Raw genomic sequence first — 64,282 nt, forward strand, 5'->3', positions numbered from 1 at the left:
CGAACCCCTGACCTCAGGTGATCCACCCGCCTCGGCTTCCCAAAATGCTACGACTATAGATGTGAGCCACCACGCCCAGCCTATTTTTTTCTTTATAGCAGTTTTAGATTCACAGAAAAACTAAGCAGAAACTGCAGAGTTCTCATCTACCTTCTTCCCCCTTCAATACACAGCACCCCCACAGGATCAGCACCCACACCAGCACAGAGCATTCGTCACAACCAATGAGCCACAGGGACACATCATTATCACCCAATGTCCATAGTTCACATGAAGGATCATTGCTGGTTTTGTATATTCTATGGATTTTAACAAAGGGATAATGACATGTATCCACCATTAGAGCATCATGGAGAGTAGTTTTGTTTCCTTAAAAGTCCTCTGTCCTCTTTCCATTCATCCCATTGTACTCCAAATCCCTTGCAACCACTGGGTTTTCTACCATCTCCATAGAAAAAGGCAGAAGGCTCTTCTGGAATGTCTAACAGGATGAGTCTTTTCACATTGCCTTCTTTCACTTGTACAATAACGTGCATTTAGGAATCTTTCATGTCTTTTTATGGCTTCGTAATAGTTCACTGACCAGATGGATCACAGTTTCTTTATCCAGTCACCCACTGAAGGGCATCTTTCTTGCTTCCAAGTTTTGGCGATTATGAATAAAGCTGCTATAAACATCCAGGTGTGGGTTTACTCCCTTCGTTAAATACCTGGGAGCATGATGACTGAATCGTAGGGGTATGGTATGTTTTACAAGGATTTTTTCTTTCTTGACAATCTCACTTGTTCGATATTGCTGCTAAAGGTCAGGAACTTTGTCTCGCTCATCCTGTGGTCCCACTGCTGAGCATGGAACGTGGCACTTGGTAGCAAATGCTGTTGACCACATGATGCATGGAAATGCTTATCATCAGTATAGCCACTAAATTGCTAACGTGGGGACGTCAACAGTAGCTCACTACCAATAATACAAATAAGTTGGATTATGGAAAAAATAGCCCTTGTGATACTGTGGATACTCCATGTGTATCATGAAAGTACAGCAATTGGCCAGGTGCAGTGGCTCACATCTGTAATCCCAGCATCTGGGAGGCCGAAGTGGGTGGGTCACTTTAGGTCGGAAGTTTGAGACAAGCATGGCCAACATGATTGAAATCCTGTCTCTATTAAAAATACAAAAATTGACTGGGCGTGGTGGTGCATAGGTGTAGTCCCCACTACTGGGGAGACTGAGGGAGGAGAATTGCTTGAACGCAGGAGGTGGAGGTTGCAGTGATCGAAGATCATGCCATTGCACCCCAGCCTAGGCAACAGAGTGAGATACCGTATCAAAAAAAGAAAAAGAAAGAAAGAAAGAGAGAGAGAGAGAGAGAGAGAAAGAAAGAAAGAAAAACAAAATGAAACAAAACAAGAAAGTCCAGCATGGTAGGAGGTACATAGAGGTACATGAGGGCGAGCTTCATTTGTTTTTCATCATTTTTCCCTTCTCTGGACAGTATTCTGAATGCAAAACATTCCAAAACCACAGAGCAAACATCTCCTATAATCTTCCCCTTATCCCAGACTTCTCTTCACAGTGTATGTGCTAGTGTCTTCCAGACTTTTGTATGACTTGCTATACAGAAGATCAGATCAAATGGGCATGTCCCTAAAAAGTGGTGACTTGCCAGTTCTGGACTCACTTTGCAGGGTGCCGGGACCTCTGTGAGAATCAAGCAGTAGCTCCAGGAGCCAGGGCTTTGGGTCTCTTCTGTGCACCTTCAGGAGCTTTTATTGACCTTTCTCACTACAACCCCCTTCTTGACTACCAACTTCCAATTCGAAAACGACATCCAACTGGATCGTGAACTTCCACCCAGTTAACCCTGATTGAGTTTTCAATTTTCTTCTCATGAAGTGATTAAATTAGATAGGCATTTATGAAAGTGAAAGAAGTAATAACAGGATGAAGGTCTAAAACTCATTTATTCACTTATTCCACAAACACTGGTAAAGTTTGACTAATATGTGACCTTCATAGTGATACAGGGAAGGATTTAATCTGTTTCTGACATTAGAATATATATATATCTTTATTGGAGAATCTTTGGCCACATCAAAAGTATCAAAACATTTCAGCATTAAAGCAGCTTTAAGAAGACAGGGATGTCATCCCTAAAAAACACAATAAAAATCTCTGTGTATCCACTGGGCACCTGGGTTTTATGCTACCTAACATGGTAGATCATATGCCCATTCAGGTGGAAGACAGGAACTACTGAGGGTGTAATTTTTCTCAAGGTTAAGGTCAAGGTTTCACTGAAAGAAATCAGGCCTACATTACAAAGTAAGGTGAGGGCTGGGCTGGATGGGACTAAGTGTTCTAATGGGACCCTAGGAGGGAACCAAGACAACATAAAACATGGCAGGTATTTTGTGGGCATCTGGACAAAAGGATTGAAAGACTTTTTTTTTTTTTAGATTGGGTGTCACCCAGGGTGGTGTGCAGTGTTGCAATCTTGACCTACTGCAACCTCTGCCTCCCAGGCTCAAGCAATCATCCCCTCTCAGCCTTCTGAGTAGCTGGAACTTCCAGCATGTGGCAGCATACCTGGCTAATATTTTGTATTTCATGCAGAGAAAAGATTTTACCACATTTCCTGGGCTAGTCTCAGAATTCCTGGACTCAAGTGAACCATGGTGCCCAGCAATGTTATTGTGATTTTAAATGACAGATTTTGCTTTGTTTTTAAGAAAACCACAGAGATATTCCATATGCTATTTTCTTTTCTTTTTTTTTTTTAATTTTGAAATGAAGTCTCACTCTGTCACTCAGGCTGGGGTGCAATGGCATGATCTCAGCTCACTGCAACCTCCACCTCCCAAATTCAAGTGATTCTTCTGCCTCAGCCTCCTGCGTAGCTGAGATTACAGGTGCGAGCCAACACACCCAGCTAATTTTTGTATTTTTAGTAGGGTTGGGGTTTCACCATATTGGCCTCACTGGTCACGAACTCCTAACCTCAGATGATCCACCTGCCTTGGCCTCCCAAAGTGCTGGGATTACAGGCATGAACCACCATGCCCCATCATATATGCTATTTTCTATTAATTTTTTTAATAGTGATGGGGTCTTGCTTTACTACGTAGTCTGGTCTTGAGGCAGAAATTTAAACACAATAATAACAATAAATACTACATTCATTTACTCCAAGAAAAGTTACAGACAAAGCTATAAGAAGGTCATAGTGACCTAGTCTGAGAAGTAAAAGCCAAGGCCCAGAATGTGTCAGGCAAAGGTAAAACAAACAAACAAACAAACAAAAAACAAGTTTTCCTCTGCCTAGCAAGCTCATTTCAAGGACAGTTATAAGATAATGCTGTTGGAGAAGTTGAAAGAAAGGAATAGGCTCCAGACACCCACTGCTCCAGAGCAAGGGTGATTAAAAAAAAGAAAGAAAAATGGCAAATGTCTGTATTTAGCCAGTTCTTCTTTTTTCTTTTGATGCAGCTACAAGGCCACCAGCTATGCAAGGCCACAGTTATGTAATAGATTACATTACCTGTCATTGTATGATTAACTGCCATTGTTTTGCTTCTGTAAGCCTGCTTATAAAAATCCTGCTCAGTCTTTGTTCAATGCTCAGCTTTTTGGATATGAATCCACTGAGCCAGTGTGTACCTTAAAAAAAAAAATCCTCCTGTTTTCCCATATCAGTCTCTCTGGTCCTCAGTTTCTCAGAACTTTTTGGTGAGCCAGACAGGAGGAGTGGAGATGACAGGTTTACTTTCTCCTTTTCTTGTGGGGCTGGAGCCCAGGGTCAAGGGAAAGAAACCTGTGACCCCAGGCGCTGCTGGAAGAACTTCAGCCCAGAGGGGAGATCGGCTCTCCTGTGACCTGGTGCCCCCACCCAGCAGCACAACAGAACCTGAGGGGCTACAGGATGATTCCAGGAGCAGTGTGATTTCTTCAGGACTGCAGTAAAGTTTTGGGACCAAAGACAGGATCCGTCCCATAAGGACGGAAGGGGAGCCTGATCACCTCCAAGGGTGTAACTAGTAATCTGACCCAGAGAGGCTGGAGGTGGTGACAGAGGCTCGCCAATTCAGATGAATCTCACACCCTACCTGGCACACAATGCAAGAGTGGCTCCCCAAGTCGGTTAGGAAAAGAAAACTGGAGGTGGTGAGAGTGGCTCACAACCCCAATTAGGAACACACGAACTGGGAGTGGGGAGGTGTGTGAAAGTGTGTGAAAGATACAGTTCAGGGAGGAACCAATGTGGGAGTGGCATGGGGAGTCACAGATCTCTTAGCATGGTCTGTGTGCTCCAAGCCAAGTGTGGGGCCAACCTGCACTAGTGGCGAACCGCATACAGCTAATAGGAGCTGCCCCACATCTCAGAGTTATGGTGGGAATAAAACCCTTTCTTAAGCCAAGTGGCATCTGAAAACTCCCATAATAGGAGATGATCTGGTGGGTCTGAGGCAAAAGGAAGAGTGGGTGTGCTGCATCGTAAAGCGAGGAAATAGGAGGAAAGTCATCAAAACACACTCCATTGGGTGCATGTTAGAGAACTTTAATAAAGGTTTTGCAGGAGATTATGGAGTTACGCTAACCTCCTAGAGGTTGAGAACTCTCTGTGAATTCAAATGGCCTTCTTTTGGTGTTGGATGGCCAACCAAAGGAACTATAGATAGGGAAATAATTGACCGTGTATTTAAGGTGGTGACAGGGGTTGGAGGACAGCCTGGGCACCCAGATCAATTTCCTTATATTGACTTATGGTTAAATATAGCACAGACAAGACCAGCATGGTCCAGCTCTGTTTAGCCAGTTAGTGCAAAACACTTGTGGCCAGAGCCGTGCCAAAAATGAAAGTAAGAACAGCTTCACCGGCAGACACAGAGTTAAAGGCAAAGTCCCAGAGGGAGCAAAAAAGCCAGTTTTGCAGGATCCACCAGAGGGAATAGAGATTCCTACTCCATATGTCCCAGCCTAGCCTTCTTTACCGAGGCCAACAGTCCCCCAGGAACCAGATTCAGGAGCTAGCACACCCAAAGTCTCACCCCAAAGGAAGGATCAGAGGCTTGAGAGGCCAGGGAAGGAAGTCAAGATGGTTAAGCCGGCCATCTCAGATCTAGCCATGCTTGAGTTATGCAAATGCATCTCAGGGAGATGGGAGGACCCATTTATTATGATGACCAAGGCCAAGTCAGGTGGGGGGAATGGACTTTCATCTATCATCCCTTTTCAACCATTGATCTCTTGAACTGGAAACACCATACTCCCTCCTATATGGCAAAGCCCCAAGCTCTTATAGATCTGATGCAATCCATCTTTCTGACACACAATCCAACCTGGCCAGACTGCAGGCAGTTTTTTCTCCCACTGTTTAACACTGAGGAGTGTCGGAGAGTAACACAGGCAACTCTCTGCTGGCTAGAAGCCCGCTGTTCTCTCTCTACACTTTGTCTCTGTGTCTTATTTCTTTTCTCAGTCTCTCACCCCACTTGATGAGGTATACCCACAGGTGTGGAGGGGCTGGCCCCCTTCCTTTAGGGGCAGCAGGATTCTGCCACATCTGGATTCCAAATTTTTCAGTGATGGCTAAGACATTATATGAAGCCACAAAATCGGAGAAAAAGAGCCCCTCCTTTGGGAAACTAATCAGGAAATAGCATTCAAACAGCTCAAGGAAGCTTTAGGTCAGGCCCAACCTTAGGACTACCAGATATAATTAAGCCTCTCTTTCTATGTATTCATGAATGAAAAGGAATGGTTATAGGGGTTCTGACTCAAATTATAGCATCATGGCATTGCCCAGTGGCGTATTTATACAAACAACTGGACTCTGTGGTGCTAGGATGGTCTCCTTGCCTTAAGGCATTAGCTGCCACCATCTTGTTAACACAAGAAGCTAGCAAATTAACTCTGGGACAGCAGCTAACTGTGCGGGTGCCACACTCAGTTATAACTTTGATGGACCAAAGAGGGCATCTTTGGTTATCAAACCCAAAAATGACTCAGGTCTTCCTTGTGAGAACCCTTACATTATTTTAGAAACAGTGAACACCTTAAACCTGGCTCCTCTGCTCCCAGTCTAACCGGGGGCTCCCCTCCATGACTGTGTTGCAACAGTAGATGAGGTGTTCTCCAGTCGGAAAGATCTTGCAGACAGACCTCAGAGACCCGGCTTTTGAATACTTCACAGATGGAAGTAGTTTTGTGCTAGAAGGGGTTCAAGATGCCAGGTATGCAGTAATAACATTGGACTTAGTAGTAGATGCTCTGCCTCTGCCTACTGGAACATGAGCTCAAAAGGCAGAATTAATAGCCCTGACAAGAGCACTGTTTCTAGCAAAAGAGAAGAAGGTCAATATTTACACTGATTCTAAGTATGCTTTTACTACATTGCATGTACATGAAGTTATAGACAAAGAGAAAGGGCTTTTAACAGCTGGAGGCAAAGAAATCAAGTACAAAGAAGAGATTCTACAGCTCTTAGAGGCTGTATGGCCTCCAGGAAAAGTAGCTTTAATGCACTGCAGATGGCACCAAAAGTCAGGGACACCAAAAACCAAAAGAAACAGAAAGGCAGACAGAGAGGCAAAGAGGGGAGCAATGATTGCATCACATTTTAAAGAGGAAGCCTTAGCTATGCTTCTCCTCCCAGAAGCTCCTCTCCAAGAAGATCCAAGTTCTACTCCAAATGAAAGAGCCTGGTTTGCTCAAGAAGCTGGAAAATATATTAAAGGAGGGTGGTGGAAATTCTTCAATGGGACATTAGCCATTCCAGAAATGTTAGCTCCTACGTTTCTGAAGCAAATTTATCTAGGAACTCATATGGGAAAAAATGGCACTGGAAACATTACTGAAATGCTGTTTCTATGTGCCGTGGCCATCATTTGAGCTGTTTGTAAACAATGTTTAACCTGTGCTCAGAACAACCCGTGACAGGGGCCCACTCAACCCCCAAGAATTCAGGAAGTAGGAACCATGCCTTGTGAAAACTTTCTTGTAGACTTTACCAAACTACCCCATGCCGGAGGCTATCAGTATATGCTGGTGCTTATTTACACCTTTTCAGGATGGGTTGAAGCTTTCCCCACCAGAACAGAAAAAGCATGAGAAGTGACTAAAGTACTGCTAAGAGACATCATCCCCAGGCTTGGACTGCCTCTAACTTTAGGGTCCGTTAATTGCACGGCATTTGTAGCTGAAATAGTGCAAGATTTAACAAGACTGTTAAAAATAAAATGGAAGTTACACACAGCCTATCAGCCGCAAAGTTCAGAAAAAGTGGAATGCATGAACCAGACACTCAAGGAGCTTCTGAAGAAATATTTCCAGGAAACCTATCTGAGATGGGATCAGGTCTTGCCTATGGTCCTCCTCTGAGTCAGGTGCACCCTCACCAAACAAACTGGGTATTTGCCCTATGAGATTTTGTTCAGTCAGCCTCCCCCAATCATAAGTCAAATTAAAGGTTATCTCCTTGAACTAAGAGAATTAACCTTAAGAAAGCAAATGCAGGCATTAGGGACAGACTTGCAAAGTGTCCATGGGTGGGTACAGGAAAGAATGCCTGTAAGCCTGACAGACCAGACACACCCCTTTAAACCTAGTGACTCTGAGTTAAAAAGTTGAATTAAATTCTCTAGGACCCATATGGGATGGGCCCTATACTGTAACCTTTTTTTTTTTTTTTTTTTTTTTTTTTGTTGATGCAGAGTCTTGCTCTGTCCCCCAGGCTGGAGTGCAGTGGTATGATCTCAGCTCACTGCAAGCTCTGCCTCCTGGGGGTCGCACCATTCTCTTGCCTCAGCCTCCCAGGTAGCTGGGACTACAGGTGCCCGCCACCATGCGTGGGTAATTTTTGTATTTTTTTTTTTAATAGAGATGAGGTTTCACCGTGTTAGCCAGGATGCTCTCCATCTCCCAACCTCGTGATCCACCCGCCTCGGGCTCTGAAAGTGCTGGGATTACAGGCATGAGCCAACACACCCAGCCCTATACTGTAATCTTGTGTACTCCCTCTGCTGTTAAAGTTGCAGGTGTTGTGCCTTGGATCCACCACAGCTGGCTGAAACCGAAGCTCAGGACAAGTGGACCAGCCAGCAGGACCCAGATCACCCACCTGATCCTGAGATGAGACACAGCTGATCCTGAGATGAGACCAAGCTGATGCTAAAGATGACTGCCCTGCTCTGGTCACTCCAGAAGCTGACCAGTCTACGTACAGCTGAAGGTTGAGGAGACAACAAGCCCTGCTCTAGTCACACACTGGAAGCTGACTAGTCTACGCACGGCCGAAGCTTGAGGACTCATCAAGCAAATAAACATAGTTAGAAATCTTAGGACTAGTAGTTTTCCTTGTAATACTGTTTTCCTATTGTTCACTGAAACCTCTGCTTCCTCAGTTCAAGCAATTCTCCTGCCTCAGCCTCCCAAGTAGCTGGGACTACAGGCACAACACCACACCCAGCTAATTTTTCTATTTTTACTAGAGATGAGGTTTCACCATATTGGCCAGGCTGGTCTCAAATTCCTAACCTCATGATCCACATGCCTCAGCCTCCCAAAGTCCTGGGATTACAGGTGTGAGCCACTGCGCCCAGCTGTCCTGCTTCTTTCTCAGTGGGGATCTGCTCCCCACACATTCTCCTCTGTGTTCCTCAGACCACGAATATCTCTGAGGTCCATCAGTGTGAGGTCTCTTGCAGGTGCCATTCCTTCCTTTCTCTCAGGACTTTTTTTATTGGTGTGTCTCTGTGCCATAAGGAATGTGTGCCTGTGAAGAACAGGCTAGACTCTGCAGCAGGACACAGAGGCCCTGGAGAGGCAGACAGTGGAGCAAGCAGGGGCTGAAGTTACCTCGTTTTTACCCAAAGGAGGCTCCTAACCACTGTCGCCACTGACACAGTGGCTCCAATAAAAAGAAAATAGGGGATGACTCCACACATTTCCTTGAGCAGCTAGAAAAAAAAATCCCTGTTGATATTCATATTAGTACAGTACTTTTGGTAGTGTTAGCACTTGTATTAGTAGTAGTACTAGTATTAGTGTCAATACCTACATTAGTATTAGTAGTGGTCTTGTTTAGCTGATGAAAGCTTGTTTCTCTCTCCTTCTGGGATAAAAACTCAAGACACCCTGGGGATCTCGAGTGCATGGACCAGGGAGTCTGAAGGAGTTTGTTCTTTGGATGTGAACCCATGGGAAGTGGGTGTGTATTCTGTGGCCAAAGTCGCTGACCTCTTTGATTAGAGGAGACACAGGGGGCTAGCACCCACCCCCAGGCCTGTGCTTCCAGGAACACTTCTCTCTCTTTCCATGTGTGTGCCTGAGAGGGTTCCTGGTCCTCACCCATCCCCATTGGCTCTTCTACAGGTGATGTGTCTACTGTACACCTACAGGTGACCTTGTGTAGAAAGAAATCCAAGAACACACATGGGGCCACATAGAGTGAGACTGCCTCCAGGCAGGCACAGGGACCCCGAGCTTCTGAGGCACTGTGAGCGCCTGAGACTGGGGCACTCTCATGGAGACAAATGCATGGGGCTTTAGAAAAGGCTGGGTTGGAGGGAGCAGAGGAGGGCATGGATGGAATGCAGGGGTCCCTGGAAGCTTCAGGCCAGAGGCACTTGGGAGTGGGGAAGGCATCATGGAGAAAAAGGTCAGGGCTCCTTCCATGCCCTGAGGTCACAGCGGGTCTCCCTCTCTCCCAGCTTCTCCCTGGGCTCTTGTGTCTGGGAGTCAGGGCTGGCTCAGCTGGGGTTCTTTGGTGAGTGGGAAGGACATAGGGCACTCAGCGTCTCAAGTGCAAATTTTAACATAATCCTCAATGAGAGGTTTCGCCCAGTAGCCTCCTGTCCACAGATCCCATGTCTCCTTGCTGCACTCCTGAGGGGGTTGCCCAGCCAGGGACACGAGGCGTTTTACTTTTCCCTGCCAAGTGAAAAACCATGTTAATCTGTGAGGCCAGCTCTGTCCTGGAGAGTTGTCACTTTCTAGGTGCTCACACCACACACATGTATATATATATATATACACATACCATGAGGTCATTGACACTTACCAAGGGGGCGAACCAGGGATGTCAGGATCCACGGGGCCCCACCCAGGGGCTGCTGGGAAGGCACTTTTGTCCAAGGAGGTACCCCGGCCTGAACCTCCGCTGTTCCCTTTTTTTTTTCCTTCCACAGGTGCCTCTACCTCCCCTTTCAAGCCTTATCATCCTTTCTGGGCCTTCTTGCCCCATTGGGGTAAAACCGCGAGTGTGACATGCACCGTGGGTGAGCACCAGGGACGCCAGGATCACCAGGGCCCTGTGCAGGGTCTGCTGGGAGGGCACTTTCATCTGTGGGGGGACCCAGGCACCCCTTCTCTGCCTCGCCATTTTTTTTCTTCCACAGGTGTCTCTACCTCCCCTTTCTAGCCTTATCTTCCATCCTGGGACTTCTTACCACTTTGGGGTGCCCCCCATGGGTGTGACATGCACCTTGGGTGTGAATCAGGGATGGAACTAACCCCGGAGCCCTGTGCAAGTGCTGCTGGGAAGGCACTTTAGTCCATGTGGGGACACAGGCCCCCCTCCTCTGCCGCACGTATTTTTTACCTTCCACTAGTGCCTGTTGCTGCTTTGGGTTTCCCCCCAGTGGGAGGGACAGGCATCGTTGGGGCGAACCAGGGACACCAGTATCCCCAGGACCAAGCTCAGGAGCTGCTGGGAAGTCACTTTCATCCATGGGGGGACCCATGCCCACCTCCTCTGCCGTGCCGTTTTTTATTCCTTCCACAGGTGCTTCTACTTTAAGCTTCAAGCCTTCTCTTCCATTCTGGGCCTTCTTGATGCTTTGGGGTGCCTCCCGCAGGTGCAACACGCACTGTGGGTGTGAACCAGGGATGCCAGGATCCCCCGGGCCCTGTGCAGGGTCTGCTGGGAGGGCACTTTCATCCGTGGGTTGACCCAGGCCCCCCTTCTCGACTGCGCCATTTTTTTCCTTCCACAGGTGCCTCTACCTCCCCTTTCAAACCTTATCTTCCCTTCTGGGCTTTCTTGCCCCTTCCGGGTGCCCCCACCACCATGACAGGCAACGTGGGTGTGATCCAGGGATGCCAGAAATCCCGGGGACTCCGTAGGGGCTGCTGGGAAGGCACATTCTTCTGTGGGGGGACCCAAGCACCCCTCCTCTACGGTGCCCATTTTTTTCCTCCACAGGTGCCTCTACCTCCCCTTTCAAGTCTTGTCTTCCTTTCTGGGCTTGCTAGAAGCTTTGGGGTGCCCCCCATAGGTGCGATATGCAGCGTGGGTGTGAACCAGGGACGCCAGGATCCCCGGGGCCCAGTGCAGGGTCTGCTAGGAAGGGACTTTCGTCTGTGGGTGGACCCAGGCCCTCCATCTCAGCCCCACCATTTTTTTTTTTCCTTCCACAGGTTCCTCTACCTCCCCTTTCTAGCATTAACTGCCATTATGGGCCTTCTTGGAAGTGCTGGGAACTGCAGAACCACAAAAAGGGAATCACAGCCCTGGCTCAGGAAGCTCCCACGTCTGGGCTCCTGAAAAGAGTAGTAGCTCTTCTCTTTTTCTCTTCACCTACAACTTGGTGAGCAAGGGGCGTGTTTCAGCTTTGTTTGTGTTACTGCTTTTAGCCCCACCATTAGGCGGGTCTTGTCCTGCAACCAGGAAGAATGAAATATGCAGACAAGTGGAGAGTGAGCAAGATAAAGAGGACCTTTATTGAGCAATAGAATGGGGAAGGGGGGACCTCCTGGGCCCTCGAGAGCACTAGGGGACCTTGTTTGGTAACTGCAACCTGGGCAGCTTCAGTTGTGCCTTTGGAGCTACTGCCCTGCCAACTTGGGAGGACCAGGACTCCCTCTTGTCCCAGGATCCCATCAGCTCCAAAGTGTGCACAGCCTCAGCTTTGCCCTCTCTCTGTTTCCGTGCAGAGGTGACAGGTGAGATGCAGGTTCACAGCAGCTCTGGTCAACCCCACAGAAACAAATCTGAAGCTCCTGGGTCCGGTTTAATGAGCCCCAACTGCGCTCTGATCCAGGAGTTTGCAGGCTAACAGCACAAAGTGGGGAGTGAGGTCGAGGCTGTGGTGGAGACTGCGGACCTAGGGGCAAGTCCCGTTTAGCCGTGAGAGGGTATGGGTGGCACAGTTGGCTGCCTCAGGGACATGGGGCACAGGCCTGGCTGACAACCCAGCCAAGAGGTGGTGCCTTTAGGAGTGGATCGTGGTCCACAGGCCCAGCAATCGGAAGCATCAGGCTCTGTGTTCACCCCTCTTGGGGGCAGATCTTGGAAATGCAGCCTCAGGAAGATTCACACAGAACTCCTTTTTAGACCTAGGAACTTGATACTATTAGCAGGGTGGGCACACAGTTGATGCATAGCTGGCCAGGTCATTGAACTTGGTGCCATTTCTGCTTCCCAACTCGGGGCCCTGGAGCATGGCCCCAGCTCTGCCTTTGGAACCTGACAACCACACTTCATGTGCAAGCACGGCACCACCCCAAGCCCATCTTCTCCTCATGGCCCCTTTCTGCCTGTGCCTTTGTGCCCGACCGAGCTGCTCCCCACAGTCGAAAAAGTATGAAAAAACAGATGACTAAAGAGAAGTAAAGGATGGGTGCAGACCATTCGCACACCTGTAATCCCAGCACTTTGGGAGGCCAAGGTTGGCGGATCACTCAAAGCCAGGAACTCAAGACCAGCCTGGTGAACAGGGTAAAACCCTGTCTCTACGAAAAATACAAAAATTAGCAGGCTTGGTGGCACGTGCCTGTACTCCCAGCTACTTGAGTGGTTGAGGCACGAGAATCACTTGAGCCCCACAGGAAAGGATTCCAGTGATCCCAGATTGCACCACTACACTCCAGCCTGAATGACAAAGCAATATTTTTGTCTCCAAAAATAAAAAAATAAATAATGAAATAAAAGAACAAGAATGGGTGGGAATTACTCAAAATGGTCTAATTTTATTTGGCTGCTATGATGTTCCGCAGCTGAACCTCAATCACAGACAAACTAGTGCCTCGTTATTTTTCCATCAGTAACTCAATAACTAGAGATTTCTGATGTATAAATCCCTAAAACAAGTAAATCAATTACAGAGGACACCAGAAAGTTTTCACTGAGGTTCTCTATTTCTGATATTTCTTGGTAATCATCCTTGCAGGGATAACATTCTCATCACTGAAGAATTTTAGTTTCTCTTTCTGACTCTGTAGCTCTCATTGACTCCACCTCAATATTTTCCTCAAGTCTTGCCCCCTGCTCTTAGGATTTTTTCCCTCGCACTGAGCACCTGTCTGAAACAGAGCTCTGTGCTTCCTTTAAGTTGCACATGTGGCCTGGGCACAGTCGCTCATGCCTGTAATCCCAGCACTTTAGAAGGCCGAGGCAGGAGAATCCCATGCGACCAGCAGTTTGAGACCTGCTGGGGCAACATAGTGAAACACTTTCTCAATTTTTTTGTAATAAAAATATTGGAATTATTAAAAAAGGAAATAAGAAAAGAGGAAAATAACTTGCACCTACATACTAGATTTTAGTGTCCAAGGGCCTAGAAGAGAACATTGGATTTCTCTACCCCGCTAGGCACGCCTTCCCTAGCAGCAAAGATGGAGCTCCAGTTCCTCAGACGGTGATGAGCCACAGGACGGGCAGGGGGCGGGGCCAATGAAGATCCTCTTGGGCTGCCTGACTTCCCTTAGTGTACACATCAACTAAGCCCGAAGTGGGGTGAAGATCTCCCAATCGACATGAACCAAGGAATTCAAACTCTCCTCGGGGGCAGGATACATCTCCAGGCTTAACTTGCTCAGCCCACTGGTGTGGCACAGCAGGTCCTTCAGGGCTTCCATAGACATGCAATTTCTGCCAAAGTAGAAGGTGGTGAGCTGGGAGCAGCGGCTCAGGCCAGGCAGGATGGCACTGAGTTGGGAGTAGTGGATCTGACAGCCCTCCAAGATGAGGGTCTTAAGAGTAATTGCTGCCTCTCTCGAGACCCTCGTGTTGGCAGAAACTTTCTCCAGCAGAGCTCCGAGGGGTTCAAGACTGATACAGAACTGCAGCATGTAGCTGAGATTCAGATGCTTTGGGTAAGCGAGGCTTGGGTACTGGTAGAGACACTTCAAGTCCTCTTCCAATAGGTAGCCGCAAGTTAATTCCAAGTTCTCCAAGGGGTTCTAGAGGCACCTGTGGAGATCAAGAAGTTAGTTCTGGGCAATGGTACCAGTTAGATGAAGGTAGTGGGGAATGAACTCAAGGAAAATACCTGCTTCAACCAAACACAAGTTTGTTCCCACCATCTGATGATGGTCCTCATGCAAGTTGCTGCATGTTGAGGACCCTGATCATTCAGGGGCTGTCCCATTTTAGCCTCAGCCCTTTCACCATTTCTTGTGTGATTGGGTCAAGGCCACAAAATCTCTAAAGCCTTTTATCTTCATCTTTTAGCAGAAAACCTCATCTCTGGGCCACAGGTACCCGGTGGGAGATGTGCACAAAGAACTCAACTCAGCAAGGTCTAGGGACATTAGCTGGGGCTACCTGCCGGCAGGGGCTCCCTGGCCTGCCTGCATCTGCAAACCAACTGTCACTTTTTACCACTCTCACTCCTACTCCTTCACCCTCCATCCCAGAAGCATGCATGTCCCATGTCAATTGACTTTCCTGGAGTTCAAAACAACCTTCTACAGACAGGGAATCAGAGACAGGATCATTCATGATCACTAAGCTGGTGAGGACAGAGCTTCTACTGTGAAATGCACAAGTTTGATGCACTGTCCCTCCTTTCATACCCTCCTTTGTTACCTCTTTTACATCATATCAACTTGAAACACACTTTGTAACAAGAAATTCACACGTGCACATGCAGTAGAGACAAAACGCCCACTAAGTACCTTGTACATGATGTCCCTCTCTAGCCTCTACCCTAGGTGACCCCTCTGCCTTTATTGAAGTGATCCTGTGATAGCCACTCCAGGACATGGAGCACTGAACGGGACAATGTGTTGACATTCTGGTGTCCCCTGCACTGTGCCGTCGCCACTGGCTGGCACACAGTACACGTCTTCTAGTGTTTACTGTAACAAAAAAAAAGGCTGCGCTGTGGTCTGCAGAGAAAGGGCACGATCCTTTCTCACCTGATCAGCTGTCCCAGGTGCCCTCTGTGGAAGGTGACCATATTCATTTTAAGCAGCTGGAGGTGTTTCAGCCTGAGGAACATAGAGCTGATTTTGGCGACTGAGCATTCCTCGCGGTAATTGACGTGTAAGGATGGCACCTGGAGAAAAATGAGTTTGCGAAGATTCTTCATCTCCTTCAGGTAACAATGAAGCTTTCTTATCAGATGTGGCCAGGACACATAGCAAATTTCCAGCTCCTGAATACTATTCAGGTGGATTATTTTCAATGATCTTCTGAGATATTCAATCGACGTTAGATAATTCACCAACTTACTACAGCACAGGTGTACTAAACCTCTCCTTTGGTAAACCCACCGGAAGAGGTATCTCAGGCATTCATCCTGGGGTATTTCCTTGAGGCAGATGTCTATGAACACCTTCAAGGGCTGGTGCTCTCCCATCCTTGGACAGTCCTCTGCTGTCTGCCTCTTACTCATGGCCTCTGGGGAGGAGGACAGGGCCCTGGATTCAGACCATATGGCCCAGAAATTCTCATCAACATCCCGCAAATCCAGCACTTGAAGTTTCCACCTCCTGTGGGTAAAGTAAGGCAGAGGCTCAGAACTTTGAAGGACAAATCCCTGACCTTTGCTTTCATTCTCATCCAATAAATCAGCTGCTCCTGTCCTCGCTGCTCCCTGTTCTCTCTGAGTTTTCTTGGTCCCTTTTCTCTTTCAATTCTGACTGGTCCCCACTTCTATTCCATTTACCTTCCACTGGGAATAGGCAAGTTTCTGTTCCCACAGTGGACCCTATATTGTGGGCAGTTCTTTCCCTGAGGATCTGGGCAATGGCCAAGGCATGCCTGAGCTTCGTCACCAGCACCACCAGAAGACACTGGGCCATCCTTGGGATACTTCTTTGCCTGACCCTGCTGTTCTTTCCCTGGACACCTGAGCCCCATCTACCAGCCTTCCTGGGTCACCTCACCTGGGGCGATCCTTCTGTGTAAGCAGCATGTGAAGCCCTTCCAGCAATGCTTTTAAGGTCTCCAGATGAAGCGTCTTCATCAGCGATCCCAGAGGGAGGCGGGTGAAGGGCCAGGCCTGCACCATCACTGTCAGAGTCTGGAAGTGTCTCCTGCTGAAGGCCTCCAGGAAGAGTGGGAGGTAGAGCTCCCTGGGCAGCTCCTCCAGGGCAGAGATGGCCAAGGGCTTGTCTCTCAGCAGACTCTGCCCCGCCAGCTCCAGGAGTCTGGGTGGGGCCTGGATGCTCATCCTGATGAATCTGTAAGGAAAAACTCTAGAAGACAAATCCAGAGAAAAGGCATCACTTTCAGGCCAAACACAATCACCTCATCTTCTCCTAAGGCCAGTAGCATTGCTCTGGTAGAGGTAGAAAAATTACCACTTTACCCCAATTCCACTCTGCACTTGGTGGCCACAAATCTATATTTCTGCTTCTGCTGGTACCAGGAAGAATGTCTTCCAAACACCAAGGAGGGAGGGGTCAAAGAGACCACTGGCCCATTAATTTTCATCCATGGCTCCACTGAATCCCAGTACCACTGGAAAGTGTCACTGAGGATCCTGAAAGCCAAGCTCTACCTCTTTGAGGAAAATTTTCTTGTCACTTACCGCCCTAAAGCAATGAGAATGAGAGTGTCCTGTGGCCCCAGACAGCCTCCATTCTCAGTTTTCACCATGAACATGCTGGGGGAACACTAAAGGGACTCCCTAAAGTCAATGCCATTATTTTTTATTTTGAAAAATTTCAACCAGAAACTGACCGGGTGCTGTGGCTCATGTCTGTAATCCCAGCACTGTGGGAGGCCAAAACAGGCAGATCACTTGAGGTTAGGAGTTCGAGAACAGCCTGGCTTACGTAATGAACTCTGTCTCTACTAAATATAAAAAAATTAAAAATCATTTGACTCCAAAAGGCAGAGGTTGCAGTGAGCCGAGATCCCACCACTGCACTCCAGTCTGGACAAAAGAGTTAGACTCTGTCTCAAATAATAATAATAATAATAATAATAATAATAATTAATTAATTAAAATGTTAGCCAGGTGTGGTGGTGCAGTCCTATAATCCTAGCTACTCTGGAGGCAGAGGAAGAAGAATCACTTGAATCCCGGAGGCAGTGTTTTCAGTGAGCTGAACTCAACACCCTGCCCTTCAGCCTGGGTGACAGAGTGAGACTCCATCTCAGAACAAGAGAAAAGAATTAACCAGAAACTAAAAGCGACGTGATGGTATTCTAGAGCATTTGGAAGGTAGGGATAGAAATACTAACTCTAGATGAGGCACAGTGGCTCACTCCTGTAATCCCAGCACTTTGGGAGTCCAAGGTGTGTGTTTTTATTTTGAAAAACTGTAAGAGAAATTATAAAAGCAGTGTTGCAGTAGTCTAGAGCACTTGGAAGGTAGAAATGGAAACACTAAGTCTGAGGAGAAGGATCCAATACACATCCCTTCCACATACTCACAATCACACACTTAGGGACAGAGTCTAAGGGAAGAGATAAATCCCAGGTTCGGAACAAGTCTCTTGAGAATGGTGTACGGGAGATCTAAGATTTCTGTAAAATGAAAGCCTGACTAATAAAATCACAATACCGCTAAGTGTGTGAACTATAGCTGACAGGCACAGAAACCAACAACTTCACATGTCAAGACATAAACATCCATCCAACTGTAAATTTTTAATATTTTTTTTTTAAAAACTGCTTCAATAAGAATTTTGAAATGAGGAAAATGAAGCACAAATCAAAATTTGAGGGATGAAGTCAAAACTATATTTGGAGGAAAAATCAAAACCTACATCTGTTTAATCTGAAAAAACAGACAGGAAATTCTCTGTGCCATTTTGGGCTGTGTGTCACCATCCCTGACTGGCTGGCTGCAGATTAGACGGGCATGTTCCTAAGAAGGTGGTGACTTACCAGATCTGGACTCAGTTTGCAGGGTGCTGGGACCTCTCAGAGAACCAAGCAGTAGCTCCAGGCACCAGGGCTTTGGGTCTGTCCTGTGCAAACTCAGGAGCTTTTGTTGATGTTTCTAACCACACCCTCCCCTTCTCAATCACCAGCTTCCAATCAGAAAGTGATACCTGATTAGATCCTGAAGTTCCACCCAGTTAATCCTGATTGAGTTTCACACTTTCTTCTGATTCATTGATTAAATTAGATGTGCATTTATGAAAGTGAAAGAATAAATAACAGGGTGAAAGTCCAAAAGTCATTAATTCATTTATTCCCCAAACACTGATGAAGTTTGACTAACATGTGACCTTCATAGTGACATGGAAGGTTTAATCTGTTCCTGGCATTAGAAAGAAAAAACAAAACCTGATGATATCTTTATGGGAGAATATTTGGCCACATTGAAATTATCCAAACGTTTCAGAGCTAAGACAGCTTTAAAAAGACGGTGATGTCAACCCTAAGAAAACAGAATACAAAGCTCTGTTATCCAACAGTTACCTGGGTTTTATGCTTCCTAACGGGGCAGGTCATATGTGGGTTCAGGTTGAAGAGGGGAACCACTGAGGGTGTTATTGATCACAAGACTAAGGTCAAGGCTTCACTGCAGGAAATCAGGACAGAATGACAAAGTGAGGTGGGGGCTGGGCAGGATGGGACCGGGTGTTCTAGTAGAACCCTGGGAAGGAACCAAGACAGCATAAAACATGGTGGGTATTTTGTGGGCATCTCCACAGAAGGATTGAAAGACTCTGTCTGGATTGAGTTTAAAAATTAAAAAGGGAATAGTTACAGAAGAGACAGTGCAGACTCTTCAAACACAACATTGTCTTTGAGGGCAGAGAAGGCAGAAACAGTCTTGGCCCCTACTAGAAGGGAAAGCGTGTTTACTCCCAAAAATGATGGGCTCGCCTCAGAAAATCAGCCTGGGAAGATGGAATCTGAGAATCTGAGCTGGGGCAGATGCCAGAGAGAAGCAGTGTGGCCAGACCTGGGAAGGGAGACTTTCCCAACCTGGAAGCCATCGAAGGTGGGAGCTGTGGGTTTTGCAGGATGTGGGAGAAAGTGAACAAGGGTCCAAGTCTCTGTCATGGTGCTATGGTCTGGAAACCTTTCTTTTAGACTCAGGGATCTTCCCACAGTGGGACATTTCCCAGCAACCCTCACCCACAGGTGTTTCCCAGGGCCCCTCATCCTCATCAATACCCTCGTGCCATTCCCCAGCATATTTTGATAATTAATGTTCTGCCATCCTTAAAGTCCTCCCTTGTCCCTGATATTGAACAGAGAGATTCTGATTAAAGTGATACCATTAGGTATACAAAGAAAACTCAGGCCATGTGTGGTGGCTCATATCTCTAATTTCAGCACTTTGGGAGGCCAAGGCAGATAGATTACTTGAGCGCAGGAGTTTGAGACCTGCCTGGGCAACATGGAAAATTCTGTCTATAAAAACTATATACGAAAAATTAGCCAGGCATGGTGGTGTGCACCTGTAGTCCCAGCTGCCCAAGAAGTTTAGATGCGAGGATCACCTGAGCCCAGGAGGTTGAGACTGCAGTGAGCCATCATTGTGCCACTGCACTCCAGCCTGCTCAACAGAATGAAACCTTGCCTCAAAAAAAAGGAAGGAAAGAAGGAAGGAAGGGAGGGAGGGAGGGAGGGAGGGGAGAGAAAAAGACAGAAGGAAACAGAAAGAAAGGTGGAAAGAAAGAAAAAGAAAGAAGAAAGAAAGTAAGAAAAAGAAAGAAAGAAAGAAAAAGAAGGAAAGAAGGAAGGAAAGAAAAAGAAAGAAGAAAGAAAGAAAGAAAGAAAGAAAGAAAGAAAGAAAGAAAGAAAGAAAGAAAGAAAGAAAGAAAAAGAGCGAGCCTTCTTGTCTTTAAGAGCAGCGCATATATACTGTTATATTGGGTGCACACCTAAAATACATTTCCCCCACAAAACCTGGAAGCTCTATTTCATGTTGAAATATCTGCTAAGTTCACGGATGGCTCCCATCCTAAGAGGGATCACACAGTGATTCTTCCGATGTTTTAGGGCACAAAGTAGCAAGAACCTCCCCTGCCTCCAGAAAGTCCTCCAGGCCTTTCTCTCCCATTCTATATGAAAACCAAACAGCTCTGAGATGCCACTGGCCTCCAAAACTGGAGTACTTTGAAGGGTGTTCTCTATCTTGAAATGTTTCTGTAAATGTTCTTTCTCCACATTTCTGACCTCACTGTCAATGCCCTGCTATGTGTGCAATTGAGTTAAACTGAAATGTGTTCAGTGGGGCTTCTACTTTGCCTGCCCTCACTTTGTGAGCCTGAGGCTGAGGTTGAGCTCAGCACCAAGGGTGATCGTGAGTGTCTCTGGTGACTGAGCATCCACGAGGCACAGCAGGGGCTGGTATCATTCATCCAAGATCTCAGCTCTCCCTCACAAATAATCTAAAGCATGTTGGTGACCCTGAGATTTGGCTAGCAAGAGGAATCTGCCCATGTTCAGACAACAAATGATTGGCAGACCCCTCAGGTGAGAGGCTCAGAGGATCCCCTAAGCAGTTCAACAACCTAAATGTTGGAAAAAACTGGCTGACAGACTTTCCATTCTTTCCCAATTCAGAAGGTCCAGCAAGTAGTGGTTGGTCTCAGGAAGATGGAAAATCACAAACAACAGTTAAAAAAAGAAACTAAGCAAAGGAACACTGGCAAGACACTGTGCCAGTGCCCCCCCCTTTCACCAAGAAGGAAGGCCTCCCACTCCTGAGCCCACTGCGCCCAAGCTTCCACAAGGCCTACATACCCCTAGGCTGCCCAGAGTAGAGAAGAAAGGGTGCAAGACCTCAGGATGCAAGACCCTCCCTTGGCTGCCCGTATGAGGCCTAGAACTGGGATACAAATGTCCCTGAGAGAGCAACAGTATACTGGAGTAGACGAGGATGGGCTTATGGTGGAAAGACGTGCCTTTGTGTACCAACCCTTCACCTCTGCCCATCTCCTCCATTGGAAAACAATACCCCATCCTATACCGAAAAGCCTCAAGCTATAATTTATTTGCTCCAAACTGTTATCCAGACCCACAACCCCACCTGGGCTGATTGCCACCAGGTGCTCATGCACCTCTTTAACACAGATGAAAGGTGGAGAGTGCTCCAAGTGGCAACTAAGTGGCTGGAAGAACATGTTCCAGCTGATTACAAAATCCCCGAGGGTATGTGAGGATCCAACTAGCAGGAACAGACCCCCAGTGGGACCCAAATGAAAGACAGGGTATGCAAAGCCTAAACCAGTACAGGGAAGTCCTTCTGGAAGGATTACAGGCGTGAGCTGCCTCACCCGGCCTTGAATGAGTGAATTCTTGACTTCTACCCTATCCCTAACACTGTCAATTTCCTGATTCATGCAATTAATATGGATATCTGATATGAATGGATATCTGATTCAATCCATTAATCTGGGGAGAGCCAAAAACCCAATCAGGATTAACTGGGTGGAGCTTCAGAAATGCAATCAGATATCACTTTTTGATTGGAAGCTAGTGATCCGCCTGCCTTAGTCTCCCAAAGTGCTAGGATTGCAGGCATGAGCCACTGCACCTGGCCGGTATTTTCTGTTTTGTACAAGATGTTCCAGAAAGAAAGGCAAATATGGAAAGTTGTCTAATTCATTTCATAAGAGAGCAGTAACCCATATTTTAAAAATGGCTAAGGATATTAGAAGGAAAGTAAATTTAAACTTATTTGGCAAAAGTTTTTTTTCTTTTTTCTTTCTTTTTTTTTTTTTTTGAGACAGAGACTCACTCTGTCATGCAGGCTGGAGTGCAGTGGCACAATCTCACCTCACTGCAACCTCTTACTCCCAGATTCGAGCAATTCTCCTGCCTCAGCCTCTCTAGTAGCTGGGATTAGAGCCACATGCCACCACATCCAGCTAATTTATGTAGTTTTAGAAGAGGCAGAATTTCTCTGTGTTGGCTAGAACTCCTGACCTCAGGTGATCCACTTGCCTCGGCCTCCCAAAGTGCTGGGATTACAGGCATGAGCCACCACGGTCAGCCAGAAAAAAGTACTTAATAAATTATCAGTTAACTAAATGCAACACTGCATTAGAAAGTGATAGACAGGCCAGGCTCCGTGGCTCATGCCTGCAATCCCAGCACTTTGAGAGGCCGAGGCAGGTGGATCACCTCAGGTCTGGAGTTCGAGACCAGCCTGACCAACATGGAGAAACCCCATCCCTACTAAAAATACAAAATTAGCCAGGTGTGGTGGCGCATGCCTGTAATCCCAGCAACTCAGGAGGCTGAGGCTGGAGATTTGCTTGAACCAAGAAGGTGGAAGTTGCAGTGAGTCGAGATCATGCCATTGCACTTCAGCTTGTGCAAAAAGAGTGAAACTCCACCTTAAAAAGAAAAAAAAAAGAAAAAAAGAAAGCAATATAGTGATATATAATGGCCATTCCAGGAATGCCAGCCAATCACAGGAAAATCTAAGTGTAATTCAGCATACTGACAAACTAAAGGGGGAAAAGCAAGGTTCCTACAAAATGCAGAAAAGAATTGCAGAAAAATCAAATTAAATTTATCATAACATAACTGAACAGCTTAATGAGTTGACATTCTAGCATCCCATTCCCTGTGACATCCCCAGTGGATGGCACACAGTAGATGCCCACTAACGTTTACTGTGAAAAAGAACAAAACTATGTGTTATGGTCTGCAGAGAAAGCCCACCATCGTTTCCTACCTGAGCAGGTGCTCCAGGTGCTCTTTGATATTACTGACCTTTCTTATATAATGCATCTGGGGGTAGTACAGGCACAGGAATGGCCAATCCAAGTCAGGAATGAACTGCCATTGGCCGCTCACGTATAATTCAGGCTCATAACCGAAGGCTAAAAAGTTTGCGAAGATTGCTCATCTGGCTCAGGTAAGGGGCAAACTTTCCCGTTTTATTGAGAGAGCACTTTTTCCAGACTTCCAACTCCTGGATACTGTCTGGGTATATCCTTTCCAATAGATTTCTGAAACTTGAAGTGGGCATTGAGTAATTCTGCACCTTACTACAACACAGGTGCACTAGGCCTCTTCTGTAGTGGATCCACCTTCAGAGGTAGCTCAGGCATTCATCCAGTGTACTTTCCTTCAGGCAGAGGTCTATGAACACCTTCAAGGGCTGGCACTCTCCCATCCTTGGACAGTCCTCCACTGTCTGCCTCTTACTCATGGCCTCTGGGGAGCAGGGGAGGACCCTGACTCCAGACCATATGGTCCAGAAATTCTCATCAACATCCCTCAAATCCAGCACTTGAAGTTTCCACCTCCTGTGAGTAACATAAGGGAAAAGCTCAGAATGTAGGCGAGGACCGACCCTTGACCTGAACTTTCACTCCACATCCAGGACATGAGTCAGCTGCTCCTGTCCCAGTGCTCCTCCTTCTGTCTTTTCTCCATCCTGTTCCCCCTTGGATTCTGCATGGTACCCACTTCTAGTACCTTTACCTTCCACTGGGAGGAAGCAGGTTCCTGTTTCCTCAGTGGACTCTGTATGGTGAGCAGTCCTTTTCCAGAGGATCTGGGCAATGGCCAAGGCCTCTCATGGGTACCATCAGAAGCCTCTGAGCCACCCTAGCTCCCACACACTGCCACTCCTCCTGAGCCAGCTGTCCCTTCCCTGGATGCCTGGACCCTTCCCACCAGGCCACCTGAGTCACCTCAACTGGGGCAAACCTTCTGGGACACTAGTGTATCAAGTCCCTTCAGCACAGCTTGCAAGGTCTCCAGATGAGTTGTCTTCATCAGGGATCCCAGAGGGAGGTGAAGGGAGGACCAGGCCTGCACCATCAGCTTCAGGGCCTCACAACATCTCATGCTGAAGGCCTCCATGAACGTCAGAGGGGAGACCTCCCTGGGCAGCTAGTCCAGGGTGAAGATAGTCAAGAACTGCTTCCTCATCAGGCTCTGCCCTGCCAGCTCCAGGAGTCTGGATGGGGTCTGGAGGCTCATTCTGACAAATCTACAAGGAAAAACTCTACAGCACAATCCAGCAAAAAGGCAAGTTCCTCCGACCAATCCCCTGCAACCCCCAATTCTCCCAGGGCCCAAGTCATTTCTCTAGCATGTGTGAAAGAGCCCTCAGTTTACTCCAGTTCCTTTCTGCAATAAGTGGCCACAGAGACATAGTTCTACCCTTCTGGTACCATGAAGAATGTGTCCCAACTTCTAAAGAGCAGGCAAGATCCCTCGTAGTCCATGAATTATTAGCCACTGATCCACTAAACTCATAGCACTGGCAAATGTTACCGAGGATCTCTGAAGCTCAGATCTCGTACCCAGCTAATCTTTTATTTTTTGACTTTTTGTAAAGACAGTGGGTTTCACTATGTTGTCCAGGCTGGTCTTGAACTCCTAGACTCAAACAATCCACCCACTTTGGCCTCCCAAAGTGCTGGGATTGCAGGCATGAGCCTCTGCCTGGTCTCATTATTGAAAATTTCAGCAAGAAGCTTTGAAAGCTATGTGACAGTGTTATGCATCATTGGCAAGACACAGATGTTTCCAATACACACCTCTCACACATATTCAAAATGAACCACTTTGGCTGTGTGCAGTGACTCACACCTGTAATCCCAGCCCTCTGGGAGGCAGAGGCAGGTGGATTATCTGAGGTCAGGAGTTTGAGACCAGCCTGGCCAACATGGTAAAACCCTACCTCTACCAAAATTAGAAAAATTAGCCAGGTGCGGTGGTCTGCGCCTATAGTCCAAGCTACTAGGGAGGCTGAGGCAGGAGGATCACTTGAACCCAGGAGGCAGAGGTTGCAGTGAGCTGACAATACACCACTGCACTCCAGCCTGTGAAATAGGCTAGATTCAAAAAAAAAAAAAAAAAAAAGAAAAGAAAAGAGAGAGAGAGAGAGAGAGAACTACATTTGATTCGACTTCTTAAACTCTACCCAGTTAATCCTGATTGGATTTTTGGCTTTCTTCCAGATTAACTGATTGAATTAGATATTCATCCATGAAAGTGAAAGATTTAGGGATAGGGTGAAAGTCCAGGACTCATTCACTGATTCCCTCCACAAACATGGAGGTTTACTAATATGTGTCCTTCATAGTCCTGAGTGTGAGATAGGGAAGTGTTGAATCTCTTCCTGATATTAGACAGAAAGAAAGAAAACTTGAAAGTATCTTTGTTGAGGGATCCTTGGCCACATCAAATTTATCAAAATATTTCAGAGTTAAAACAGTTTTCAAAGACGGAGTTGACAGTCCCCAATAACACACAATAGAAATCTTCATGTATCCAGTGATCACCTGGGTGGTATAATCTAATTTTTTTTGGTGTGGGTGAAGCTGAGTCTCACTTTGTCGCCCAGGCTGGAGTGCAGCGGCTCCATCTCAGCTCACTGTAACTTCCGCCTCTGAGATTCAAGCAATTCTCATGCTTCAGCCTTCCATGTAGCTGGGATTACAGGCATGCACCCTCACACCCATGTCTCCATTCGGGAGGAAGAATTACAGTGAGGATGTGATTGGTTTAAAATTAAGGTCAAAGATTCTCTTTGGTTAAGGTTTTTTGTTTGTTTGTTTTCGTTTTTGTTTTTAGCAGGGTCTTACTCTGTTGCCCAGGCTGGAGTACAGCAGTGGTGTGAGCATGGCTCACTGCAGCCTCAATCTTCTGGGCTCAAGTGATTCTCCCATGTCAGCAAACCAAATAGCTGGGAATACAGATGCATGCTACCATGCCTGGCAAATTAAAAGATATATATATTTTGTAGAGGCTGACCACCATTGGCTCACGGCCGTCATTCCAGCACTTTTGGGGGCCTAGGCAGGAGGATCACTTGATGTCAGGAGTTTGAGACCAACCTGGCCAGCATGGTGAAACCCCACCACTACTAAAAATACAAAAATTAAGCAGACATGGTGGCAGAGGGATGTAATACCAGCTACTCAGGAAGCTGAGACATGAAAATTGTTTGAGCCTGGGAGGAAGAGGTTGCAGTGAGTTGAGCTCTTGCCACTGCACTCCAGCCTTGGCAACAGGGTGAGACTCCATCCCTGCTTCAAAAAAAGAATGTTTTGTAGAGCTGCATTTTTGCCATGTTGCCCAGGTTGGTCTCAAACCCCTGGGCTCAAATGATCCTCCCGCTTTGGCCTCCCAAGGTGTTGAGGTTATGGGCATGAGTCATTGCTCCCATCAAGAATTTTGAAATGACATAAACCAAAGCACAATCCAATTTTTTGAAATAAAGACAAAACTGCATATAGAGGAAAAAATTCAAATCTTCAAATTGTTCATATATATATATATAAAAGACAGATATAGCTCGGTGCCATCATAGGCTGCATTGCCCCCGTCCCAGACCGGCTGACTATAGGTCAGATGGGAGTGTCCTTCCAGAAATGAGTGACTTACTAGATCTGGACTGAGTTTGCAGAGTGCTTAGACCTCAGGAAGAACCAAGCAGGAACTCCAGACTTGAAGACTTTGGGTCTCTCCTGTGGGCCTTCAGAAACTTTTATCGATCTTTCTAATCACAACTCCCACCCACACCCCTCCATCTATCCAGTGCTTGCTTCCAATCAAAAAGTGCTATCTGATTGCATTTCTGAAGCTCCACCCAGTTAATCTTGATTGGGTTTTTGGCTGTCCCCAGATTACTGGATTGAATCAGATATCCATTCATATCAGCTATCCATATTAAGTTCATGAATCAAGAAATTGACAGTGTTAGGAATAGGGTGGAAATCAAGAATTCACTCATTAAAGGCCAGGTGAGGTGGCTCACACCTGTAATCCCTGCACTTTGAGAGTCCAAGTTGGCTGGATCACCTGAGGTCAGGCGATCAAGACCTGCAAGGCCAACATGATGAAACCCCATTTCTACAAAAACACAAAAATTAGCCTGGCATGATGGCAGGTGCCTGTAATCCAGCTACTCAGGAGGCTGAGGTGGGAGAATCGCTTGAATCCAGGGGGCAATGGTTGCAGTGAGCCAAGATTGCACCATTGCACACCGTTCTGGGTGACAGAGGTAGACTTTGTCACAAAAAAAAAAAAAAAAAAAAAAAAAAAGAATTCATTCATTCATGAACTCCGCAAACACTGATGGAATTTTACTGATATATGACCTATATAGTCCTGAGTTTGAGGCAGGGAAGGGTTTGATCTGTTCTGGATAGTAGACAGAAAAATAAAACCTGAAAGTAGTGTTGGGAGATCTTTGGCCACATCAAAATTATAAAATTGTTTTATAGTTAAAACAGCTTTATAGAAACAAAGAAGTCATCCCTACAAAATCAGAAAAAAAACTCCATGTATCGAATCGTCTTGTGGGTTTTATATCACCTAAGGTAGCAATTTATTTGCTCATGCTGGTGGAAGAGAGGTGCCACTGAGGGCTTGAGTGGTCTCAGGGCTTAGGTTAAGGCTTGTCTGGAAGAAATTGAAACCGTATTTCTAAACTTTATAAATTTAATCGGTGAAAAAGAGAGGGGGAGGAACAAAAACAAACCAAGCTTGAAACGCATTCAGCATTCACCAGGAGGTCAGCTTGCCCTCTGACCTGCTTCCTCATGGTTGCTGGCAGCCTACTGTCCCAAAATCGTGTAGAACTTAGACTACAATTCCCCTTAACTACGCTGCAGACAACAATTTAAGCATTGTGAAACATTAAGTTTTTCATTTGAGATATTCTTTCAGGTTCTGCATGTCAGTGAAACTACTGATGCCAGCTGATCTGAAGGGCCCTGCAAGGCATCAACTCACCAAAGAATGCCGTTCTGACATCGTGATAACTTCATACCTCTTATTGCCATCAAACTACACCAACTTTCCAGCCCCTTGCTATCCAGGATCCACTGGAAACCCTCAGTACTCCTTGGGGAGATGAATTTGAGGATCTCCTCCCAGCTTCTCATTCAGCCACCCTGTGATCATTAAACTTTCTGCTGCAAATCCTGCTGTCTCAGAATATTGGTAAGCTACTGTGCAGCCGGCATAGGAACCTGATGGTCCTGTAACAAATTTATGTCAAAATTACAAAGGGAAGTGAAGGTGGAGGCTGGTCAGGGTTGAGCTGGGTGTTTTAATGGAATCCTGGGAGTGAACAAAGACTTGGTAAATGTGTTGGGGGTTATTGAGAGGGTGGAGGAGGAATCTTTCCAACACTGCACTGAGGCTCCCTTGGTTTTCATACTTGTGACCAAGAATGAGTCTTTCAAAAAAATTTATGTAATTCTCCTCATTTTTCCTTTCAAAACCTTTGTCTTCCTTTACCTCCCCGAATAATCTCACATCTATTCCCATGGCTTTGCTCATTTCATAATAAAAATCCTTTTTTTTTTCCTGTGGAGTCTCTTTCTCTGTTAAGTAGACCATATATTTTGTTGCCACACAAGATGAGTAACCTGGTTTTATGGAGAGAAAGGGACAAAAGAATCCCAATCCTCATCAGCTAGGGGCGATATGAAGGTCAGGATTATTCTTTGTCATATCTGCACCTGCATATTGCCAGTGAAAACCTGCAGGTCACATTAGGTAGACTTCCAAATTGATCATCTGTGGAAGGTCTTATGATTGGCTTACATCCTGTCCCTGAGTAAAGAATCTGATCTTGACTTCATGAGTGCCTGAGACTCTTCAAGTACTGATGAAGGCTTCACCCAGTGACAGTGAGAAGGACACTGATTTGATTCTGATCGTGAAGTTTTGCTGGTTGTCTTGCAAGGAAAATATTTTTGCCTGTCATGTTGTCATCTAAAGTCAATGATTGTAACCTCTGTATTGTCCCTTCCAATGGAAAAAACAAAAACAAAAAAGCTCAACTCTATTAGAGCCTTGCCAGGATAAAACAAAAGAAAATTAAAAAAAAAAAACAACTGATAGGAGGAGTCCCATTCCCTTCTTTCAACCTTTCTTATAAAAGCATTCCAACTTGTAACAGACTTTGGAAAACGCTCATTTTGTCAGTGTGTGTCTTCCAGGTCGATCCTGACATTTAGCTTCCAATGAAGCTTTATTTAATTATTTCTGCCTCAACTGCCTTAACGTCTATTGACAACAGGTTGCACGGTAATGGTTGGAATTGGGGTGGGAGGAAAAAATATTTCTGTGTGTTTTATAAAGTAATCCTTGCATGCCATCTCCATTGAAGAAAGAATAGTTTCCTCTCCAAATATATCCTGAGTATTGATGCATCCAATAAATAAAACTATTATTTCATACAGTAGAGCTATAGATGCATTCTATTTGCCTCTAGAGTTTCCAAAGAACCAATGCCTAGTTTCAGTAAGTTCTCTGATTATATGGCAGAGGGTAACATGGTCATGTTCTGACTCTATGTCTATGTCGATATCTATAGCATTCCCATCTACATAATGCATGTCAAACCAAAGAGTTTGATTCTAGTGGGAGTCTGGAACACTATCTAGGTTAGACCCAGTTACACTAATGTTTTCTAGGCATAGAGATAAATTACCAGTAATGAAATCAATAATAGTCATAGGCCACCCATTTGCACCTATAGCTTCTTCTCAGTACCAAGTCATTTAATTATCAATATTAACCAACCTTCCAAAGGAAGGATAACAAACCTTATCATGAAGTTAGCATCCTCAATTGCTACCCAACTGTGTATGAGAGCAGGTTCTACTATTATCTGTGATCCTTCCCTTTCATCTAAATGACCCCATAGCCAGCAATTGCTTTGGTTAGTGAGAGTGGCTACATTTTGAACAGGAGACCTTAGAAAGTGTTTGGTTTGAGTGATGAAAGTACCTAACAATATAAAATACAGGTTTGAGAATTTTGTGTTAATACAAAACAAAACCAAGTCTCAGTCAATGGAAGAAGATCAAATGGAGTCTTGTTCCATTGTCTTGGAAAAGCTGTCTACCATGTGATGATGTCTGCTTCTAGGGAAGGCTTTTCCTCGGATATCTTTACGTTTCAGTCATCTGGTACAGTCCCATCCATTGCTGCTCATGCGCAGATTTCCCTTGGTGTCATTTCCAAAGGATGCAATCTCCAAATGCTAGGGCAGGAAGATCTAAGCATCACTGAAAGCCTTCACCTACTGGAAATAGTCTTTGAAATTCTGCATCAAGGTCTTGCAGTATTGATTCATATTGTTACTGAATGATGGGCTCACTCTCCTGAGTGCATAGAACCCAATACTATGACAACATCTTTGAGAAAAGAAAAAAAGATTCGGCCAGGTGTGGTGGCTGACGCCTATAATCCCAGCACTTTAGGAGACCGAGGCAGGCAGATCCCGATGTCAGGGGTTCAAGACCAACCTGGCCAAAATGGTGAAACCCCGCTTCTGCCAAAAATACAAAAATTAGCTGGGTGTGGTTGTGTGTGCCTGTAATCCCAGCTACTTAGGTGGCTGAGGCAGGAAAACTCCTTGAACCTGGGAGGCAGAGGTTGCAGTGAGCCAAGGTAGCACCACTGTACTCCAGCCTGGGCAACAGAGACTCTGTCTCAAAAATAAATAATAATAATCCAGTTTTCTTTGTCAGTTTAGCTAATTTTAGTTTAAATATACCATTTGTTCACTCAACCTTTATAGAATACCAAGGATAATGAAGTTAATGCTAGTGTCATTGGGTCTGTAAAATTTTATGTGTGATAACCTGCCCAGTAAACTGAATTCTCATACCATTAGAGATTTCTCCAGAATTGCCCAGAAAGGAAACACATTTTATAATCACTTATTTGCTATGACTGCATCATAAGCCTTTCTAAAAAGGTAAGCTACAACTCATCCTGAAAATGGAAACACAATCACAAGAATTTTAGCCTTTTTACACGGCTCACTGTCATCATTGGTCCATGACAACCCCCTTTCTTGCAGCTATATATGTGTATGTCTACCTATTCATATCTATATCTATATCTATCTGTTTCCTTTTATTACCATTATTCACTTCCACTCACCTTTCCATATATTGCCACTCTACTCTTTGACCTAGCCTTGAATTTGCATGTGACCTTATATAATATAAGTATATGGAAAGTATATAGCATATATACTTGCATTTTTATGTGTATTTATTTTAATCCACATATATGCTATAGCGTAGGGTGCTAGAGAAGAGGGCCTCACAATTAATTGTCCAGTCCCAGACACTTTGGAGAGTGAATGGACATGCTGTTATAATTATTAGTAGTATTTTTTGGAGATGGAGTCTTGCTCTGTGGCCAGGCTGGTGTGCAAAGGTGCTATCTTGGCTCAATGCAACCTCCACCTCTCGGGTTCAACTGTTTCTCCTGCCTCAGCCTCCCAAGTACCTGAGATTACAGATGCCTACCACCACGCCCGGCTATTTTTTGTATTTTTAGTAGAAATGGAGTTTCTCCATGTTGGCCATGCTGGTCTCAAACTCCTGATCTCAGGCGTTCCACCTGCCTTGGCTTCCCAAAGTGCTGGAATTACAGGTGTGAGCCACCGTGCCCGGCCTCTCACGTGCCTTTTTAAGTTGATGGGAAAATGACACCCAGGATAATTTATGGCCATAGTGAGAATTATTGGAAATCTTTAAGACTGTTTTTCTTACAAAACCACAATGGTAGGATTAAACAGTCTGAATGGGATGCTAGCATGTAGAGCCTTCTAAACTCTCTTTCTCTCCTTTTTTGGGGAATTTGGGATCTGCCTACTGATTACAATTAATTGCACTTTTTTAACTGTTTGATTAAGATTTTTTTTTTTCAACAGTCTGACTCTGCTGCCCAGGCTGGAGTACAGCACTGGTGTGAGCATGGCTCACTGCAGCATCAATCTTCTGGATTCAAGGGATTCTCCCACCTCAGCCACCCAAGTAGCTGGGACTACAGATGCATGCCACCATGTGTAGGGAAAAGAAAGAGAGATCAGACTGTTACTGTGTCTATGTAGAAAAGGAAGACATAAGAAACTCCATTTTGACCTGTGCCCTGAAGAATTGCTTTGCCCTGAGATGCTATTAATCTGTAACTTTGCCCCAACCTTGAGCTCACAAAAACATGTGTTGTATGGAATCAAGGTTTAAGGGATCTAGGGCAGTGCAGGATGTGCCTTGTTAACAATATGTATACAGGCAATATGCTTGGTAAAATCATCGCCATTCTCCATTCTCGATAAACCAGGGGCACAATGCACTGTGGAAAGCCACAGGGACCTCTGCCCTGGAAAGCCGGGTATTGTCTAAGGTTTCTCCCCATGTGATAGCCTGAGATATGGCCTTGTGGGATGGGAGAGACCTGACCATCCCCCAGCCCAACTCCCGTGAAGGGTCTGTGCTGAGGAGTATTAGTAAAAGAGGAAGGCCTCTTGCAGTTGAGATAAGAGGAAGGCCTCTGTCTCCTGCCTGTCCCTGGGAATGGAATGTCTCGGTATAAAACCCAATTGTAGATTTGTTCTATTCTGAGATAGGAGACAAACTGTCCTGTGTTGGGAGGTGAGACATGTTGGCAGCAATGCTGCTCTGTTATTCTTTTCTCCACTGAGATGTTTGGGTGGAGAGAAGCATACATCTGGCCTACATGCACATCCAGGCAGAGTACCTTCCCTTGAACTCATTTGTGACACAGATTCCTTTGCTCACGTTTTATGCTGAGCGCCGGTCCCCTGGGCCCCCTGTTCTTTCTCCATACTTTGTCTCTGTGTCTTATTTCTTTTCACAGTCTGTCATCCCACCTGATGCGATATACCCACAGGTATGGAGAGGCTGCTCCCCTTCAACCATGCCCATCTAATTTTTTAAAAAAGAGGCAGGGCATTGGTGGCTCACTGGTGTAATCCCAGCCCTTTGGGAGGCCAAAGCAGGTGGATCACTTGAGGTTAGGAGTTTGAGACCAGCCTGGCCAACATGGTGAACCGCCGTCTCTATCCAAAATATAAAAATGAGCTGCTCATGGGGGTGGGTGGCTATAATCCCAGCTACTCAGGAGGCTGAGGCATGAGAATCGCTTGAGCCTGGGAGGCAGAGGTTGGAGTGAGCTGAGATTGTGCCACTCCATTCCAGCCTGGGTAACGGAGTGAGACTCCATCCCGCCCCTCAAAACAAATGTTTTGTAGAGATAGGGTTTTGCCATGTTGCTCAGGTTGGTCTCGAACCCCTGCGCTCAAACGATCCTCCCACCTTGGCCTCCCAAAGTGTTGTAGTTACAGGCATGAGTCATTGCTCCCACCAAGAATTTTTTTTCTTTAAATTGCTGGTTTAATAAAGAGTTGTTTATTTTCAGGGAAAAGGTCCCAAACATCAAGCTGTTCACAAAAATAACCCACGGTATCAACTTTAGAAAACACATTTGAAGACTATAACACCAATTATGTTTCTGAGGATGCATTTGACATGCCAACTCTCATTCACAAAAATACATTGTTAGATTTTTGTTGAACTGCCCCACACAGCACACTAATATGGGGTGTAACACACATACTTGTAACTCCAAGCTGCTTTCAGGAGCTACTCAACTCAATGAGATTGCCTTTGCAGTTAGGGAAGCAACTACTGAACTTATGTATGAAAGAAAAGAACTGTATTCCCTGCATAACAAGAGATTATTTTGGAGACAGTTGATAAAAACCATACATCCTTTTTACTGTTAAGTCATAAAGAGGTGTCAAAATTAAAAGCAAAAATTACAGGGTAAGACTTAGGAAAACTACTAGGGGTGTCATGGGAAGTGAAAATGGGACTAGGCGCAGGGCAATATGAATTAATGAATGTGGGAAGGACAAGGATGGGGAGAACAGTAAGCATGTGCTGAAGATACTAAGGGAGAGGATCTGGTGAAAAATTTGTTGTTAGACAAGCTCCTAGGTAAAGAAACAATGGGATAAGATTTCTCAACCCCACTATGTGCTTAAGAGTCATCCTGGCCATTGGTGCTGTCTCTGTTATCCTCTCCTTCCTCAGCATCTTTTTCATTATTCTTGATCAAATGAAGCTGGTTGTCCCCCTGATCTTCATTATCATCATCATCCAGTGGGTCCCCCTCCTCAGCAGAGTCTTCTGCACCCCCCTCAGACTCCATCTTTACATGAGTCTCATCTTTCTTCATGGAGCTACTGCTCTGCTCCTCTTCTGACTTAGCATTTTTCACCTCTACCTCTTGTTTGCTCTGTTCCTTTTCAATTTTTTCCAGGTTTTCCAGGAGAGAATCCACTTTCTGTTTTATCTGGGTCAACTCCTGCTTAATGGCCTGAAGGTCATCTCCTTTCAGCTTTCCAGACTTGGAAGATCCCCGCTTTCCACTCTTAGAATTGAAGCCACTTTTGCCCCTTCGTGAGGTGTTTCCTGATATGCGCTGGCGTTTCGAGGGCACTACAGCCAGAGCAATGGGAGGAGGAGGAGGTACACGTGCTGGGAAACTGTACATCCCATCATAATAATCCCGTTGAAAGCCATAGTCCAAGTCAAAAGAGGAGCCGTACATCTCCGCTGCGGATCGTTTCACACCTGCGTTTCCTCGGTTCACTTTTGGCTCTGCAGCCAGGTTAATAACTGCAACCTGGCTAGCAATCATTCTGCCATCCTCTCCTGCTACAGCAGCCCGGGCATTTTTCTCCTTATCATATTGAACGAAGGCAAAGCCCTTATGAACAGAGCAGCCCGCAATTTTGCCATACTTGGAAAAGATCGCCTCCACATCAGATTTCTTGACAACAAGAGTGTTGAGATTCCCAATGAACACACGGGAGTTCACGGAGTGAGGATCCATCTTGTTGGTAACGTTGCTGGCCATTGTGTTGGATGATAAGGTTTCTCAAAAAGCCAAAAACAGGAGGCGGGAGGGAGAAGAGATTCGATTCTAAGTCTCCTACTGCCGGGTTCTACGGGGAGAAACTGACTGCGGCTCGAGGCCAGAAATGCAGCCAAAACAGCTCAGTCTTCGTCTCTTCACAAAATGGCTGCCAACAAGAATTCTGAAATGATGTAAAGAAAAGCACAACAACATTTTTGAAATCACGACAAAATTGCATTTAGAAAAAAAAATCAAAGCTTCAAAGTGTTCATATGAAAAAAAGAAAAAAAGACATGATATAGTTCTATGCCATCGTAGGCTGCACTGTCACCGTTCTAGACCGGCTGACTGTAGGTCACATGGGAGTGTCCTTACAGAAATTAGTGACTTACCAGATCTGGTTGTAGTTTAGAAGGTGCTCAGACCTCAGGAAGAGCCAAGCAGGAACTCCAGGCTTGAAGACTTTGAGTTTGTCCTGTGGGTCTTTAGAAGCTTTTATTGACCTTTCTAATCACAACTCCCACCCACGCCCCTCCACGTATCCGCTGCTAGCTTCCAATCAAAAAGCGATATCTGATTGCATTTCTGAAGCTCCACTCAGTTAATCCTGATTGGGTTTTTGACTGTCCGAAGACTAATGGATTGAACGAGATATCCATTCATATCACATATGCATAATCATTTTATGAATTAAGAAATTGACAGAGTTAGGGATAGAGTGGAAATCAAGAATTCATTCACTCAAGGCCAGGTGAGGTGGCTCACACTTGTAATCCCAGCACTTTGGGAGGCCAAGGTAGGTGGATCACCTGAGGTCAGGAGTTCAAGACCAGCCTGGCCCACATGGTGAAACCCTGTCTCTACAAAAATAGAAAAGTTAGCCAGGCACGATGGTGGCTGCCTGTAGTCCAGTTACTCATGCGGCTGAGGTGGGAGAATCCCTTGAACCCTGGAGGCTGAGTTTGCAGTGAGCCAAGATTACACCATTGCCCTCCTGACTGGGCGACAGAGGGAGATTTTGTCAAAAAAAATGCATTCATTCATGAAATCCACAAACACTGATGGAATTTTACTGCTATTTCGCCTTCAAGTCCTGATGTGAGGCAGGGAAGGGGTTGATCTGTTCCAGACATTAGACAGAAAAATAAAACCTGAAAGTAGTGTTGTGGGGAGATCTTTGGCCACATCAAAATTATAAAATTTATAAAAATATTTCTAGTTAAAATAGCTGTATAAACACAGAGGAGTCGTCCCTACAAAATAAGAATAAAGATCTCCATGTATGGAATGGTCTTGTGGGTTTTATATCACCTAAGGTAGCAGTTTCTTCACTCGTGCTGGTGGAAGAGAGGTGCCACTGAGGGCTTGAGTGGTCTCAGGGCTTAGGTTAAGTCTTCTCTGGAAGAAATTGAAATGATACCTGTAAACTTTATAAGTTTAATCAGTGAAGAAGGGAGGGGGAGAAACAAAAATAAACCAAGCTTGCAGCGCATTCAGCATTCACCATGAGGTCAGCTTGCTCTCTGACCTTCTTCCTCATGGTTGCTGGCAGCTTACTGTCCCCAAATCAAGTAGACCTTAGCTTACAGTTCCCCTTAACTACCCTGCAGACAACAATTTAAGCCTTGTAAAACATTAACTTTCTCATTTGAGATATTCTTTCAGGTTCTGCATGTCAGTGAAACTACTGATGCCAGCTGATCTGAAGGGCTCTGCAAGGCACCAACTCACCAAAGAATGCAGTTTTGACATCCTGATGACTTCATCCCTCTTACCTCTACACCAACTTTCCAGCCCCTTGCTATCCAGGATCCACTGGAAACCCTCAGTACTACTTGGGGAGATGAATTTGAGGATATCCTCCTAGCTTCTCATTTAGCCACCCTGTGATCATTAAACTGTCTGCTGCAAACACTGCTGTCTCAGAATATTGGTCAGCTACTGTGCAGCAGGCATAGGAACCTGATGGTCCTGTAATAAAATCATGTCAAAATTACAAAGAGAAGTGAGGGTAGAGGATGGGCATGGTTGAGCTGGGTGTTTTAATGGGATCCTGGGAGTTAACCAAGACTTGGTAAACATGTTGGGGGTTACTGAGGGGGTGGAGGTGGAATCTATCCAACATTTCACTGATGCCCCTTTACTTTTGATTCTTAGGACCAAGGTTGAGTCTTTCAAAACAATTTGTATAATCCTCCTTATTTTTCCTTTCAAAACCTTTGTCTTCCTTTTTCTCCCAAAATAATCTCACATCTATTCCCATTGCTTTCCTCATTTCAGGATAAACACATCTTTTTTTTTTTTTTTTCTGACAGTCTCCTTCTCTGTTAAGTTTACCATATATTTTGTTGCCACTGAAGATGAGTAACTTGGTTTTATGGACAGGAAGGGTGAAAAGGATCCCATTCCTCAACAGCTGGAGGTGATATGAAGGTCATTGTTATTCTTTGTCATATCTGCACCTGCATATTGCCAGTGAAAACCTGAAGGTCTCATTGGGGCAAGCTTAAAAATTAGCCACCTATAGAAGGTCTTAGCATTGGCTTACATCCTGTCCCTGAGTAAAGAATCTGATCATGAGTTCATGAGTACCTCAAACTCTACAAGTACTGATGAAGTCTTCACCCGCTGACAGTGAGAAGGACACTGATTTTATTCTGATCATGAAGTCATGCTGGTTGTCTTGCAAGGAAAATGTTTTAGCCTGTTATGTTGTCATCTAAAGCTAACGATTGTAACCTCTGTCTTGTACCTTCCAATGGGAAAAACAAAAACAAAAACTCAACTCTATTTGAGCCTTGCCAGGTCAATAAAACAAAAGAAAATTAAAAAAAATTGATAGGAGGAGTCCCATTCCCTTCTTTTAACCTCTCTTACAAAAGCATTCCAACTTGTAACAGACTTTGGAAAACACTCACTTTGTCAGTGTGTGTCTTCCAGGTCGATTCTCACATTTAGCTTCCAATAAAGCTTTATTTAATTATTTCTACCTCAATGGCCTTAACTTCTATTGATACCAGGTTGCATGGTAATGGTTTGAATTGGGGTGGGAAGAAAAAGTATTTCTATGAGTTTTATAAAGTAATCCTTGCATGCCATCTGCATTGAAGAATGAATAGGTTCCTCTCCAAATATGTCCTGAGTATTGATGCATCCAATAAATAAAACTATTATGTATTTCACATAGTAGAGCTATAGACACATTCTATTTGCCTCTAGAGTTTCCAATGAACCAATGTCTAGTTTCAGTAAGTTCTCTGATTAAATGGCAGAGGGTAACATGGTCATGTTCTGATTCTATGTCTATGTCGATACCTATAGCACTCCAGTCTTCATAAGGTGTGTCAAACCAAAGAGTTTGATTCTAGTGGGAATCTGCGACACTACCTAGATTAGATCCAGTTTCACTAATGTTTTTTATGCATAGAGATAAAATGCCAGTAATGTAATCAATAATAGTCATAGGCCACCCATTTGCACCTATAGCTTCTTCTCAGTGCCAAGTCATGTAATTATAAATGTTAACCAACCTTCCAAAGGAAGGATAACAAACCTTATCATGAAGTTGGCATCCTCAATTGCTACCCAACTGTTTATGAGAGCATGTTCTACTATTTAGTTGTGATCCTTCCCTTTCATGTAAATGACTCCATAGCCAGCAATTGCTTTGGTTAGTGAGAGTGGCTACATTTTGAACAGAAGACCTTAGAAAGTGTTTGGTTTGAGTGGAGAAAGTACCTAACAACATAAAATATAGGTTTGAGCATTTTGTTTTAATACAAAACAAAACCAAGTCTCAGTCAATGGAAGAAGATCAAATGGAGTCTTGTTCCATTGTCTTGGAAAACTGTCTACCATGTGATGATGTCTGCTTCTAAGGAAGGCTTTTCCTTGGTTATCCTTAGTTTTAAGTCATCTGGTACAGTCCCATCCAGTGCTGCTCATGGGCAGATTTCCCTTGGTATCATTTCTAAAGGATGCAATCTCCAAATTCTAGGGCATGAAGGTCTAAGCATCACTGAAAGCCTCCCTCACCTACTGGAAAGACTTTGAAATACTGCATCAAGGTCTTGCAGTATTGAATCATGTTGTTACTGAACGATGGGCTCACTCTCCTAAGTGCATAGAAGTCCTTTGAGAAAAGAAAAAAAGATTAGGCTGGGCAAGGTGGCTCAAGCCTATAATTCCAGCACTTCAGGAGGCTGAGGCAGGGAGATCACAAGGTCAGGGGTTCAAGACCAACCTGGTCAACATGGTGAAACCCCGTTTCTGCTAAAAATACAAAAATCAGCTGGGTGTGGTGGTGTGTGCCTGTAATCCTGGCTACTCAGGAGTCTGAGGCAGGAGAATCTCTTGAACCCGGGAGGCAGATGTTGCAGTGAGCTGACATAGCACCACTGTACTCCCGCTTGGGCATCAGAGACTCTGTGTCAAAAAAAAGAAAAAGTAATCCAATCTTTTTTGTTAATTTAGCTAATTTAATTTTAAGATACCATTTATTCACTCAACCTTTGTAGAATACCAATGATAATGAAGTTAATGGTAGTGCCATTAGATCTGTAAAATCTTATCTGTGTGATCGCCTGCCCAGTAAACTGAGTTCTCCTACCATTGGAAATTTCTCCAGAGGTTCGCCAGAAAGGAAACACATTTTATAATCATTTATTCACTATGACTATGGCATCAGCCTTTCTAAAAAGGTAAGCTACAACCAATCCTGAAAATGGACACACAATCACAAAAATTGTAGCCTTTTTACATGGCTCACTGTCATCACTGGTCCATGACATTCCCTTTTCTTGCCGCTATATGTGTGTATGTCTACCTATCCATAACTATATCTACACCTTTTTTTATTACCATGATTCACTTCCACTCCCCTTTCCATAGATAGCCACTCTACTCTTTGACCTAGCCTTGAATTTGCATGTGACCTCTTAGAATATAAATATATAGAAAGTATATAGAATATATACTTGAATTTTGTATGTGTATTTATATTAATCCACATATATGCTATAGTGTATGGTGCTACAGAAGAGGGCCTGACAAGTAATTGTCCAGTCCTAGATACTTTGGAGAGTGAATGGACATGTTCTTATAATTTTTTTTTTTTTTGGAGATGGAGTCTCACTCTCTCGCCAGGCTGGAGAGCAATAGTTCAATCTTGGCTCACTGCAAACTCTGCCTCCTGGATTCAAGTGATTCTCCTGCCTCAACCTACCGAATACCTGGGATTACAGGTGTCCACCACCATGCCCAGCTATTTTTTGTATTTTTAGTAGAGAGATAGTTTCGCCATGTTGGTGAGGCTGGTCTCGAACTCCTGACCTCAGGTGATCCGCCCACCTTGGCCTCCCAAAGTGCTGGGATTACAGACGTGAGCCACCGTGCCTGGCCTTGTTATAATTAAGATTTTCAGAACAACAGTGGTGTATGAAGGCTTATAATCACCTTTACCATAGGCCTTGGTCTCTTACCTAAGTTTGTAACTAATATATTTTTCAAATATAATAACAATAAAAATATCCTTGCTTGCCCTATGTCAAATCCAGCTCGAAGTACTTAAATAGATTAATTTATAGCACTCTGTGAAGTCAATATTGCTATTATCCCATTTTATATGTGAATGAGCTAAGGCACAGAGAGGTTAAGTAAGTTGAGTAAGACCACACAGCCATTGGCCACTGAGCCAGTTTTTTTTCTTTTTTCTGAGACAGCGTCTCATGCTGTCGCTCAGGCTGGAGTGCAGTGGCGCGATCTCAGCTCACTGCAAGCTCTGCCTCCCGGGTTCACTCCATTCTGCTGCCTCAGCCTCCCGAGTAGCTGGGGCTACAGGCACCTGCCACCATGCCCGGCTAATTTTTGTGTTTTTAGTAGAGACGGGGATTCACCGTGTTAGCCAGGATGGTACTGAGCCAGTTTTGAACCTAAATTAAGCAGTCTGGGTCTGCTGGATCTGGAGTCTTTACTATTAACCAAAATACCTACGTGCGTCCAAATCCTAAGGTGCTGAGGTTCTTACCTTGTTTCATATCTCAGTAGGAAGGGAGCTAATGTTTATCCATTACATCTGATGTTTAATGCAAGTTTTCAACATACAACATTTCAGTTTCCGAAATATGTTATGATAAATTTAATTTGATTTTTCTGCAATTCTTTTCTGCATTTTGTAGGAACCTTGCTTTTCCCCCTTTAGTTTGTCAGTATGCTGAATTACACTTAGATTTTCCTGTGATTGGCTGGCATTCCTGGAATGGCCATTATATATCACTATATTGCTTTCTTTTTTTCTTTTTTTTTTCTTTTTAAGGTGGAGTTTCACTCTTTTTGCACAAGCTGAAGTGCAATGGCATGATCTCGACTCACTGCAACTTCCACCTTCTTGGTTCAAGCAAATCTCCAGCCTCAGCCTCCTGAGTTGCTGGGATTACAGGCATGCGCCACCACACCTGGCTAATTTTGTATTTTTAGTAGGGATGGGGTTTCTCCATGTTGGTCAGGCTGGTCTCGAACTCCAGACCTGAGGTGATCCACCTGCCTCGGCCTCTCAAAGTGCTGGGATTGCAGGCATGAGCCACGGAGCCTGGCCTGTCTATCACTTTCTAATGCAGTGTTGCATTTAGTTAACTGATAATTTATTAAGTACTTTTTTCTGGCTGACCGTGGTGGCTCATGCCTGTAATCCCAGCACTTTGGGAGGCCGAGGCAAGTGGATCACCTGAGGTCAGGAGTTCTAGCCAACACAGAGAAATTCTGCCTCTTCTAAAACTACATAAATTAGCTGGATGTGGTGGCATGTGGCTCTAATCCCAGCTACTAGAGAGGCTGAGGCAGGAGAATTGCTCGAATCTGGGAGTAAGAGGTTGCAGTGAGGTGAGATTGTGCCACTGCACTCCAGCCTGCATGACAGAGTGAGTCTCTGTCTCAAAAAAAAAAAAAAAGAAAGAAAAAAGAAAAAAAACTTTTGCCAAATAAGTTTAAATTTACTTTCCTTCTAATATCCTTAGCCATTTTTAAAATATGGGTTACTGCTCTCTTATGAAATGAATTAGACAACTTTCCATATTTGCCTTTCTTTCTGGAACATCTTGTACAAAACAGAAAATACCGGCCAGGTGCAGTGGCTCATGCCTGCAATCCTAGCACTTTGGGAGACTAAGGCAGGCGGATCACTAGCTTCCAATCAAAAAGTGATATCTGATTGCATTTCTGAAGCTCCACCCAGTTAATCCTGATTGGGTTTTTGGCTCTCCCCAGATTAATGGATTGAATCAGATATCCATTCATATCAGATATCCATATTAATTGCATGAATCAGGAAATTGACAGTGTTAGGGATAGGGTAGAAGTCAAGAATTCACTCATTCAAGGCCGGGTGAGGCAGCTCACGCCTGTAATCCTTCCAGAAGGACTTCCCTGTACTGGTTTAGGCTTTGCATACCCTGTCTTTCATTTGGGTCCCACTGGGGGTCTGTTCCTGCTAGTTGGATCCTCACATACCCTCGGGGATTTTGTAATCAGCTGGAACATGTTCTTCCAGCCACTTAGTTGCCACTTGGAGCACTCTCCACCTTTCATCTGTGTTAAAGAGGTGCATGAGCACCTGGTGGCAATCAGCCCAGGTGGGGTTGTGGGTCTGGATAACAGTTTGGAGCAAATAAATTATAGCTTGAGGCTTTTCGGTATAGGATGGGGTATTGTTTTCCAATGGAGGAGATGGGCAGAGGTGAAGGGTTGGTACACAAAGGCACGTCTTTCCACCATAAGCCCATCCTCGTCTACTCCAGTATACTGTTGCTCTCTCAGGGACATTTGTATCCCAGTTCTAGGCCTCATACGGGCAGCCAAGGGAGGGTCTTGCATCCTGAGGTCTTGCACCCTTTCTTCTCTACTCTGGGCAGCCTAGGGGTATGTAGGCCTTGTGGAAGCTTGGGCGCAGTGGGCTCAGGAGTGGGAGGCCTTCCTTCTTGGTGAAAGGGGGGGGCACTGGCACAGTGTCTTGCCAGTGTTCCTTTGCTTAGTTTCTTTTTTTAACTGTTGTTTGTGATTTTCCATCTTCCTGAGACCAACCACTACTTGCTGGACCTTCTGAATTGGGAAAGAATGGAAAGTCTGTCAGCCAGTTTTTTCCAACATTTAGGTTGTTGAACTGCTTAGGGGATCCTCTGAGCCTCTCACCTGAGGGGTCTGCCAATCATTTGTTGTCTGAACATGGGCAGATTCCTCTTGCTAGCCAAATCTCAGGGTCACCAACATGCTTTAGATTATTTGTGAGGGAGAGCTGAGATCTTGGATGAATGATACCAGCCCCTGCTGTGCCTCGTGGATGCTCAGTCACCAGAGACACTCACGATCACCCTTGGTGCTGAGCTCAACCTCAGCCTCAGGCTCACAAAGTGAGGGCAGGCAAAGTAGAAGCCCCACTGAACACATTTCAGTTTAACTCAATTGCACACATAGCAGGGCATTGACAGTGAGGTCAGAAATGTGGAGAAAGAACATTTACAGAAACATTTCAAGATAGAGAACACCCTTCAAAGTACTCCAGTTTTGGAGGCCAGTGGCATCTCAGAGCTGTTTGGTTTTCATATAGAATGGGAGAGAAAGGCCTGGAGGACTTTCTGGAGGCAGGGGAGGTTCTTGCTACTTTGTGCCCTAAAACATCGGAAGAATCACTGTGTGATCCCTCTTAGGATGGGAGCCATCCGTGAACTTAGCAGATATTTCAACATGAAATAGAGCTTCCAGGTTTTGTGGGGGAAATGTATTTTAGGTGTGCACCCAATATAACAGTATATATGCGCTGCTCTTAAAGACAAGAAGGCTCGCTCTTTTTCTTTCTTTCTTTCTTTCTTTCTTTCTTTCTTTCTTTCTTTCTTTCTTTCTTTCTTTCTTTCTTTCTTTCTTCTTTCTTTCTTTTTCTTCCCTTCCTTCTTTCCTTCTTTTTCTTTCTTTCTTTCTTTTTCTTACTTTCTTTCTTCTTTCTTTTTCTTTCTTTCCACCTTTCTTTCTGTTTCCTTCTGTCTTTTTCTCTCCCCTCCCTCCCTCCCTCCCTCCCTTCCTTCCTTCTTTCCTTCCTTTTTTTTGAGGCAAGGTTTCATTCTGTTGAGCAGGCTGGAGTGCAGTGGCACAATGATGGCTCACTGCAGTCTCAACCTCCTGGGCTCAGGTGATCCTCGCATCTAAACTTCTTGGGCAGCTGGGACTACAGGTGCACACCACCATGCCTGGCTAATTTTTCGTATATAGTTTTTATAGACAGAATTTTCCATGTTGCCCAGGCAGGTCTCAAACTCCTGCGCTCAAGTAATCTATCTGCCTTGGCCTCCCAAAGTGCTGAAATTAGAGATATGAGCCACCACACATGGCCTGAGTTTTCTTTGTATACCTAATGGTATCACTTTAATCAGAATCTCTCTGTTCAATATCAGGGACAAGGGAGGACTTTAAGGATGGCAGAACATTAATTATCAAAATATGCTGGGGAATGGCACGAGGGTATTGATGAGGATGAGGGGCCCTGGGAAACACCTGTGGGTGAGGGTTGCTGGGAAATGTCCCACTGTGGGAAGATCCCTGAGTCTAAAAGAAAGGTTTCCAGACCATAGCACCATGACAGAGACTTGGACCCTTGTTCACTTTCTCCCACATCCTGCAAAACCCACAGCTCCCACCTTCGATGGCTTCCAGGTTGGGAAAGTCTCCCTTCCCAGGTCTGGCCACACTGCTTCTCTCTGGCATCTGCCCCAGCTCAGATTCTCAGATTCCATCTTCCCAGGCTGATTTTCTGAGGCGAGCCCATCATTTTTGGGAGTAAACACGCTTTCCCTTCTAGTAGGGGCCAAGACTGTTTCTGCCTTCTCTGCCCTCAAAGACAATGTTGTGTTTGAAGAGTCTGCACTGTCTCTTCTGTAACTATTCCCTTTTTAATTTTTAAACTCAATCCAGACAGAGTCTTTCAATCCTTCTGTGGAGATGCCCACAAAATACCCACCATGTTTTATGCTGTCTTGGTTCCTTCCCAGGGTTCTACTAGAACACCCGGTCCCATCCTGCCCAGCCCCCACCTCACTTTGTCATTCTGTCCTGATTTCCTGCAGTGAAGCCTTGACCTTAGTCTTGTGATCAATAACACCCTCAGTGGTTCCCCTCTTCAACCTGAACCCACATATGACCTGCCCCGTTAGGAAGCATAAAACCCAGGTAACTGTTGGATAACAGAGCTTTGTATTCTGTTTTCTTAGGGTTGACATCACCGTCTTTTTAAAGCTGTCTTAGCTCTGAAACGTTTGGATAATTTCAATGTGGCCAAATATTCTCCCATAAAGATATCATCAGGTTTTGTTTTTTCTTTCTAATGCCAGGAACAGATTAAACCTTCCATGTCACTATGAAGGTCACATGTTAGTCAAACTTCATCAGTGTTTGGGGAATAAATGAATTAATGACTTTTGGACTTTCACCCTGTTATTTATTCTTTCACTTTCATAAATGCACATCTAATTTAATCAATGAATCAGAAGAAAGTGTGAAACTCAATCAGGATTAACTGGGTGGAACTTCAGGATCTAATCAGGTATCACTTTCTGATTGGAAGCTGGTGATTGAGAAGGGGAGGGTGTGGTTAGAAACATCAACAAAAGCTCCTGAGTTTGCACAGGACAGACCCAAAGCCCTGGTGCCTGGAGCTACTGCTTGGTTCTCTGAGAGGTCCCAGCACCCTGCAAACTGAGTCCAGATCTGGTAAGTCACCACCTTCTTAGGAACATGCCCGTCTAATCTGCAGCCAGCCAGTCAGGGATGGTGACACACAGCCCAAAATGGCACAGAGAATTTCCTGTCTGTTTTTTCAGATTAAACAGATGTAGGTTTTGATTTTTCCTCCAAATATAGTTTTGACTTCATCCCTCAAATTTTGATTTGTGCTTCATTTTCCTCATTTCAAAATTCTTATTGAAGCAGTTTTTAAAAAAAAAATATTAAAAATTTACAGTTGGATGGATGTTTATGTCTTGACATGTGAAGTTGTTGGTTTCTGTGCCTGTCAGCTATAGTTCACACACTTAGCGGTATTGTGATTTTATTAGTCAGGCTTTCATTTTACAGAAATCTTAGATCTCCCGTACACCATTCTCAAGAGACTTGTTCCGAACCTGGGATTTATCTCTTCCCTTAGACTCTGTCCCTAAGTGTGTGATTGTGAGTATGTGGAAGGGATGTGTATTGGATCCTTCTCCTCAGACTTAGTGTTTCCATTTCTACCTTCCAAGTGCTCTAGACTACTGCAACACTGCTTTTATAATTTCTCTTACAGTTTTTCAAAATAAAAACACACACCTTGGACTCCCAAAGTGCTGGGATTACAGGAGTGAGCCACTGTGCCTCATCTAGAGTTAGTATTTCTATCCCTACCTTCCAAATGCTCTAGAATACCATCACGTCGCTTTTAGTTTCTGGTTAATTCTTTTCTCTTGTTCTGAGATGGAGTCTCACTCTGTCACCCAGGCTGAAGGGCAGGGTGTTGAGTTCAGCTCACTGAAAACACTGCCTCCGGGATTCAAGTGATTCTTCTTCCTCTGCCTCCAGAGTAGCTAGGATTATAGGACTGCACCACCACACCTGGCTAACATTTTAATTAATTAATTATTATTATTATTATTATTATTATTATTATTATTTGAGACAGAGTCTAACTCTTTTGTCCAGACTGGAGTGCAGTGGTGGGATCTCGGCTCACTGCAACCTCTGCCTTTTGGAGTCAAATGATTTTTAATTTTTTTATATTTAGTAGAGACAGAGTTCATTACGTAAGCCAGGCTGTTCTCGAACTCCTAACCTCAAGTGATCTGCCTGTTTTGGCCTCCCACAGTGCTGGGATTACAGACATGAGCCACAGCACCCGGTCAGTTTCTGGTTGAAATTTTTCAAAATAAAAAATAATGGCATTGACTTTAGGGAGTCCCTTTAGTGTTCCCCCAGCATGTTCATGGTGAAAACTGAGAATGGAGGCTGTCTGGGGCCACAGGACACTCTCATTCTCATTGCTTTAGGGCGGTAAGTGACAAGAAAATTTTCCTCAAAGAGGTAGAGCTTGGCTTTCAGGATCCTCAGTGACACTTTCCAGTGGTACTGGGATTCAGTGGAGCCATGGATGAAAATTAATGGGCCAGTGGTCTCTTTGACCCCTCCCTCCTTGGTGTTTGGAAGACATTCTTCCTGGTACCAGCAGAAGCAGAAATATAGATTTGTGGCCACCAAGTGCAGAGTGGAATTGGGGTAAAGTGGTAATTTTTCTACCTCTACCAGAGCAATGCTACTGGCCTTAGGAGAAGATGAGGTGATTGTGTTTGGCCTGAAAGTGATGCCTTTTCTCTGGATTTGTCTTCTAGAGTTTTTCCTTACAGATTCATCAGGATGAGCATCCAGGCCCCACCCAGACTCCTGGAGCTGGCGGGGCAGAGTCTGCTGAGAGACAAGCCCTTGGCCATCTCTGCCCTGGAGGAGCTGCCCAGGGAGCTCTACCTCCCACTCTTCCTGGAGGCCTTCAGCAGGAGACACTTCCAGACTCTGACAGTGATGGTGCAGGCCTGGCCCTTCACCCGCCTCCCTCTGGGATCGCTGATGAAGACGCTTCATCTGGAGACCTTAAAAGCATTGCTGGAAGGGCTTCACATGCTGCTTACACAGAAGGATCGCCCCAGGTGAGGTGACCCAGGAAGGCTGGTAGATGGGGCTCAGGTGTCCAGGGAAAGAACAGCAGGGTCAGGCAAAGAAGTATCCCAAGGATGGCCCAGTGTCTTCTGGTGGTGCTGGTGACGAAGCTCAGGCATGCCTTGGCCATTGCCCAGATCCTCAGGGAAAGAACTGCCCACAATATAGGGTCCACTGTGGGAACAGAAACTTGCCTATTCCCAGTGGAAGGTAAATGGAATAGAAGTGGGGACCAGTCAGAATTGAAAGAGAAAAGGGACCAAGAAAACTCAGAGAGAACAGGGAGCAGCGAGGACAGGAGCAGCTGATTTATTGGATGAGAATGAAAGCAAAGGTCAGGGATTTGTCCTTCAAAGTTCTGAGCCTCTGCCTTACTTTACCCACAGGAGGTGGAAACTTCAAGTGCTGGATTTGCGGGATGTTGATGAGAATTTCTGGGCCATATGGTCTGAATCCAGGGCCCTGTCCTCCTCCCCAGAGGCCATGAGTAAGAGGCAGACAGCAGAGGACTGTCCAAGGATGGGAGAGCACCAGCCCTTGAAGGTGTTCATAGACATCTGCCTCAAGGAAATACCCCAGGATGAATGCCTGAGATACCTCTTCCGGTGGGTTTACCAAAGGAGAGGTTTAGTACACCTGTGCTGTAGTAAGTTGGTGAATTATCTAACGTCGATTGAATATCTCAGAAGATCATTGAAAATAATCCACCTGAATAGTATTCAGGAGCTGGAAATTTGCTATGTGTCCTGGCCACATCTGATAAGAAAGCTTCATTGTTACCTGAAGGAGATGAAGAATCTTCGCAAACTCATTTTTCTCCAGGTGCCATCCTTACACGTCAATTACCGCGAGGAATGCTCAGTCGCCAAAATCAGCTCTATGTTCCTCAGGCTGAAACACCTCCAGCTGCTTAAAATGAATATGGTCACCTTCCACAGAGGGCACCTGGGACAGCTGATCAGGTGAGAAAGGATCGTGCCCTTTCTCTGCAGACCACAGCGCAGCCTTTTTTTTTGTTACAGTAAACACTAGAAGACGTGTACTGTGTGCCAGCCAGTGGCGACGGCACAGTGCAGGGGACACCAGAATGTCAACACATTGTCCCGTTCAGTGCTCCATGTCCTGGAGTGGCTATCACAGGATCACTTCAATAAAGGCAGAGGGGTCACCTAGGGTAGAGGCTAGAGAGGGACATCATGTACAAGGTACTTAGTGGGCGTTTTGTCTCTACTGCATGTGCACGTGTGAATTTCTTGTTACAAAGTGTGTTTCAAGTTGATATGATGTAAAAGAGGTAACAAAGGAGGGTATGAAAGGAGGGACAGTGCATCAAACTTGTGCATTTCACAGTAGAAGCTCTGTCCTCACCAGCTTAGTGATCATGAATGATCCTGTCTCTGATTCCCTGTCTGTAGAAGGTTGTTTTGAACTCCAGGAAAGTCAATTGACATGGGACATGCATGCTTCTGGGATGGAGGGTGAAGGAGTAGGAGTGAGAGTGGTAAAAAGTGACAGTTGGTTTGCAGATGCAGGCAGGCCAGGGAGCCCCTGCCGGCAGGTAGCCCCAGCTAATGTCCCTAGACCTTGCTGAGTTGAGTTCTTTGTGCACATCTCCCACCGGGTACCTGTGGCCCAGAGATGAGGTTTTCTGCTAAAAGATGAAGATAAAAGGCTTTAGAGATTTTGTGGCCTTGACCCAATCACACAAGAAATGGTGAAAGGGCTGAGGCTAAAATGGGACAGCCCCTGAATGATCAGGGTCCTCAACATGCAGCAACTTGCATGAGGACCATCATCAGATGGTGGGAACAAACTTGTGTTTGGTTGAAGCAGGTATTTTCCTTGAGTTCATTCCCCACTACCTTCATCTAACTGGTACCATTGCCCAGAACTAACTTCTTGATCTCCACAGGTGCCTCTAGAACCCCTTGGAGAACTTGGAATTAACTTGCGGCTACCTATTGGAAGAGGACTTGAAGTGTCTCTACCAGTACCCAAGCCTCGCTTACCCAAAGCATCTGAATCTCAGCTACATGCTGCAGTTCTGTATCAGTCTTGAACCCCTCGGAGCTCTGCTGGAGAAAGTTTCTGCCAACACGAGGGTCTCGAGAGAGGCAGCAATTACTCTTAAGACCCTCATCTTGGAGGGCTGTCAGATCCACTACTCCCAACTCAGTGCCATCCTGCCTGGCCTGAGCCGCTGCTCCCAGCTCACCACCTTCTACTTTGGCAGAAATTGCATGTCTATGGAAGCCCTGAAGGACCTGCTGTGCCACACCAGTGGGCTGAGCAAGTTAAGCCTGGAGATGTATCCTGCCCCCGAGGAGAGTTTGAATTCCTTGGTTCATGTCGATTGGGAGATCTTCACCCCACTTCGGGCTTAGTTGATGTGTACACTAAGGGAAGTCAGGCAGCCCAAGAGGATCTTCATTGGCCCCGCCCCCTGCCCGTCCTGTGGCTCATCACCGTCTGAGGAACTGGAGCTCCATCTTTGCTGCTAGGGAAGGCGTGCCTAGCGGGGTAGAGAAATCCAATGTTCTCTTCTAGGCCCTTGGACACTAAAATCTAGTATGTAGGTGCAAGTTATTTTCCTCTTTTCTTATTTCCTTTTTTAATAATTCCAATATTTTTATTACAAAAAAATTGAGAAAGTGTTTCACTATGTTGCCCCAGCAGGTCTCAAACTGCTGGTCGCATGGGATTCTCCTGCCTCGGCCTTCTAAAGTGCTGGGATTACAGGCATGAGCGACTGTGCCCAGGCCACATGTGCAACTTAAAGGAAGCACAGAGCTCTGTTTCAGACAGGTGCTCAGTGCGAGGGAAAAAATCCTAAGAGCAGGGGGCAAGACTTGAGGAAAATATTGAGGTGGAGTCAATGAGAGCTACAGAGTCAGAAAGAGAAACTAAAATTCTTCAGTGATGAGAATGTTATCCCTGCAAGGATGATTACCAAGAAATATCAGAAATAGAGAACCTCAGTGAAAACTTTCTGGTGTCCTCTGTAATTGATTTACTTGTTTTAGGGATTTATACATCAGAAATCTCTAGTTATTGAGTTACTGATGGAAAAATAACGAGGCACTAGTTTGTCTGTGATTGAGGTTCAGCTGCGGAACATCATAGCAGCCAAATAAAATTAGACCATTTTGAGTAATTCCCACCCATTCTTGTTCTTTTATTTCATTATTTATTTTTTTATTTTTGGAGACAAAAATATTGCTTTGTCATTCAGGCTGGAGTGTAGTGGTGCAATCTGGGATCACTGGAATCCTTTCCTGTGGGGCTCAAGTGATTCTCGTGCCTCAACCACTCAAGTAGCTGGGAGTACAGGCACGTGCCACCAAGCCTGCTAATTTTTGTATTTTTCGTAGAGACAGGGTTTTACCCTGTTCACCAGGCTGGTCTTGAGTTCCTGGCTTTGAGTGATCTGCCAACCTTGGCCTCCCAAAGTGCTGGGATTACAGGTGTGCGAATGGTCTGCACCCATCCTTTACTTCTCTTTAGTCATCTGTTTTTTCATACTTTTTCGACTGTGGGGAGCAGCTCGGTCGGGCACAAAGGCACAGGCAGAAAGGGGCCATGAGGAGAAGATGGGCTTGGGGTGGTGCCGTGCTTGCACATGAAGTGTGGTTGTCAGGTTCCAAAGGCAGAGCTGGGGCCATGCTCCAGGGCCCCGAGTTGGGAAGCAGAAATGGCACCAAGTTCAATGACCTGGCCAGCTATGCATCAACTGTGTGCCCACCCTGCTAATAGTATCAAGTTCCTAGGTCTAAAAAGGAGTTCTGTGTGAATCTTCCTGAGGCTGCATTTCCAAGATCTGCCCCCAAGAGGGGTGAACACAGAGCCTGATGCTTCCGATTGCTGGGCCTGTGGACCACGATCCACTCCTAAAGGCACCACCTCTTGGCTGGGTTGTCAGCCAGGCCTGTGCCCCATGTCCCTGAGGCAGCCAACTGTGCCACCCATACCCTCTCACGGCTAAACGGGACTTGCCCCTAGGTCCGCAGTCTCCACCACAGCCTCGACCTCACTCCCCACTTTGTGCTGTTAGCCTGCAAACTCCTGGATCAGAGCGCAGTTGGGGCTCATTAAACCGGACCCAGGAGCTTCAGATTTGTTTCTGTGGGGTTGACCAGAGCTGCTGTGAACCTGCATCTCACCTGTCACCTCTGCACGGAAACAGAGAGAGGGCAAAGCTGAGGCTGTGCACACTTTGGAGCTGATGGGATCCTGGGACAAGAGGGAGTCCTGGTCCTCCCAAGTTGGCAGGGCAGTAGCTCCAAAGGCACAACTGAAGCTGCCCAGGTTGCAGTTACCAAACAAGGTCCCCTAGTGCTCTCGAGGGCCCAGGAGGTCCCCCCTTCCCCATTCTATTGCTCAATAAAGGTCCTCTTTATCTTGCTCACTCTCCACTTGTCTGCATATTTCATTCTTCCTGGTTGCAGGACAAGACCCGCCTAATGGTGGGGCTAAAAGCAGTAACACAAACAAAGCTGAAACACGCCCCTTGCTCACCAAGTTGTAGGTGAAGAGAAAAAGAGAAGAGCTACTACTCTTTTCAGGAGCCCAGACGTGGGAGCTTCCTGAGCCAGGGCTGTGATTCCCTTTTTGTGGTTCTGCAGTTCCCAGCACTTCCAAGAAGGCCCATAATGGCAGTTAATGCTAGAAAGGGGAGGTAGAGGAACCTGTGGAAGGAAAAAAAAAAATGGTGGGGCTGAGATGGAGGGCCTGGGTCCACCCACAGACGAAAGTCCCTTCCTAGCAGACCCTGCACTGGGCCCCGGGGATCCTGGCGTCCCTGGTTCACACCCACGCTGCATATCGCACCTATGGGGGGCACCCCAAAGCTTCTAGCAAGCCCAGAAAGGAAGACAAGACTTGAAAGGGGAGGTAGAGGCACCTGTGGAGGAAAAAAATGGGCACCGTAGAGGAGGGGTGCTTGGGTCCCCCCACAGAAGAATGTGCCTTCCCAGCAGCCCCTACGGAGTCCCCGGGATTTCTGGCATCCCTGGATCACACCCACGTTGCCTGTCATGGTGGTGGGGGCACCCGGAAGGGGCAAGAAAGCCCAGAAGGGAAGATAAGGTTTGAAAGGGGAGGTAGAGGCACCTGTGGAAGGAAAAAAATGGCGCAGTCGAGAAGGGGGGCCTGGGTCAACCCACGGATGAAAGTGCCCTCCCAGCAGACCCTGCACAGGGCCCGGGGGATCCTGGCATCCCTGGTTCACACCCACAGTGCGTGTTGCACCTGCGGGAGGCACCCCAAAGCATCAAGAAGGCCCAGAATGGAAGAGAAGGCTTGAAGCTTAAAGTAGAAGCACCTGTGGAAGGAATAAAAAACGGCACGGCAGAGGAGGTGGGCATGGGTCCCCCCATGGATGAAAGTGACTTCCCAGCAGCTCCTGAGCTTGGTCCTGGGGATACTGGTGTCCCTGGTTCGCCCCAACGATGCCTGTCCCTCCCACTGGGGGGAAACCCAAAGCAGCAACAGGCACTAGTGGAAGGTAAAAAATACGTGCGGCAGAGGAGGGGGGCCTGTGTCCCCACATGGACTAAAGTGCCTTCCCAGCAGCACTTGCACAGGGCTCCGGGGTTAGTTCCATCCCTGATTCACACCCAAGGTGCATGTCACACCCATGGGGGGCACCCCAAAGTGGTAAGAAGTCCCAGGATGGAAGATAAGGCTAGAAAGGGGAGGTAGAGACACCTGTGGAAGAAAAAAAATGGCGAGGCAGAGAAGGGGTGCCTGGGTCCCCCCACAGATGAAAGTGCCCTCCCAGCAGACCCTGCACAGGGCCCTGGTGATCCTGGCGTCCCTGGTGCTCACCCACGGTGCATGTCACACTCGCGGTTTTACCCCAATGGGGCAAGAAGGCCCAGAAAGGATGATAAGGCTTGAAAGGGGAGGTAGAGGCACCTGTGGAAGGAAAAAAAAAAGGGAACAGCGGAGGTTCAGGCCGGGGTACCTCCTTGGACAAAAGTGCCTTCCCAGCAGCCCCTGGGTGGGGCCCCGTGGATCCTGACATCCCTGGTTCGCCCCCTTGGTAAGTGTCAATGACCTCATGGTATGTGTATATATATATATATACATGTGTGTGGTGTGAGCACCTAGAAAGTGACAACTCTCCAGGACAGAGCTGGCCTCACAGATTAACATGGTTTTTCACTTGGCAGGGAAAAGTAAAACGCCTCGTGTCCCTGGCTGGGCAACCCCCTCAGGAGTGCAGCAAGGAGACATGGGATCTGTGGACAGGAGGCTACTGGGCGAAACCTCTCATTGAGGATTATGTTAAAATTTGCACTTGAGACGCTGAGTGCCCTATGTCCTTCCCACTCACCAAAGAACCCCAGCTGAGCCAGCCCTGACTCCCAGACACAAGAGCCCAGGGAGAAGCTGGGAGAGAGGGAGACCCGCTGTGACCTCAGGGCATGGAAGGAGCCCTGACCTTTTTCTCCATGATGCCTTCCCCACTCCCAAGTGCCTCTGGCCTGAAGCTTCCAGGGACCCCTGCATTCCATCCATGCCCTCCTCTGCTCCCTCCAACCCAGCCTTTTCTAAAGCCCCATGCATTTGTCTCCATGAGAGTGCCCCAGTCTCAGGCGCTCACAGTGCCTCAGAAGCTCGGGGTCCCTGTGCCTGCCTGGAGGCAGTCTCACTCTATGTGGCCCCATGTGTGTTCTTGGATTTCTTTCTACACAAGGTCACCTGTAGGTGTACAGTAGACACATCACCTGTAGAAGAGCCAATGGGGATGGGTGAGGACCAGGAACCCTCTCAGGCACACACATGGAAAGAGAGAGAAGTGTTCCTGGAAGCACAGGCCTGGGGGTGGGTGCTAGCCCCCTGTGTCTCCTCTAATCAAAGAGGTCAGCGACTTTGGCCACAGAATACACACCCACTTCCCATGGGTTCACATCCAAAGAACAAACTCCTTCAGACTCCCTGGTCCATGCACTCGAGATCCCCAGGGTGTCTTGAGTTTTTATCCCAGAAGGAGAGAGAAACAAGCTTTCATCAGCTAAACAAGACCACTACTAATACTAATGTAGGTATTGACACTAATACTAGTACTACTACTAATACAAGTGCTAACACTACCAAAAGTACTGTACTAATATGAATATCAACAGGGATTTTTTTTTCTAGCTGCTCAAGGAAATGTGTGGAGTCATCCCCTATTTTCTTTTTATTGGAGCCACTGTGTCAGTGGCGACAGTGGTTAGGAGCCTCCTTTGGGTAAAAACGAGGTAACTTCAGCCCCTGCTTGCTCCACTGTCTGCCTCTCCAGGGCCTCTGTGTCCTGCTGCAGAGTCTAGCCTGTTCTTCACAGGCACACATTCCTTATGGCACAGAGACACACCAATAAAAAAAGTCCTGAGAGAAAGGAAGGAATGGCACCTGCAAGAGACCTCACACTGATGGACCTCAGAGATATTCGTGGTCTGAGGAACACAGAGGAGAATGTGTGGGGAGCAGATCCCCACTGAGAAAGAAGCAGGACAGCTGGGCGCAGTGGCTCACACCTGTAATCCCAGGACTTTGGGAGGCTGAGGCATGTGGATCATGAGGTTAGGAATTTGAGACCAGCCTGGCCAATATGGTGAAACCTCATCTCTAGTAAAAATAGAAAAATTAGCTGGGTGTGGTGTTGTGCCTGTAGTCCCAGCTACTTGGGAGGCTGAGGCAGGAGAATTGCTTGAACTGAGGAAGCAGAGGTTTCAGTGAACAATAGGAAAACAGTATTACAAGGAAAACTACTAGTCCTAAGATTTCTAACTATGTTTATTTGCTTGATGAGTCCTCAAGCTTCGGCCGTGCGTAGACTAGTCAGCTTCCAGTGTGTGACTAGAGCAGGGCTTGTTGTCTCCTCAACCTTCAGCTGTACGTAGACTGGTCAGCTTCTGGAGTGACCAGAGCAGGGCAGTCATCTTTAGCATCAGCTTGGTCTCATCTCAGGATCAGCTGTGTCTCATCTCAGGATCAGGTGGGTGATCTGGGTCCTGCTGGCTGGTCCACTTGTCCTGAGCTTCGGTTTCAGCCAGCTGTGGTGGATCCAAGGCACAACACCTGCAACTTTAACAGCAGAGGGAGTACACAAGATTACAGTATAGGGCTGGGTGTGTTGGCTCATGCCTGTAATCCCAGCACTTTCAGAGCCCGAGGCGGGTGGATCACGAGGTTGGGAGATGGAGAGCATCCTGGCTAACACGGTGAAACCTCATCTCTATTAAAAAAAAAAATACAAAAATTACCCACGCATGGTGGTGGGCACCTGTAGTCCCAGCTACCTGGGAGGCTGAGGCAAGAGAATGGTGCGACCCCCAGGAGGCAGAGCTTGCAGTGAGCTGAGATCATACCACTGCACTCCAGCCTGGGGGACAGAGCAAGACTCTGCATCAACAAAAAAAAAAAAAAAAAAAAAAAAAAAGGTTACAGTATAGGGCCCATCCCATATGGGTCCTAGAGAATTTAATTCAACTTTTTAACTCAGAGTCACTAGGTTTAAAGGGGTGTGTCTGGTCTGTCAGGCTTACAGGCATTCTTTCCTGTACCCACCCATGGACACTTTGCAAGTCTGTCCCTAATGCCTGCATTTGCTTTCTTAAGGTTAATTCTCTTAGTTCAAGGAGATAACCTTTAATTTGACTTATGATTGGGGGAGGCTGACTGAACAAAATCTCATAGGGCAAATACCCAGTTTGTTTGGTGAGGGTGCACCTGACTCAGAGGAGGACCATAGGCAAGACCTGATCCCATCTCAGATAGGTTTCCTGGAAATATTTCTTCAGAAGCTCCTTGAGTGTCTGGTTCATGCATTCCACTTTTTCTGAACTTTGCGGCTGATAGGCTGTGTGTAACTTCCATTTTATTTTTAACAGTCTTGTTAAATCTTGCACTATTTCAGCTACAAATGCCGTGCAATTAACGGACCCTAAAGTTAGAGGCAGTCCAAGCCTGGGGATGATGTCTCTTAGCAGTACTTTAGTCACTTCTCATGCTTTTTCTGTTCTGGTGGGGAAAGCTTCAACCCATCCTGAAAAGGTGTAAATAAGCACCAGCATATACTGATAGCCTCCGGCATGGGGTAGTTTGGTAAAGTCTACAAGAAAGTTTTCACAAGGCATGGTTCCTACTTCCTGAATTCTTGGGGGTTGAGTGGGCCCCTGTCACGGGTTGTTCTGAGCACAGGTTAAACATTGTTTACAAACAGCTCAAATGATGGCCACGGCACATAGAAACAGCATTTCAGTAATGTTTCCAGTGCCATTTTTTCCCATATGAGTTCCTAGATAAATTTGCTTCAGAAACGTAGGAGCTAACATTTCTGGAATGGCTAATGTCCCATTGAAGAATTTCCACCACCCTCCTTTAATATATTTTCCAGCTTCTTGAGCAAACCAGGCTCTTTCATTTGGAGTAGAACTTGGATCTTCTTGGAGAGGAGCTTCTGGGAGGAGAAGCATAGCTAAGGCTTCCTCTTTAAAATGTGATGCAATCATTGCTCCCCTCTTTGCCTCTCTGTCTGCCTTTCTGTTTCTTTTGGTTTTTGGTGTCCCTGACTTTTGGTGCCATCTGCAGTGCATTAAAGCTACTTTTCCTGGAGGCCATACAGCCTCTAAGAGCTGTAGAATCTCTTCTTTGTACTTGATTTCTTTGCCTCCAGCTGTTAAAAGCCCTTTCTCTTTGTCTATAACTTCATGTACATGCAATGTAGTAAAAGCATACTTAGAATCAGTGTAAATATTGACCTTCTTCTCTTTTGCTAGAAACAGTGCTCTTGTCAGGGCTATTAATTCTGCCTTTTGAGCTCATGTTCCAGTAGGCAGAGGCAGAGCATCTACTACTAAGTCCAATGTTATTACTGCATACCTGGCATCTTGAACCCCTTCTAGCACAAAACTACTTCCATCTGTGAAGTATTCAAAAGCCGGGTCTCTGAGGTCTGTCTGCAAGATCTTTCCGACTGGAGAACACCTCATCTACTGTTGCAACACAGTCATGGAGGGGAGCCCCCGGTTAGACTGGGAGCAGAGGAGCCAGGTTTAAGGTGTTCACTGTTTCTAAAATAATGTAAGGGTTCTCACAAGGAAGACCTGAGTCATTTTTGGGTTTGATAACCAAAGATGCCCTCTTTGGTCCATCAAAGTTATAACTGAGTGTGGCACCCGCACAGTTAGCTGCTGTCCCAGAGTTAATTTGCTAGCTTCTTGTGTTAACAAGATGGTGGCAGCTAATGCCTTAAGGCAAGGAGACCATCCTAGCACCACAGAGTCCAGTTGTTTGTATAAATACGCCACTGGGCAATGCCATGATGCTATAATTTGAGTCAGAACCCCTATAACCATTCCTTTTCATTCATGAATACATAGAAAGAGAGGCTTAATTATATCTGGTAGTCCTAAGGTTGGGCCTGACCTAAAGCTTCCTTGAGCTGTTTGAATGCTATTTCCTGATTAGTTTCCCAAAGGAGGGGCTCTTTTTCTCCGATTTTGTGGCTTCATATAATGTCTTAGCCATCACTGAAAAATTTGGAATCCAGATGTGGCAGAATCCTGCTGCCCCTAAAGGAAGGGGGCCAGCCCCTCCACACCTGTGGGTATACCTCATCAAGTGGGGTGAGAGACTGAGAAAAGAAATAAGACACAGAGACAAAGTGTAGAGAGAGAACAGCGGGCTTCTAGCCAGCAGAGAGTTGCCTGTGTTACTCTCCGACACTCCTCAGTGTTAAACAGTGGGAGAAAAAACTGCCTGCAGTCTGGCCAGGTTGGATTGTGTGTCAGAAAGATGGATTGCATCAGATCTATAAGAGCTTGGGGCTTTGCCATATAGGAGGGAGTATGGTGTTTCCAGTTCAAGAGATCAATGGTTGAAAAGGGATGATAGATGAAAGTCCATTCCCCCCACCTGACTTGGCCTTGGTCATCATAATAAATGGGTCCTCCCATCTCCCTGAGATGCATTTGCATAACTCAAGCATGGCTAGATCTGAGATGGCCGGCTTAACCATCTTGACTTCCTTCCCTGGCCTCTCAAGCCTCTGATCCTTCCTTTGGGGTGAGACTTTGGGTGTGCTAGCTCCTGAATCTGGTTCCTGGGGGACTGTTGGCCTCGGTAAAGAAGGCTAGGCTGGGACATATGGAGTAGGAATCTCTATTCCCTCTGGTGGATCCTGCAAAACTGGCTTTTTTGCTCCCTCTGGGACTTTGCCTTTAACTCTGTGTCTGCCGGTGAAGCTGTTCTTACTTTCATTTTTGGCACGGCTCTGGCCACAAGTGTTTTGCACTAACTGGCTAAACAGAGCTGGACCATGCTGGTCTTGTCTGTGCTATATTTAACCATAAGTCAATATAAGGAAATTGATCTGGGTGCCCAGGCTGTCCTCCAACCCCTGTCACCACCTTAAATACACGGTCAATTATTTCCCTATCTATAGTTCCTTTGGTTGGCCATCCAACACCAAAAGAAGGCCATTTGAATTCACAGAGAGTTCTCAACCTCTAGGAGGTTAGCGTAACTCCATAATCTCCTGCAAAACCTTTATTAAAGTTCTCTAACATGCACCCAATGGAGTGTGTTTTGATGACTTTCCTCCTATTTCCTCGCTTTACGATGCAGCACACCCACTCTTCCTTTTGCCTCAGACCCACCAGATCATCTCCTATTATGGGAGTTTTCAGATGCCACTTGGCTTAAGAAAGGGTTTTATTCCCACCATAACTCTGAGATGTGGGGCAGCTCCTATTAGCTGTATGCGGTTCGCCACTAGTGCAGGTTGGCCCCACACTTGGCTTGGAGCACACAGACCATGCTAAGAGATCTGTGACTCCCCATGCCACTCCCACATTGGTTCCTCCCTGAACTGTATCTTTCACACACTTTCACACACCTCCCCACTCCCAGTTCGTGTGTTCCTAATTGGGGTTGTGAGCCACTCTCACCACCTCCAGTTTTCTTTTCCTAACCGACTTGGGGAGCCACTCTTGCATTGTGTGCCAGGTAGGGTGTGAGATTCATCTGAATTGGCGAGCCTCTGTCACCACCTCCAGCCTCTCTGGGTCAGATTACTAGTTACACCCTTGGAGGTGATCAGGCTCCCCTTCCGTCCTTATGGGACGGATCCTGTCTTTGGTCCCAAAACTTTACTGCAGTCCTGAAGAAATCACACTGCTCCTGGAATCATCCTGTAGCCCCTCAGGTTCTGTTGTGCTGCTGGGTGGGGGCACCAGGTCACAGGAGAGCCGATCTCCCCTCTGGGCTGAAGTTCTTCCAGCAGCGCCTGGGGTCACAGGTTTCTTTCCCTTGACCCTGGGCTCCAGCCCCACAAGAAAAGGAGAAAGTAAACCTGTCATCTCCACTCCTCCTGTCTGGCTCACCAAAAAGTTCTGAGAAACTGAGGACCAGAGAGACTGATATGGGAAAACAGGAGGATTTTTTTTTTTAAGGTACACACTGGCTCAGTGGATTCATATCCAAAAAGCTGAGCATTGAACAAAGACTGAGCAGGATTTTTATAAGCAGGCTTACAGAAGCAAAACAATGGCAGTTAATCATACAATGACAGGTAATGTAATCTATTACATAACTGTGGCCTTGCATAGCTGGTGGCCTTGTAGCTGCATCAAAAGAAAAAAGAAGAACTGGCTAAATACAGACATTTGCCATTTTTCTTTCTTTTTTTTAATCACCCTTGCTCTGGAGCAGTGGGTGTCTGGAGCCTATTCCTTTCTTTCAACTTCTCCAACAGCATTATCTTATAACTGTCCTTGAAATGAGCTTGCTAGGCAGAGGAAAACTTGTTTTTTGTTTGTTTGTTTGTTTGTTTTACCTTTGCCTGACACATTCTGGGCCTTGGCTTTTACTTCTCAGACTAGGTCACTATGACCTTCTTATAGCTTTGTCTGTAACTTTTCTTGGAGTAAATGAATGTAGTATTTATTGTTATTATTGTGTTTAAATTTCTGCCTCAAGACCAGACTACGTAGTAAAGCAAGACCCCATCACTATTAAAAAAATTAATAGAAAATAGCATATATGATGGGGCATGGTGGTTCATGCCTGTAATCCCAGCACTTTGGGAGGCCAAGGCAGGTGGATCATCTGAGGTTAGGAGTTCGTGACCAGTGAGGCCAATATGGTGAAACCCCAACCCTACTAAAAATACAAAAATTAGCTGGGTGTGTTGGCTCGCACCTGTAATCTCAGCTACGCAGGAGGCTGAGGCAGAAGAATCACTTGAATTTGGGAGGTGGAGGTTGCAGTGAGCTGAGATCATGCCATTGCACCCCAGCCTGAGTGACAGAGTGAGACTTCATTTCAAAATTAAAAAAAAAAAAGAAAAGAAAATAGCATATGGAATATCTCTGTGGTTTTCTTAAAAACAAAGCAAAATCTGTCATTTAAAATCACAATAACATTGCTGGGCACCATGGTTCACTTGAGTCCAGGAATTCTGAGACTAGCCCAGGAAATGTGGTAAAATCTTTTCTCTGCATGAAATACAAAATATTAGCCAGGTATGCTGCCACATGCTGGAAGTTCCAGCTACTCAGAAGGCTGAGAGGGGATGATTGCTTGAGCCTGGGAGGCAGAGGTTGCAGTAGGTCAAGATTGCAACACTGCACACCACCCTGGGTGACACCCAATCTAAAAAAAAAAAAAGTCTTTCAATCCTTTTGTCCAGATGCCCACAAAATACCTGCCATGTTTTATGTTGTCTTGGTTCCCTCCTAGGGTCCCATTAGAACACTTAGTCCCATCCAGCCCAGCCCTCACCTTACTTTGTAATGTAGGCCTGATTTCTTTCAGTGAAACCTTGACCTTAACCTTGAGAAAAATTACACCCTCAGTAGTTCCTGTCTTCCACCTGAATGGGCATATGATCTACCATGTTAGGTAGCATAAAACCCAGGTGCCCAGTGGATACACAGAGATTTTTATTGTGTTTTTTAGGGATGACATCCCTGTCTTCTTAAAGCTGCTTTAATGCTGAAATGTTTTGATACTTTTGATGTGGCCAAAGATTCTCCAATAAAGATATATATATATTCTAATGTCAGAAACAGATTAAATCCTTCCCTGTATCACTATGAAGGTCACATATTAGTCAAACTTTACCAGTGTTTGTGGAATAAGTGAATAAATGAGTTTTAGACCTTCATCCTGTTATTACTTCTTTCACTTTCATAAATGCCTATCTAATTTAATCACTTCATGAGAAGAAAATTGAAAACTCAATCAGGGTTAACTGGGTGGAAGTTCACGATCCAGTTGGATGTCGTTTTCGAATTGGAAGTTGGTAGTCAAGAAGGGGGTTGTAGTGAGAAAGGTCAATAAAAGCTCCTGAAGGTGCACAGAAGAGACCCAAAGCCCTGGCTCCTGGAGCTACTGCTTGATTCTCACAGAGGTCCCGGCACCCTGCAAAGTGAGTCCAGAACTGGCAAGTCACCACTTTTTAGGGACATGCCCATTTGATCTGATCTTCTGTATAGCAAGTCATACAAAAGTCTGGAAGACACTAGCACATACACTGTGAAGAGAAGTCTGGGATAAGGGGAAGATTATAGGAGATGTTTGCTCTGTGGTTTTGGAATGTTTTGCATTCAGAATACTGTCCAGAGAAGGGAAAAATGATGAAAAACAAATGAAGCTCGCCCTCATGTACCTCTATGTACCTCCTACCATGCTGGACTTTCTTGTTTTGTTTCATTTTGTTTTTCTTTCTTTCTTTCTCTCTCTCTCTCTCTCTCTCTTTCTTTCTTTCTTTTTCTTTTTTTGATACGGTATCTCACTCTGTTGCCTAGGCTGGGGTGCAATGGCATGATCTTCGATCACTGCAACCTCCACCTCCTGCGTTCAAGCAATTCTCCTCCCTCAGTCTCCCCAGTAGTGGGGACTACACCTATGCACCACCACGCCCAGTCAATTTTTGTATTTTTAATAGAGACAGGATTTCAATCATGTTGGCCATGCTTGTCTCAAACTTCCGACCTAAAGTGACCCACCCACTTCGGCCTCCCAGATGCTGGGATTACAGATGTGAGCCACTGCACCTGGCCAATTGCTGTACTTTCATGATACACATGGAGTATCCACAGTATCACAAGGGCTATTTTTTCCATAATCCAACTTATTTGTATTATTGGTAGTGAGCTACTGTTGACGTCCCCACGTTAGCAATTTAGTGGCTATACTGATGATAAGCATTTCCATGCATCATGTGGTCAACAGCATTTGCTACCAAGTGCCACGTTCCATGCTCAGCAGTGGGACCACAGGATGAGCGAGACAAAGTTCCTGACCTTTAGCAGCAATATCGAACAAGTGAGATTGTCAAGAAAGAAAAAATCCTTGTAAAACATACCATACCCCTACGATTCAGTCATCATGCTCCCAGGTATTTAACGAAGGGAGTAAACCCACACCTGGATGTTTATAGCAGCTTTATTCATAATCGCCAAAACTTGGAAGCAAGAAAGATGCCCTTCAGTGGGTGACTGGATAAAGAAACTGTGATCCATCTGGTCAGTGAACTATTACGAAGCCATAAAAAGACATGAAAGATTCCTAAATGCACGTTATTGTACAAGTGAAAGAAGGCAATGTGAAAAGACTCATCCTGTTAGACATTCCAGAAGAGCCTTCTGCCTTTTTCTATGGAGATGGTAGAAAACCCAGTGGTTGCAAGGGATTTGGAGTACAATGGGATGAATGGAAAGAGGACAGAGGACTTTTAAGGAAACAAAACTACTCTCCATGATGCTCTAATGGTGGATACATGTCATTATCCCTTTGTTAAAATCCATAGAATATACAAAACCAGCAATGATCCTTCATGTGAACTATGGACATTGGGTGATAATGATGTGTCCCTGTGGCTCATTGGTTGTGACGAATGCTCTGTGCTGGTGTGGGTGCTGATCCTGTGGGGGTGCTGTGTATTGAAGGGGGAAGAAGGTAGATGAGAACTCTGCAGTTTCTGCTTAGTTTTTCTGTGAATCTAAAACTGCTATAAAGAAAAAAATAGGCTGGGCGTGGTGGCTCACATCTATAGTCGTAGCATTTTGGGAAGCCGAGGCGGGTGGATCACCTGAGGTCAGGGGTTCGAGACCAGCCTGGCTAAAATGACAAAACCCTGTCTCTACTAAAAAATAATAATAATAATAATACAAAAATTAATCAGGTGTGGTGGTGCATGCCTGTAATCCCAGCTACTCTGGAGGCTGAGACAGGAGAATTGTTTGAACCCTGGAGGCAGAGGTTGCAGTGAGCTGAGATCGTACCACTGCACTCCAGCCTGGGTGAAAGAGTGAGACTCCATCTCCAAAATAAATAAATAAATAAACTCAAGGCTGGGTGCGGTGGCTCATACCTATAAGAGCTCACTCCCAGCAATTTAGGAGGCCGAGGCAGGTGGATCGCTTGAGCCCAGAATTTCAAGACCAGTCTGGGCAACGTGGTGAAGCCTGGTCTTCACTAAGAATACAAAAATAAGCCAGGCATGATGGTGCATGCCTGTTGTTCCAGCTACTAGGGGGACTGAGGCAGGGAGATCACCTGAGCCTAGGAGGTCAAGGCTGCAGTAAGCCGTGATCATGCCACTGCACTCCAATCTGGACGACAGAGTGAGACTTTGTCTCCAAATAAAATAAAATAAAATAAAATAAACTCAATATTTTTAAAAACTGTAATGTTTCCTTTCAAAGCTAAAATTGTATTATTCTAAATATATTTTAAAGAA

At 45.7% G+C, this 64,282-nt stretch overlaps 1 protein-coding gene and 3 pseudogenes across 3 annotated transcripts; 1 reads left to right on the forward strand and 3 right to left on the reverse strand.

Annotated features, from left to right (window-relative positions):
• Positions 1-12,944: 12,944 nt before the first annotated feature.
• On the reverse strand, positions 12,945-18,147 carry PRAMEF34P (PRAME family member 34, pseudogene; annotated as a pseudogene). The gene is made up of 4 exons (NR_111947.1): positions 18,070-18,147; positions 16,115-16,426; positions 15,143-15,718; positions 12,945-14,192 (listed from the first exon to the last, which is right to left on the reverse strand). The product of NR_111947.1 is annotated as a PRAME family member 34, pseudogene (transcript).
• Positions 22,805-24,119, reverse strand: PRAMEF35P (PRAME family member 35, pseudogene; annotated as a pseudogene).
• On the reverse strand, positions 33,918-35,284 carry HNRNPCL2 (heterogeneous nuclear ribonucleoprotein C like 2). The gene is made up of 2 exons (NM_001136561.3): positions 35,223-35,284; positions 33,918-35,011 (listed from the first exon to the last, which is right to left on the reverse strand). The coding sequence occupies exon 2, from the start codon at positions 34,828-34,830 to the stop codon at positions 33,949-33,951; it is 882 nt and encodes a 293-aa protein (NP_001130033.3). The 5' UTR covers positions 34,831-35,011; positions 35,223-35,284; the 3' UTR covers positions 33,918-33,948.
• Positions 35,285-45,498: 10,214 nt separating this feature from the next.
• On the forward strand, positions 45,499-50,704 carry PRAMEF36P (PRAME family member 36, pseudogene; annotated as a pseudogene). Its single transcript, NR_111945.1, has 4 exons — positions 45,499-45,576; positions 47,223-47,534; positions 47,931-48,506; positions 49,457-50,704. The product of NR_111945.1 is annotated as a PRAME family member 36, pseudogene (transcript).
• The last annotated feature ends 13,578 nt before the right edge of the window (positions 50,705-64,282 follow it).

The sequence above is a fragment of the Homo sapiens genome, chromosome 1 (assembly GCF_000001405.40).
Source record: "Homo sapiens chromosome 1, GRCh38.p14 Primary Assembly".
Lineage (NCBI taxonomy): Eukaryota > Metazoa > Chordata > Mammalia > Primates > Hominidae > Homo > Homo sapiens.

Bases quoted from the DNA above. Each gene is read 5' to 3' on its own strand.
- HNRNPCL2 (NM_001136561.3), bottom strand. From the start codon at position 34,830: ATGGCCAGCAACGTTACCAACAAGATGGATCCTCACTCCGTGAACTCC.